At 36.5% G+C, this 70810-nt stretch overlaps 9 protein-coding genes across 10 annotated transcripts in view; 6 read left to right on the top strand and 3 right to left on the bottom strand.

The window, feature by feature from the left end:
• Positions 1-1328: 1328 nt before the first annotated feature.
• On the bottom strand, positions 1329-4647 carry LOC133720959 (guanylate kinase 2-like). Of its 2 annotated transcripts, XM_062147448.1 has the most exons (11): positions 4263-4645; positions 3803-3836; positions 3587-3694; positions 3392-3468; positions 3188-3317; positions 2528-2890; positions 2250-2371; positions 2026-2161; positions 1868-1910; positions 1665-1770; positions 1329-1580 (listed from the first exon to the last, which is right to left on the bottom strand). In XM_062147448.1, the coding sequence occupies exons 2-11, from the start codon at positions 3803-3805 to the stop codon at positions 1469-1471; spliced, it is 1200 nt and encodes a 399-aa protein (XP_062003432.1). In that variant the 5' UTR covers positions 3806-3836; positions 4263-4645; the 3' UTR covers positions 1329-1468. The 2 variants fall into 2 exon arrangements, with proteins under 2 accessions (XP_062003432.1, XP_062003434.1); XM_062147450.1 differs by lacking the exons at positions 1329-1580; positions 1665-1770 and having other exon boundaries at positions 1896-1949; positions 4263-4647.
• Positions 4648-8686: 4039 nt separating this feature from the next.
• On the top strand, positions 8687-11654 carry LOC133723080 (uncharacterized). Its single transcript, XM_062149910.1, has 2 exons — positions 8687-8719; positions 10791-11654. Exons 1-2 carry the CDS (start codon positions 8687-8689, stop codon positions 11415-11417), a joined length of 660 nt encoding a protein of 219 aa, XP_062005894.1. The 3' UTR covers positions 11418-11654.
• Positions 11655-16333: 4679 nt separating this feature from the next.
• Positions 16334-18457, top strand: LOC133723081 (NAC domain-containing protein 2-like). The gene is made up of 3 exons (XM_062149911.1): positions 16334-16562; positions 17313-17623; positions 17734-18457. Exons 1-3 carry the CDS (start codon positions 16334-16336, stop codon positions 18217-18219), a joined length of 1026 nt encoding a protein of 341 aa, XP_062005895.1. The 3' UTR covers positions 18220-18457.
• A 2232-nt stretch (positions 18458-20689) lies between these two features.
• Positions 20690-21864, top strand: LOC133723082 (NAC transcription factor 25-like). The gene is made up of 2 exons (XM_062149912.1): positions 20690-20992; positions 21103-21864. Exons 1-2 carry the CDS (start codon positions 20690-20692, stop codon positions 21862-21864), a joined length of 1065 nt encoding a protein of 354 aa, XP_062005896.1.
• Positions 21865-27640: 5776 nt separating this feature from the next.
• On the bottom strand, positions 27641-29712 carry LOC133723473 (L-type lectin-domain containing receptor kinase IX.1-like). The gene has a single exon (XM_062150292.1). The coding sequence runs from the start codon at positions 29619-29621 to the stop codon at positions 27732-27734; it is 1890 nt and encodes a 629-aa protein (XP_062006276.1). The 5' UTR covers positions 29622-29712; the 3' UTR covers positions 27641-27731.
• An 8416-nt stretch (positions 29713-38128) lies between these two features.
• On the top strand, positions 38129-39914 carry LOC133722081 (remorin 4.1-like). The gene is made up of 2 exons (XM_062148899.1): positions 38129-38980; positions 39374-39914. The coding sequence occupies exons 1-2, from the start codon at positions 38294-38296 to the stop codon at positions 39563-39565; spliced, it is 879 nt and encodes a 292-aa protein (XP_062004883.1). The 5' UTR covers positions 38129-38293; the 3' UTR covers positions 39566-39914.
• Positions 39915-41225: 1311 nt separating this feature from the next.
• LOC133721264 (putative pentatricopeptide repeat-containing protein At3g01580) lies at positions 41226-44245 on the bottom strand. The gene is made up of 2 exons (XM_062147828.1): positions 41720-44245; positions 41226-41638 (listed from the first exon to the last, which is right to left on the bottom strand). The coding sequence occupies exon 1, from the start codon at positions 44009-44011 to the stop codon at positions 41720-41722; it is 2292 nt and encodes a 763-aa protein (XP_062003812.1). The 5' UTR covers positions 44012-44245; the 3' UTR covers positions 41226-41638.
• A 14907-nt stretch (positions 44246-59152) lies between these two features.
• LOC133723083 (cullin-1-like) lies at positions 59153-59506 on the top strand. Its single transcript, XM_062149913.1, has one exon. It carries the CDS (start codon positions 59153-59155, stop codon positions 59504-59506), a length of 354 nt encoding a protein of 117 aa, XP_062005897.1.
• A 3553-nt stretch (positions 59507-63059) lies between these two features.
• The window catches only part of LOC133721467 (putative elongation factor TypA-like SVR3, chloroplastic), an 8774-nt gene continuing 1023 nt past the window's right edge, over positions 63060-70810 (top strand). Inside the window, exons 1-13 of the mRNA XM_062148089.1 lie at positions 63060-63357; positions 63498-63604; positions 63705-63908; positions 64002-64178; positions 64560-64709; positions 65851-65940; positions 66361-66495; positions 66601-66717; positions 67625-67776; positions 68030-68114; positions 68710-68804; positions 69935-70100; positions 70400-70595. Of these exons, the coding sequence (XP_062004073.1) occupies positions 63135-63357; positions 63498-63604; positions 63705-63908; positions 64002-64178; positions 64560-64709; positions 65851-65940; positions 66361-66495; positions 66601-66717; positions 67625-67776; positions 68030-68114; positions 68710-68804; positions 69935-70100; positions 70400-70595 (1897 nt within the window). The 5' untranslated portion in view covers positions 63060-63134. The remainder of the gene's footprint in view (positions 63358-63497; positions 63605-63704; positions 63909-64001; positions 64179-64559; positions 64710-65850; positions 65941-66360; positions 66496-66600; positions 66718-67624; positions 67777-68029; positions 68115-68709; positions 68805-69934; positions 70101-70399; positions 70596-70810) is intronic.

The following is a 70810-nucleotide window of genomic DNA, read 5'->3' on the forward strand; positions in this document are numbered from 1 at the left end:
GGACCTATCCTACCCAACTAAACTGACACCAACTATCATCATCCTAACTTCCACTTGCACCTGTGTGGCTTCATTCAGCAATTAGGTCCCCCACTGAGGCTGAGAGCTAATTTTGGTGGCAGATTTCCAACTTCTGTAGTGCAGAAGCTTCCCATCTGGGCCATAGTGCCCATGCCTTCAAATGTTTGGCTTATATACTGTGTGTATGTGGAGGATCTTAGGGCTTGTTTTAGGTTTGTTTGCCCCACTAGACCAAACCAGCAATGTGGTATGCGTAACTGGTTAAAGTTGAATAAGGACTATGCCCACCCTTCTTCCTATATAAATAGACATACAAACAGAAAAAATGAAATATGGCCAGGTCTTTGTCACACAACCCACATGAGAAGCACCCCATGACAGCTAGAGATTTTTGGTACCTAGCTTTTCCTTCCCATTCTGCGTTTGGAATGAATGGTAGGGTGTAGCTAGCTTGCCAATTAATGGAAAGCTCATCTCCGGTACATTCACAACCGTTCATTATGCACTAACGGCCATCGTTCATTATGCACTAACGGCCATCGTTCATTATTCTCAGAATCTTCTTGATGAGAAGTTGAGAACAAAAGATAAAATTGAATATACTAGCTTAATTTTACGATGAGAAATACTGTTAAAGATGCTCCTCACACAGCCCAAGTGAATAATATACCCGCAATCTACACCAGTGTGTTTCTATTATGATCTTGTAATCTCGAATTTTTTAATTGGATTGATTCATTAAGATTAAAATATCAGTCACATCATCGTCCTAAATCCCGTCAATTTAAAATTTGATTAAGTCTCTACGTCTTCAAGCAGGAGAAGAATACATCCAACACAACTACCAAATCTGACCAATTCTTCCTTAGACTAGGACCAGTTCCTGGAGGAAATTCTACACCGCACCTAGACATTCAAACTCCAAAGTCCTCTGCCTTTTTTGACTAGCATCTGATGCAATTACTGCCCTACTCCTTTCTTTTGAGACAGTCAAACAAGAAAGAACCCTAAACATAAAGTGAACAAATTAAACAAGGCCACGACAGATGCAGGCATCCATCAGATATTTAAATTACATAAAGATGGTGGAGGCCATTGATTAAGACAAGCATGAAACAAGTAGTACCACAACCTTTTATTAAACTAGGGCATAGCAACAAGTAGTCCGCCGAATCTAGAGATTAATATACCAGAGTAGGAAGGAAAAAGGCGAATCAGATTATTGGCATAGTTCTCTTAGTTCAATCTTCATTTTTGCCGCCAAAATAGGACTAATAGTAACTCAATATCCGTTCTAACCAAGCAAAGAATGGGAAGAATTAATTCAATTTATGCAATGATCTCCCACAATCATATATCAAACTTCTTTTAGATTAGAATTGAAATTGAAAATTATTAGAAAAACTGAAAACTAAAGAGGATCTTCTTGTGGCTTGAAAATATTAGCTCATTGTGTGATCCCGGCCAAACCATCCAAAATTGAGTCCATTGTATAGATGTTTAGTCCTCTTGTCCGTCCAGGCGCTCCTCCTTTGACGGATGACACATCGAGCACAATCCTGCTCACCCCAGGTGTATACATGTCAACAAGCCAACTCTTAAGGCATAGATAACAACTAAACAAACAAAGCAATGAAACTTACATGTTGGTCGATGACCTTTCCAGTTCTGGGTTTCTAGAGTTTATGATGATTTTGTTGTCAATCTTGGAAACGGAATGGTCGATAAACAGATCAACCACTTTAGATGCTGAATTAAAATTATTAACACATAAGATGTCCATTTATTAGCATTCAAAAACGATAAAATCCAAAGAAACAACAGTTACAATTGAAGAACCTCTTACATGATTTAGGAGCAGCCACACTTTCATCCAGCCCCAAAAGTTCCTACAAAAAGGAGGAGCTCTCTATGTCAGCGTATGCTACCTATAATTAACAAGTAAAATTTAAATTTATGAAATCACCAGAAGCAATTCAGCAATAGAATAAAAGCAATGACAACCTTAAGACTCTTGTAACTATCTTCAAGATCATCATTATACAACATATGATCAAAGATGCCTGATGATTGCCCCTGCTCAATCTCTGCCTTGGCATTTCGAAGTCTCTTTATGACCTGTTCCTCTGTCTCGGTTCCCCTGTAACACCATATTCAACCATCCTCAACTTGGAACCAGAAAAATGGAATTTGAGAATCAGAAATAGTTAAATTCCATGTTCAACTACCTTGCACGAAGGCGCTTCTCAAGCTCCTCCATTGAGGGAGGACACACAAAGATAAAGAGAGCTTCAAGCGAACTAGCCCTCACTGATCTTGCCCCTTGAACATCAATGTCAAGAATGCATATCTACATTGAAAGCAAAGAACATTAAGAGAAAAATTAACGATACAAATTAGGCATGTTTCAGGCGAAGTACACCCAATATCCTATTATGCTCCTAGACTCTCATAATCATTTAAACCAGATGTTTTTGTCAAAGTATATATAAAAATAAGCATTTACCTTTCCAGCATCTGCTACCGCTTCTACTGCTTCAACACTAGTTCCATAGAGATTTCCGTGCACAGAAGCAAACTCAAGGAATTTCCCATCTTCTATCTCTTTCTCCATTGCACTTCGCTCGATGAAATGATAATGAACCCCATCCTTCTCCATAGCTCTTGGAGCACGAGTCGTGTGGCTCACAGAGAATCCAAACAGGGATGGATATTCGTTCGTGAGCATTGATATTAGTGTCCCCTTACCTACCCCAGAAGGACCACTAATAACTACTGGCTTCTCAGCACTGCCTCTCACACCCCTACTCCAAGCAACAACCTCTGTGCCTAAAATTTTCTTCTGCTGCCTAACATATTGGGTGTCCACCTAACAGAAAAAAACACTTTTAGAAATAGGAATTATTCGGTAATCATCTGCAAGTAATAATTGCTGGATAGAAGAGTGTGACATCAACAATTCTACAAGTACTACTTTTTTTTTTCCTTTTTTTTTTGCATATCATTTAAAAGTAAGTCTATTTTCGAATTGATCCCAAATTTATCAGGCTCCTGCTATATTCCATTGCCATCTCAAGGTAAACTATGGCCAAAATGAGTTCAAAAACATGACATCTTATATTGTCCAATACTCCCAGATCATCTCAATAGTGTTCAAGGTACCAACCTCAAGAAACCAGGCGAAATCATCTGAATTTGAACCACTCTTAATAATCAATATTCGATCTCCACCCATAAGCACTGCAGAATGGCCTTTACCTGGTTTGGGTTGCGTCCCCAACACAGTAGGATTTATCCTGCAAATACAAACCAGATCTTAGCAACAGAAAATCAAATGAAATTAACTTAAAATCTAGAAATATACACTTACCATTCACCACTAGTTTTGTCAAAAATCCGAACTCCAATTGATAGTGCTGATTCCTCACAGTCTCCACCAATCACATACTGTCAAAAAATGCAATATGATTGACCTGGTGGTAAATCACTGAAGAACAAACAGGGGGGGGGGGGGGGGGGGGGGGCATTGGATGAGAAAATCATATTGGTATGTTAAGTATCATACTGTTCTGTTGCCCACGTCAACGGAGGTTTCACCGCCTTTGGACTTCAGATCAAACCCATTTGCATATCCCTCCTGAAGCTCATCACCAAAGAATGCTGGGGCTTCTCCCTGATGACAAAACCCAATATTAAATCACAACAAAGCAGCCATCTTGCTCCACATGATAGAAGTCTATTTTTACCAAAATATAGCAGAAATGAAGTATGCAGGGCTTACCATTGAGAACTATACTCCTGTAATTCTAGATTCCCTGATCAAAACACACTGAGAAATATGAGAATAGTTCTCTGGATCTAGTAACATATGAAAGATCTAGACTGAATAGACATAAAGGGAACAAATTGCAACGAAAACAAATCCAAAGCCATGAATAAAAATACAAACTTGGACCATGGAAACAAACGCAATGGACTTCAAAAATCAAAAAACCCAGATGCCCAGTAACGCTCTCCTTCCAACATAGAAAATATACACACAGAAAGGAACAAAAACGAATCCCAGAAAATACAACAGCTGGAAAACAAGACAAAAGACAAAGACAAATATGGGGAGGAAGCAAAGAACATGAAAATGCAAGGAAAAACAAAACCCAAACTCAATATAACCACAACATATGGATCAAAACACACTGACCAAGCCAAAAAAACAATCACAAAACAGATTAAGACCCAGGTACCTTTGTGTAAGTAGTAATTGGTCCACAACACAAATCGAGCTCAATTCTCGGCGTGTGTTGGAGGGGCCCTATAAGGACTCAAAACCCACTTTTTCAAGCTCAAGTTTTGTGTGTAAAGGAGGCTTGAGATCAAATCAACACAAACTTGGGATGCAAAAAATCAGAGGGGTGGTAGAAGAAGTTGCAAGATATCTCGAGAAGCATTCTCATATTTGTAGCAAGAAGAAGCAAGAGAGGGAACCGTCTTAAGAGGGAGAGGAGGTAGTGAGAGAGAGAGAGAGGGTCACATTCAATTCACGAAACAAAGAAGACCGGCTTTCGTTTTCTTCTTGTAAGGTGCTTACGAAGCTTCTGCCCTTTCCCTACCACCACCGCCCTGCTTTCTACCCTTTTCTCATTTTTCCGTTAGGTTTTCACACATTTATTTATTTATATGCCCTTTTTTTTGTTTTTTTTTTTGTCTTGCCTTGGAGGAAAAAAAACAATGACAAAAATGCAAAAATAGAAAACCCTATGGCATAGATGGGGACAAAATTCTTGAGTGAAGGTGGACGAAAGGAAATGACACGTGCAGTAGTGGGATGTTTGGAGGTTGACACGTGTGAAGAGGAATACTATGTGACAAGGTTGTTGTTGCCCAACCACTGCAAGTGGCCTAGTGGTTCTTGTATAGTTGGATGTGTTCCCCAACCTAAGTTCGAACCCCGAAACTGTCAAAGTGGTCAGACACTGTGCTGCAATGCACCAGTTGGAGTATTTCACATGCGCCGAAGGGATTTATCTTAGGCCTAAGAAGCCTTTAGGTTCCCCTTGACACAGTCAAAAAAAATAAAAAGGTTGTTGCCCAAAAATAACAGTTGAAACTTGTAAGAAACTGGAGCTAGGGATAGAAAATACCTGGTTGGCAAATGGGTTTTCTTTGCATCCTATTCTTCCTTAACTGCAACTAAAGCCAAGATTACCTAGCTATATAGTATATCTAGTTGTTAAAAGTTTGGACAAGAAAGTGTAGAATTTGTTGCGAGTTGCCAACTGGGTTTTGCAAATTACTAGCTAAGATGTCATGGAATTTTGTTTCTTTTTCTATGCAAGTTCGAGAAAAAGGCCGATTACAATCATAAGATTGAGCTTCTTTTTTCTTTTTCTATTTTTTTTCGGTCTGAATAAGATTGAGCTTATATGCTACATTTGGTTTAATCCAACTGAATATTCGAGGCTAGGCAACTTGCCTATCTATAGGGGTGTGTGTACTATTTTCTTCTTTTTTTCTTGTAAATGGGGTGTTTTTAGCTGCCAGCATGAGAAAATAATACATAACTGATCAACACTCAAAACTTCACATTCGATTTTGCTGTTTTGTTTTTGTTATTTTTCCCGTAGGTCTCAAAAGACTCAAAGAAAACAAAAATCAAACAGAATTTACTGCTATAGCATCCATAAAAACATGAATGGCCAAACGAGGAGGTTGCCTCGTATAATTTACACCTATAGCATGATTAAATTTGCACTTTGATAACACAACAGAAACTCTGTAAACGTTTCCCTGTAAATTTGCTGGATTTGAAACTCAATGAAAGAAGCTTGGAGATGAAGACAGGATATAATCAGAGGCTGAAACTTATTAACACGCAAGTGCCACATGTTAACAAGAACCTCAAAGTTATACTCTTTATCAAATTATTCAATTGCAACTCTAGAAGCCACCCTCAAAACCTAGTAGCAATCCCCAAATTTTCATCTTCAATTAATTTACCAATGCCAATATAAGCAATGAAACCCTCCATCCATTCACTAGACTGGCTTCTACTAACCCCACTATGCATTGAAATTCAACTTGAATCATCCATCAAATCATTTCAACCTTTATGCTATATTGAAAAGGATTTTAGGTGATTCACATCATAATCACTTCAACACCGTCTAGCGACGGCAAAATTTTGAAGGGTGAGGTTTGTCTCAGTGTCGTAACTAGAATTTACAATAAAAGACGTCAAAAATATAGTTTCAACTTTCACGTAATGATTTACATTTAAGTGAAAAATTTATACTCAATAAAGAAAGAAATAAAAAGGAGAAAAACTTTAATTTGTACAAGTGTGAATTAAATCTATAATACATGGAGATTTTATTCAAAAATTAGATAAAAAAATCATGAAACGAAAGAAATAGAAAGAGTCAGAGGGGTCACTTTACAAGTAAAGTTTGACAAAAAATATCTATAACAGAAAAGCTAAGGTCAAGAGGGTCATTTGACTCTGGGTTGTCTCTCAGTGAGGATCAATATCTATCGATCTAGGTTGAGTCTTTATTTTCCTAGTTTATTTATTTTATTTTTTTTTGAAAAAGAGGGTTGGGAGTCTTGTATTATTCGAAATAAGCTCCCGCAGAGGAGGGAAGGGTTACAGAGTTACAATTCTCGGTCAAGACATCTTGAATAATGACAGGACACATACTTCTCTAGATGAGGTGAGCTAAAATATGAGATACCCTATTTACTTCATGGAACACATATTGAACATGGGTTTCATTCAGTTCCTCCATTAACGGTTTATTTTCTTAGTTTACTTTTAGGTTACCTAATTTGGTGCCTTTGTATCATGACTATCATCTATCATCTATCATCTATCATCTGTACCCTTGTGGGATATTTGTGTTATGCTGGACATTTAGTCTCTACTAGTCATAAGAGAAGAACTGTGCATGTGAACAGTACATGAACAATTGAACAGCACCAGACTCGCACATTTAGAATAGAGAATTCAATGAAATTTTGTTTTTCCTTGATTGAAAAACAATTAAGTGGACAGTCCACCTATTAACAAAGGTGTCCAACTGTCCATCATTCAACCCGCCCCAATATATATGCCCTAGGTAGGTGTCCATATGGAGTTGCACAACTAGTTGCAAATTGCAATGGAGTAGGGACATGAGATTGGCCAGGAATCAGCTTCAATCTCTCCCGAGAAAGTGCGCAATTTGTTTGTATATGTCGGCAAACAATATATCTAAATTGTCAAAATCACGCTGACTAAATAAAGCTCCCAAGTTTTTTTTTTTTTTTTTTTATTTATGACAATAAAGCTCCCAAAAAAGATTCAAATCCTATGTTCACATTATTTTAACACATAAATCGAAAGATTTCCCAGCAATTGCAACAAAGCTATGATAAGACCTCTACAATATAAAAATCAAAGGAGGTGCTGTCCAAAATATAAAAATGGTTCGGTCAACAGACAAAACAATTCTAGGGCTGCATGTGACTTGGTCTTTCTAGGCATATATAATGCCATGTGGATGATGCTTTTTACCGGATTGGTTAGAACAAAAAGTTTTATGTTAATATAGAAAAGAATATTCTTGTGCATAGAATATATTATCTAGTTTTTCATTTTGTCAAGAGTTAGCACTCTTATGTTTTGGATTGGACTGCCTGAAAATACAATATGTTCTCAATAACCATCGAGTCCAAGGTATGAAAGAAATTTTGATGCCAAGCAACTGTAGTGTAATTGTGTAATGAATGAATGATTTTATTTTTTATTTCTTTTTCCAGTCAAGATGAATACAATGTAATATCCAGAAATGAGAATGTTCAATTCAAAACTATAAAATTTATAATATGCATGTAATTGTGGAACTCTCCATTTTTTTATATAAAATGTGGCCATAGTTCTTTCTCGTTGATGTTCTCTAGCATGAGGCAACAACTAGCTCACTATACTCTTGTGCATCGACGTTGGACATGTCTAAATGATAGGCTTTTGGTCTTGTGTTGCTCCTCTATGGCATCAATATTGGTTCAAAGTCTGTTTGCATGCAAGGATTCGAGACCCCTGGAGTTGGCTGCAATGCTCAATTCCTTGGTTGGACTAAGTTGTGATGCCCTTGTTGTGGTATTATAGTTGGACTCGTACCGGTCATCTAAAAATCGTGACGATCTTAGATCGGCTTAACTAAGAGAAAATTTGGACTAAACTAAATTCACTACTCGAGCTTAGGTCCTACCTGATTCGAGAGCCAATGAGCGTGCCAAGTTCAAGCATGAGCCTTTTTATTTTTTTAAAGTTATATTTAATTTAATTGAAAGTTGTGTTTTTTTAATAATTAATTATATTCAATAGCAGAAAAAAAAAATTGTATTAAATATAAGGGGACAAGAATAACTATAATATTTCAAGCTCGTAAATTGTAGTCATTTTTTATGGGTAGGTTACTCTCTCTACGATAGAGGTGGCGGCCATGGTATTTCGACGGCGGATCTGCGTATTGGATTGGAGGGGAGGGGAGGGGATGGGTTTTTCGTCTTTTCTGATCACCGGGAGGACAATGGATGCGGGATTCCTTGGTGTCGGTTCCTCAACATGTCGATGGGAACCTGGTTCCAAGTTGTTTTTTTTTTGCTTCCTTGATCGCAATGGTGTGCAATGGTAGCAGTGTCGGGGATCGAGGAGGGGATGGTAAGTAAACGTGCCCTTAATTGTTTTGATGCAAGAACTCCTTCTCCTATAGGGAAAGAGTTTGTAGGTCTCTTTGAAATATGTCGCTAAGAATGCCCAAGACATCTCTATTCTTGATTTCCAGGGATGTTTTAGGATAATTTTTGGCTGAGCTTCATGATCTTTAAATATGTTAAATTACTTAGCTAAGGTAATTACTCTTTCAACAGTCCCACAAGGATTGGTAGCTATGTGTAATTTTGCTGATCAATGCAATAAGTAGATGCGTTTCTTAAAAAAAAAAAAAAAAAAAAACTAATAATATTTTGGACAAAATTCTATTCAAATAACTATAATATTTTTTTTCAATTTTATTTTTATTTTTAGGGAATCTTATAGCAATATAATTTTTTTTTTTTTTGTACTTTTACAGCACCAATTCAAAACACAAGTGAAATATTTGTCAAGTACAATTTGATCTGGTGACATTAGTGTTTTGTAAGTAAAAGGTCTGAGTTCGATCAACACACAGACTAGTTGTTATACGTTTTTCAGTTATAATTTTTTCAATTGTTTAGTGAAATTATTGACGTTTCTAATAAAAAGTATAAAGAATCAAAGCGCAAGTGAAGTTGAGATGGTATTTGATCTTAAAAATATATCTTGGTGCGGCTAAATGCAGTATACAATATACAGTCGGGACTCACTACACTCCATAACAACTTTATTCCCCTTATATTTCTAGTTTGTCCTCTCAATGTCTCTTGACACCCATTCTGACCAAATATGTTTCTGTTGTGTCATGGCTACTCATTGGACAATTTACTTTGCTTTCTTCTGTTTTGTTGTTTTGATTGTAAGTTTTCTGTCCTAAGTCTCCAATAGATGAATTTCAGACCAATATATACAAAAGGAGAAACAATCTATGGTTATGTTAAATAGAGGCTTCAATTTTTGAATCCACAGATTTTGCCCTAAATACAAGTGGTAGAAGAACTCCAAACTCTTAAACATTGGAACTGTAATTGATTGTGATCGAAAAGGGATCATGAATTTTTTTTTTTTTTTTTTTTTTTGGCAAAAAAAGGGATCATGAATTGCATGGTTGAATTCTCAAAGAAGAAATGTTTATGGTAGAATAGCATTCTTATCTAATTAAAGGAATATGGATGCCGTCTCTTTGGTGCCCCAATGGGCAACTTGTCAACTACTAGCTAGTTGTCAGTTGTCTAGTTGACAATTAACTTGACGTGAAAAGCACACTGCTATTTAGTCTTTACCAGGTGAGATCTAGAAGAGAAGTGGCCACTCCATTTTCAACTTTAGGACTTCGTGCTATTATCTTTTTTTTTAAAGGACTTCGTGCTATTATCTTATTCTAGCATAGTGTTGGATGTTTCCTCTACTTGTCGCTGAAACTTACCCTAATTGACCCCCAAAACCATTCCACAAGGTTTGCCCTCAATGATAAATACATGAAAGATATATTGGACTTTATTTGTTCCATACTGTTCAGAAATGTAGAGTGTTTGTCTCACATTGCAAAACAATTTATTACGTATTAATCCAATACATATTAATAATAAACCTAAGCTACAGAATATATGATATATATTGATCATAAACATTTAAAATCTAAAACATAATCCAAATACATGTCACGTAGGCCACTTTAATGAGAAAGCAAATGGAAATACTATATGTAGTAACGACACAATACTTGAGGTAAAAGAGAATTATAGATACCAAAAAAATACATTTTGCAATAATTCATGTACCATTTGGAGTTTCTACCCAAAATCTAACTACATGACACATAAGCAACTTCAACAGAAAAGCTAACGGAAGTACTATATTTGATGACGGTGCAATATTTAAAGTACCATTTGGGGTTTAAAAAAAAAACTTGTGGGTACTAAAAAAATACATTTTGCAAAAGTTCAAGTACCATTTGAAGTTTTTACCTAATTTTCCAACTAGTCCAAAAAAAAAGGGGTCGTGACTACTTACCCAATTTTAGTCTAAAAATTGTCCACTTGCTCCACTAAGAGTTTTTTTAACCCCATTTATCCAATCTAATATCTATTGACAGTATTACCCTCATTCTCTCTCTCTCTCTCTCTCTCTCTCTCTCTCTCTCTCTCTCTCTCTCTCTCCGAACCACCTTCTGCCGGTCCTTCTCGTCCTCCACCGTCGACTCGCGCCGCTCAAGCTTCCGCGACTACGGGGAGGGGCTGCGGTGGATGCGGTCGGCGCCAAGAAGCAGAAGCTCAAGACCCCCGTCCATAAGGGCGGCGGCACCAACCCCAAGTGGAACCACTCCCTCAAGTTTACGCTCGATGACGACGCTCTCAATCAGGACCGCCTGAAAGTCGAGATCAAGCTCGTCTCCAACCGCATCCTCCGCAACACCAAGATCGGAAAAATTATTATTCCGGCAAAGGAGCTGCTTCAGGATTCGGGCGAAGGCGTGAGCTACCAGCTTGTGACTCGCAAAGGAAGATCCAAAGGCAGCGTCATTTTCAGGTCCGAGTTGGGCGAGAAATACTGGGTTGAGCCCGAGCCTGTTGTGCAGCAGCCACAGAAGCCCGTTGGAGGAGGAGGAGGAGGTGACGTGGTGCTTGGTTTGTTGGGTGGACTACTGTTGGGTGGTTTGGCGATCGGAGCGATGGTTTCTGATGAGGGTAATGATGAGCCGAGCAATGTGTTTGATTTCTAGAAACTCTCTAAAAAACTTCGGTTTTAAATTTGTTATTTTCGTTTTAAATTGGGTACTAGTAGTTCAGCGTTTATAACTGTAAATGGAAGTCTAAAACTATCATGCATGGTTATAGTTGTCTTCAAGCAAAAATGTTCAAAGAAAAAAACTTGTCTTTAGCAATTTGCTAATGGACCAACCTTGGCTTTTTGGAATTGTTCTCTTATAGTTGTTTTCGATTTTTCATATTATTTCGCTTTTATTTTTCATATAAGTTGATCAATTGTGTCTGTAGTGTATTCATTTTGGTTTTGGGAGTTTATGCAATTCACTTGAGGGCAATAATATGATTATTAGAGAGCAATAATAGGATTATTGGAAGGCAATAATAAGATTACTGAGGGGCAATAAAATGTTTATTGGGGCAATAATAAGATTATTGGGGGGCAATAATAAAATTATTTATTTGGATAAACCTCCGAAAGCTTTCAAAATTCAAAACATCTTCATTTTTCACTAATCATTGATCCCCAATAACAAGTTTATTGGGGAGCAATAATATGTTTATTGGGGGGCAATAATATGATTACTGGGTATTATTGGGGGGGGGGGTAATAAAATCAGACGCCGGAATCCGGTCACTGGTCTGGTAGCCGGATTCGGGATTCCGATCGCCGGAGTCCGCGGCCGGCCACTGGTCACCGGAGCCCGGCAAGGTCTCTGATCACTTCTCTCACTAAGTGACAAAGAAGGAGAGGGCAAAATTGTCCCAAAAATAAATAAAAAAGAATAAAAAAACACTTAATTGGGTATTAGGGAAATAATCTCTTAAAGTGTTTGGGTAAGTGGGCAATCTCTTAGAGTGTTTGGGTAAGTGGGCAATTTTTAAGCTAAAATTGAGTAAATGATCATTTCCCCCAAAAAAAAACTTATTCCTTTGTAGCTACGGCTATCGCTCTAGCAGACTTGCGATAATTGAACAAGAAATACGTCAGGTTAAAAACAAGAATGATTTATAGACATTGAAATATTGTAACATTACAAAAGAGTTTACTGAAGTGTGAGGCTCTCCATTTATTGCTAATAGGGTCTGGTTGGATTCTTTACACACTATTTTTTTTTAAATCCTTACTTTAGTCTCAAGTCAGTACGTAGTAGCATAATGTCATATAGCAAGCTCAACCGCTTGATATCAAGCATCTCACATATTAACATAATTTTTTTTTTTTTTTTTTGGAGAATTCATATTAACATAATCTTAAATCTTACACATATTAATGCTTTGTAACTCCTGCAACTTCTTCCTCGATCCATGCCTTACAGCTTTAGGATATGTAAAAATTTAGGGTAGATAGCTCGAATGAACCACCAAGCTTATACCGAGCTCTCTTCCTTGAGTTCGCATCCTGAAATTTTTTTCCTTTATTTTTATTTTTTTGGTCTGAGAGTAATTTCAATAGTAGCCCAAAGCAGGCAAAGGGGTGCTGTACATAAGGCCATCCGGCCCATAAGCACAAAGATTTTTAGGCCAGATCATGCTAGTAGTACCAAGTTAGGTACAGAGACAAAGCAACGAGATGAGTTGGCATGGAAGGCGTCCATGATGAATGGATGGTGGTGGCTGCTGCATGGGACTCCAGCGAATGTCACTGAAGAACTGAGAGCTAGCGGCAGCACATTGCAGCATTAATGATCGGGTAAATTCTCCATTTTTTACTTATTGGGTTTTCCATTTCTTTGATGATCAACACATGCATGTTTGAAGTATCACTCATATTAATCATATATACAAATACAAATACAAGAGAGTACATATATGTTGAATGTAGTCTTACTCATTTAAGAGATTGTTTTAAGGGAGGGTAAAATCCTCATATAGTATCCAAACTATCACGAAATGCACTTTTTGGTACCTACAAATTTTCAGGGAGTCCAGTGGTACCTGTACTATCCCTCCGTTAGCCCTAATAGTACCTCCGTCCATTATTCCGTTAAAAATGCCTATGTGTGGCGGTCATGTGAGTAAAATAGTAAGGGTAAAATAGTTTTTTCATTCATAATTAGAATTATAGAATTTAATATATTGAATATCTATAATTAAAAAAATATTTTGACACATAAAAAAAAGATAAATAATACCCAATTTATTATTCACTGTTATCGGGACACTTGGCTCAATTAATTTAAGTACTTTTATTTTTGTTTAGTTTTTTTTTTATTTTATGAAAATTTAATATATACTAATTTGGAGATAACTTTTTTCTCGAACAATTAATAGGATTAATCAATAGAGATGGTAGGTAAATCTACATATTCACTAAATTCAATTCTATGTCTTTCTTTTAACCTAGTCTAATTTATTTTAATTTAGTTTAATAAAAAATTTGTAAAAGAAATATGAAAAATAGGTGTTTTACGATTTTACCCATACTTTAACGGAATAATTGACGGAAGTACTAAAATGGCTAACGGAGGATAATACAGGTACCACTAGACTCCCTAAAAATTTGTAGGTACCAAAAAGTGCATTTTGTGATAGTTCAGGTACCATATAAAGATTTTACCCTTTAAGGGATCGTGAGGGACAAATGCATCTCAATCACATGTATTTTAATTTAATAGTTGAAATTATAACAACCTAAAACGGTGTATATGTTTTCAACCGTCAGATTTACTTGTCTCTTAAATGAGCAGACTTATGTTGAATGAGGTTCGAGGCCATGAAGAAAAACCTTTGCTTCTTCCTCCAATACCCAGCCTCAGTCAGGCTTGGCTTGGCCATCGCACAAAAGTGAAAAATTCCCAAATAGAATTTAAGGATCTTAGCAGTCATATAGCTAGCCAAGATTTTATAAGAAAGGGTAAAAAATATAATTGAAATAACTTAGTAATTTTACGTAAACAAGAAGTAACTTTACGTAACTTAATAACTCTACTGTAAAGCTTGCGAGCGAAAAAGAAAAGAGATCGATATACAAAATGTAAAATGCAAATCGTGCATGCTAGACTAATTAATAGGTTAATACATGCACTTAGTTTACTACTACAAAGGGGATGTTAGGAATTCGACCTAGAATTCCTCTTGCGGAAGCAGACAAATGCAAAACAATATAGATAAACGATCGAGAAAACAAACACGAACTTGTTAACGAGGTTCAGCAAAGAACTTTGCCTACGTCCCCGGGCTGCTTGGGTTTCACTATAGAAGAAGAAGAATACAAGAACAAGAATACAAGAATCTCTCACAAGAAGTTCTCACCAACTCTCAAGACCTTACTTGCTCTCTCTGTTTAATACTTCAAAGACTTGATCTATTACTACAACCTATGCCCCTATTTATAGATATCTAACTAGACCCTATAAGACATTGGAAACCTATTCCCAATAGACATAGAAACCATTACCAAGTAGGATTATGTAAGCAGGTAGTAAACAATCAAAACTCCTCTTTGATCAAGGATTAACAAATCCTTATCCTATGAGGAATCGGATCCACACACCCAACAGAGTGGCTACACAAGATGTCAATCCGATCACTGTTGTTACTTCAAGAGGTTTGACAAATCTTATATCATTCTTTTACTGTATGTGGATGATATGTGGATAGCTGGGGAAGACTTCAATGAGATTGAGAAGTTGAAGAGAGAGATGTCAAACCAGTTCGCGATGAAGGATTTGGGTGAGGCGAAGAAAATCTTAGGTATAAAGATTATCCGTGATAAAGTGGCTGGTCCTCTGAAGCTTTCACAAGCGGAGTATGTTGAGAAGGTGCTTAAGCGATTCAATATGGATGAATCGAAGGCTGTAGGAACACCGTTGGCGGCTCACTTTAAATTGTCCAAGGAACAATCACCCAAGAGCGAAAAAGAGAAAGAATATATGAAGAATGTACCTTATGCATCGGCAGTTGGATGCTTAATGTATGCTATGGTGTGTACTAGACCCGATATTGCTCATGCAGTTGGAGTTGTGAGTAGGTACACGAGTAATCCAGGAAAGCAACATTGGGAGGCTGTGAAGTGGATCATGTGGTATCTTCGGGGTACTACTGATATGTCTCTTTGTTTCAAGAGAGGTAGTGCTGAACTACAAGGATATGTTGATGCAGACTTGGCAGGAGATCATGATACTTATCGGAGTACTACTGGTTATGTGTATACTGTGGGAGGTGCTGCCGTATCTTGGGTCTCAAATTTGCAAGGTCAAGTGACCCTGTCTACAACGGAGTCTGAGTATGTAGCAGTCTCAGAGGCTGGTAAGGAGATGGTGTGGCTAAAGGGTCTGTTGGAGGAATTGGGTAAAAAGCAAGAGAATTGTACATTGCACATGCAGTGATAATCAAAGTGCAATTCACTTAGCAAAGAACCCTGCTTTTCATTCAAGGACTAAACACATTCCTATGAAGTATCACTACATACGAGAACTTGTGGAGAATGAAGTGCTGCAATTGTTGAAAATTCAAGGAAGTGAGAATCCTGCTGATATGTTGACTAAGTCTGTGTCAATAAGTAAACTGAAGCTGTGCTTGGCTTCAGTTGGTCTCCAAGTTTGAAGAAGGAGATGTTGGCTGTGATAATGGGTTTTGTGTTGGCTATGATTGAAGAGTATTGAAGAATGTTAGCTACTGGCGTAATCGGCTCCAAGTGGAAGATTGGTTTGTTTACTTTTCTGTCAGTCTACTATGTGAGCCTTGACAGGAATGATTCTAATTTCCTTAACAGGGGAGTAGTAGAAAATAATTACTCTATCATTTTGACATGTTTTTTTTTAACCTAATTATGTGTCAGATTAGAATGACACGAACCCGGCAATATTTAGAAAACCCAGTTCTATACAAACACATAATTAAAACCCAACCCTGTTACTCCTAAAACTTCTATATAAAAAGCAAATTTCAAAGTATGTTTCTATAAAGCCTTAATCATATTGTTAACCATATGGATCACTTGTTTCTTTCAATGGAGTCAAACTACCAAAAAAAACCTATGTTCATTGAAGATCCAGTTGACGTTTATTTGAATTCTCTTCCGCCCGGTTATCGATTTGCCCCTACCGATGCAGAGCTGATTCTATATTACTTGCAGAAAAAGATTTTGAAGCAGGAACTACCCCTTAACAAGATTCGTGAAATCGATCTTTATCAATACGATCCTCAGTACCTTGCTGGTCAGTCAGTACTGTCATTCTAGTATATCTCTTTTTCTCTCTTCCTGTTCTTTTTAGTTTTGCGAATAGCAAGGTCTCTTTTATATAGTTTAATTAAAGTTCTTTTTGTTTTTGCAAATTTATACTTCATTGAAAGAACAAGTGATCCATTAATTCGATCTTTTTAGTATTTTGCTAATGTTATTACAAACAAGTGTTTTCCATATGTATGAATACGTTGTTTTATGTGAGGAGCTTTCAGAATCAGTTATCTCATATATCGCTAGCTAGTACTACGTTTTATTTTAGAGCCTTTTTAGATTCAATATTTTGGACACTAACAAGTAATTTTAACAAAAAGAAACAAGCTTAGTGGCACCAACTTGCCCTTATTTTTGGCCTTTGAAGACATGTGCTACATATATTCACATATTTTCTATGGTTTCCACCCATAAAAAAAAAAAAAAGAATGTGTTTTTTTTTTTTTTTTTTTTTTTTTTTTGAATATAATGAATATATGTTTAGCACATGGAAACAAAATTAATTTCCATTTGAAGCTTTTGGAGTTGACCCAAGTGGTGAGGTGGTTGGAAATTGGGTTAGAATTAGGATAGATTAGAGGTCAAAATCTCCTTCAATATAACAAAAAATAATGTCCATCAGAATCAAATATAGGACGTGACAAAAAAGAAAGCAAATAATCTGTTAGAACATTATAAAATTAAGGCCCATATAATTTAGGAAATGATATTTTTGCCTTTCAAAATGTAGAGACGCAGTTGAACAGACATGGAGAAAGAGAATGGTACTTTTTCACTCCCAGGGAGCGAAAGTACCCCCATGGTTCACGGCCAAATCGAACAGCACACGATGGATTCTGGAAGGTAACTGGAAAAGATGAAGTCATTAGATCAGCTACAGGTGAAATAATTGGATACAAAAATACTCTTGATTACTTTGAAGGGACACATTCAGAAAACCAAAAGACCAAATGGAAAATGCATGAATATAGACTAAAAAAATCAGAGAGAGATGAAGATATTGCTGCTTCAAATAATGAAAAATGTCAACGTGATATGAAGGTATATAACTTTACGTATTCGTAAACTTGATCGAGTTCAAATTATTTAGCCTATGTATATTATATTTCTCCTTTCTAATATATTGTATGTTTTCTACTTTTGTTTTGTAGTTGGATGATTGTGTTTTGTGTAAGATTTACACAAGTAACAGATGCAAGGCCGGGAAAAGCACCAAGAAAATTAGCAACAGTGCAAAGAAATCATTCAATTCTGTCCAAGATAGAGATGTTCAGCATGAAAATCAGGATCAACCAACTTTTGGTGGTGATTACAATTCCAATTCTCCCGCTGCATTTAACAATGGTTATGGTTCGACGAACAAATTTTGTGACCCTGCAAATCTTCCTCTGCAAGGTCAAGCTTGTGGCGTCGCCCATCCTTCAGGACCCATCAATAACTTCAATAATCAAAACAATACAAATTACAACATGCACTCAAGTTCTTTGGAAGATCATGTCAGAGATTTTGAGCGTTGGTTAATTACAGCCACGAAGAAGCCAAAAAGTGATCATGTACCTGATGGAATACAGTCTTCTAACATGCCAGATGATACTCTAGGTGACAAAGTTCATCACGATCAATCCAAGAAGACTTAATTAGTTGTATCTTAAAGCTAGCCAACGAGAAGAAAGAAAGAAAAGAGAGGGTTTATGTTGAGACAAACTGAGACATTGACGACATAGATAACTTTTGGGTTAATGGTCTTACTCACTTTAGTTTTTGTGTGATTATTGGTAGATAGAAGAGCTTATGGTAATTAGTTAGATACTAATTCAGTATTTTATATAATGTTTGATTGGTTTATGTATGATTTTACTATGAGAACTTGGCTCTGGCAGTCTGGCTTGTCCCACGTACAGTAGTAATATCTTTTTGAAGATTTCCCAGTGTTCTTGTTATCTTTTTGAATTGTACGTTGTGCTAGCCGCAAGATCGTTTGGTTTCCATTTTGCAATCAATATGCATGCAGATCTTGGTGCATATATTAATTAGTTGTTCCGTATCTTACTGGGTAGCTATTATACTTTCGTCGTCGTCGTCTTTATCTGGAAGCATATACAATTGATCGATCAATTACACATGTTCGGATGTCCCAAAATTCAAACGTCTACATTTCAGATTATGAACCTACACGGCTAAACTCAAAAATTCCACACAACCTATCCCTTCAACTAGCATTTCATACTAGGAGGTGCCTTCTATACGTATAAGATAAAAATAACTTCATTTCAACTGCGACATAGACCAAAACAATGAAACATAAGTATTTTTTTTTTTTGGCAAAAGAACTTATATTAAAAGAACAAAGATTCATGGAGTATAGCAAACCACTCGAAGAACAGAAAGCAAATAAAACCTTAAGGCGGTCCAGGGCCGGCATCGTACAATAGAATTTTAGATAACCCAAAAGGAGTAAAGGACAGATCCTCTTAAACTCTAAAGAATTAAGGAATAAAATCAGCTTCATAAATTAGCCTGTCTGCTGGACCAGGTGTAGCTAATGTGAGGGAGTGGAGCAGTAAGTAGCTTAATTTGGTGAATGATGGGAGCAGCTGACCAATCTATAGAGAATTTTAGGAAAGTGATGGCTTTTATGACATGAAGAGAGTCAGATTCCAAATCCACAGTCTAGAAATAAACATGAAGCCAAAGAAATGCCCTCAAGAACGGCTAAAGCTTCGGCCACTGTAGAAGAAATTGCCTGAAGAGACTTTGATGATCATGCAATTAGATGAGCAGAAGAGTACGTCACGAAGGAGAGCAGCAATACCAAAACATCATGGTAATTGATAGAGGGAAATATAAGATACTATGTTTAAAGCATGCGTTCACTACTTGTGGTGTTAATGGCAAGAAATAGCAATTGAGGGTGCATGATGGAGTACTGCATGTCATACAAGATATTGGTGATGAGAAACCCTAATACTGGTAATCCATATATTCTTAGTCTTAAAAATTAGCTAATTATTATATTGACATATTTTAATCAATTTTGAATGTAATATCTAATTTTATAAGATTTTATAAGTGCCATGGACCCATGAATGTTACTAAATCCCAATCCTTTACAAACACATATTAGAAACCCGGCCGGCTTGTAAGCATTTAACACCTAGTACTCCCTTATAACAACGAACTTCAAGTATTTTTCTGTAAAAGACTTCACAATTTTAAACTATATATAGTCTTAATTTACTTGTCAGTTTCAATGGTTCCAAACAATCAGCAAAGTGATACGATGTCTGATGGAGAGATTGATGATTATTTTAGATCTTTTCCACCAGGTTATCAATTTGTCCCCACTGATGCAGAGTTGATTATATATTATTTGAAGAGAAAGATCTTGAATCAACAACTACCCGTGAACCGGATTCGTGATGAGAATATTTATCACTACCATCCTCAAACTCTTGCTGGTTAGTATTGTCCATCCTGTCTTTTTCTATTCTTTTCTTCTTTCTTGCAAATTTATAGTGTATAGGAAGAACATTGATTCTCATATCGGTATATTCTTATGTTAGATTTTTAAAATTTGTTCCATATGCTATAACAATAATATATTTCAAATAGGACTGAATTTTTATTTTTTCTGCTAAAGATACAAGGTTCTAATTAACCGTCGTTGCTGTAGTTTTTTTTTTTTTTGGTCAAGTTGTTGTTGTAGGTGTTTAGGGAGAGAAAATTAGTGTTGGTATGTTGGAAAGTTCTATAGTACATACCAGTATGTCATACTCACATTTACAAATGTGACAACAAATTTGTTGTCATTGTGGTAACTTGAGTCCTATTTTGTGTAATCTTAGTTCTATTCATGGTAATTACACTACCTACTACCTTGTTATAAATTTTTGAACAAATTTGTTGTCAATATTGTAATTTTGATTTATATAAATTGTAATTTTTGTTCAAATAGATGCAAAATCAATGTATGATAAACATCACAGTATCATAGCTTGTCTCTTACATGTTTCTTTTTTCTTCAAGAAAAAATAATCAGACTGGGAGTGAGGTTTTTTTTATTAGGTTCACCTCAAAATAACTTATTTTATATATGTGGTTTCAGAAATGTATCCGAGAATTAGAGAAATTGAATGGTACTTTTTCTCTTCTAGAGACCGAAGGTACCCCAATGGATCTCGGCCTAATCGATCAGCAAAAGGTGGCTACTGGAAGGCAACGAAAAGAGATGAGATCATCACAGCTCAAGGTGGTGAAGAAATTGGATTCAAAATGCATCTGGAATTTTATGAAGGAACACATGCACAAGGTAGAAAGACAAACTGGAAAATGCATGAATATAGGATCAAAGAAGAGAATGATATTGGTCCTCCTCAAAATACCAACAAGGGTGAAGGTATCAGCATGAGGGTACGTATATATGAAATAATTCTGTATATATAAAAAATTAAAAATAAATTTGTTGAAATTGGTATATTATATGCATGATTCTAACCATTCTATGTTCTTTTTCTTTGTAGTTGGATGATTTGGTTTTGTGTAAGATTTACATAAAGAAGAATTTCAAGGCTGATACAGACAGCAACAGTTCAAAGACATCAGACAATTCTGATCAAGTAGTACTCCCAGTAACAAATGTTACAACATCTAGTGATTGTCAAAATAAATTAGCTATTCAGCATGAAGTTCAAGATCAATCTCTCAATGCCTCACAGTTCGACCACAATGGCTTCTCAACTTTAACGAACTATCGTGATGTAGAATCCAGCAGCAGCAACTTCTGGAATCAAAACTACACAGATGATTACGACACGTACTTGATGCAGATGAGTCGAGATCCATCATCGTCACGATTCTTTTCTTCTCCGTTTCCCTTGCAATCTTCAACAGACCAGATTTGCGCAGGATTGGAGCCTGTAGATGATAAGATATCAGAGATCGATCCAAGTTCTATGTTACGGTTGATACCTGCGCATGTCAGAGAATGTGATGAGAATATGTCAGAGAATAAGAATCAAAACTATACAGATGATTACGACACGTACTTGATGCAAATGAGTCGAGATCCATCGTCGTCACGATTATTTTCTTCTCCGTTTCCCTTGCAATCTTCAACAGACCAGATTTGCGCAGGATTGGAGCCTGTAGATGATAAGATATCAGAGGTCGATCCAAGTTCTATTGTGTTACCTGCGCATGTCAGAGAATATGATAATCGTGCATGTAAAGCCGAGCCTATTCAGCCTGTTAGGGATGAAGGTGATGATCATGTGTCTAAATGAAGTAGATCAGTATATTAGCTTCCAAGATGATACATTGAGTGATGATGAAGGTCATCAAGATCAATCCAAGGAAATCTAGTGCACCAAAAAAAAAAAAAAACATAATGTTAAACGTTAGTTCCAAGTTATAAGTAATTTAGTTTCGTTGTTGTTTTGATTTTTGGTTGAAGAAAATTGTTACATATATACGATCTCATGCTTTTGATATTCAAAACTATATATCATGCGTTTTTGCCATCAGAAATTCAGAATAATACATAAACGTGGAGTTTTTTTTTTTTTTTTTTTTTGAGAAGAAGGAAAGAATTGCATTTATAAGCAATTGAGATAGGTACAACAGATATTAGTACATCGGATTCACCATTGTGGTTAATCCTCTACCCTAAAATTGGAAAGCAGGAAACAAAAGCGCGAACCTAACTAAACATGCGCTGCCTGAAAACATTTCTTATGGGGTAATATGTACATATAACTGTAGAGAAGAAGCGAGATAAAAATGTCCTGACTTCTTGTCTCACTACATCTTCACCAACACAATAGATGCACATCACAGATATAACAACCTAATGGAAAAGATAGCAACCACAGTAACGGGGGAATACTTCGATGTAGTCACTTCAAAAGTTGGCAAAGTCATAATTGAGAAAGTCCGCTAACCCAAGTACCATATAACATCAGAGGTCCTCTTTAAATCTGCTGTAGACCAATACTACCCACATCAGCAAGATGAAAATGAAGAAACAAAACTCCTTGAGCTTTATGGCGTTTTGAAATGGCAGGAGAAAGGGATGGCCCATTGATAAAATGGAATCACCAACACAAATAGGTGGTGGCCTGCTGACATCAAAATTCACTTCAACCAAGCAGAACATCAACAAACCTTCACGTAGAGCAGCCATGAGCATCCCTAACAGCGCTAAAAGCCAAACCTTTACAAGCAGCAACAACTGTAGGAGCAGAATAATTTGCTTCCAAGACGACCCAATACTTGAGCACAGCATGAAAAGTCATTTTTTGAATTGGCTTTGCCGACCTGAACCTCGTGAAGCAGAACTAGTTTTGATTATAGAGTTGGAAGTCCGGGAGGAGGCTAGGCCACAACTAAAGAAATGCAATCACCAACATCTTGGAGACTGGAGAGGTCCCATCGGAGTTTCAATGGAAGAGGGATGTGATGTAGTAAGAGATTTCTTTGTCCTTATAACGTGGAGTTAATAAATGCGTTTTGGCCATCTGAAGGGTGATGACAAGGAGTTCGGTTTACTGAACAAGGCATCAAATTCGTCCTTTACATACTCTAGTAACATATATCACATATATCTTTGGCCAAGAATTTATGCAATTTTATTGGTATTTTTATTAAGAAAGGGGTAAGGATTCCGGGAGTAAAATTCACACTCCATGTTTTCTCCTTTAGTATCTTAACATCACATTTTTACAATCCACGCTATAAAAAGACATAACTTAAAATACTAACAAGGAAACATTGAGTGTGGATTGTAAAATGAAGAGTATGGATTTCACTCACTTAAGAAAAATGAAAGAAAAAATAATTTTTCTTTTTGGTAGGCTCTCCCTAGAATTTTTAGATGGCGCCTCTGCACTTTGGTTTTGGATTGACCTCAGACTCTTCTCAGTCTCTCGAGAGAGTGATGGCGGTTTAGTTCAGCAATGTCTATCATAAGTAGGCTCAAGGATTGAAATATCTACTAAATCTCTGATATATCCTCCAATATATCCCTTTTTTGAGTGACCAATATATCATAGAGGGAAAATATCTTATTTTCCACTGTTTAATGTCAAATTTCTCTGATATCATCAAATATCCTTAATATATAAGATATTTGAGATATATTCTGATAAAATGAAGATATATTTGCGAAATCTGATAAGATAAAAAATAAAAAATTCAAAAAGTTACTCAATTATTCACAAAGAAATATTCATTATGAAATGTAGACTTATAGAGTTGGGAAAAATGTCTCGAGGTGAAACCTCTCAAGGTTGGTTTGGGTGAGGTGAAATTCCTTCAACGCGAATCTTGGTGAGGAGAAATCTCCTCAAGGAAAATCTAGGTGAGAACTAAGAAGTAATTCTCTAAATGCGAATATGTGTGAGGAAAAATCCTCTCAAGGCGAACATATAGGTAAGGAGTAATTATCTCAAGGGGAATGAGGAGTAATCTAGCTCCTCGAGAGAAATTTGGCTGAGGAGAAATTTCCCCAAAATGAATTTGGGTGAGAAGCAATCCCCTTGGAGCAATTTTAGCAAAATAAAACAAACGTCATAGAGTCATGTTTCAAAAAGTAACTCACTCACTTCATCTTTCTCAAATACATAGTTCAGATGATGATGAAGATGGTGGAAGTGGAAAAGGTGGTGGAGGTCAAGGGTATGAATATGGACAATCTTCTATAGGCGGAGGATTGAATCAATTTACCTGTTAAATTAATTTTGATCATGCCACCTAAGATGAAGACTATGGAGCTAAAATAGTAGGTCATGATGCTCAAGAGAATATTATTTATGGGAGGAGGATTAGAGGTGCAACTGACGATCAAAATACCTCATCTGATGTTGCTTCAATTGCCTTAAGTTTTGACTCTGTCAATTTAAGCACAAAGTGAAGTGGGACCTCATATGAATCTCATGAAGGCAACAATCAATTTGGCTATAACACTTATGAATATAACGCGCATGTGAAAAAGTACATGACCAGTCATCCAATTAGATTCATCCTTACTATCCTCTTATAAGGGAAATAGTCGGCAACTCCAAATAGATCTATAACTATCATATTCATCATTACAATTCGTACTACATGGATTATATGTCTTGGTTTGATTATTATCCTTTCGTAGACCAGCGAGCGTCTTTTCAACCACATAGAGTCGTAGATAAAGTTGACATTTATATTTATTTATATGTAAATCCAATAACTTGAATTTTTTCAATTTTTTTTTCTTCAGAATATCCTCAATATTCTCCGATATCTTCTTCTTTCAAAGTTTCGATAAATCTGTATAAATTGATATTTTAATTCTTGAGTAGGCTTTTGTCTACTTTTTCTCCTCAATCTGCACCGCTAGCTTTCTATGGATGGGGTACGATTGAGATCCCGGCAACAGGTCGGGTTATCAAGAATGGCTGTGAGACTCTCCCGGAGCGAGGATGAGCAATGCTGTAGTCTTGTCACGGCGGTGTTCATAGTTGGTCGTGTCGATCCGGTGGTACGTTCTTTTTCTTGTACTGGTCTGGATGGACATATCGGGTTCCTACTGCTTCGGATGGAAGGGTTTCGTACGTAGTTGTCTCTTCAGGAGTTTTCATCTAACTCCTTTATTTTTTAAAGCAATTATGGTGATGCTGTTGGTGGCCTTCTTATGAGACCTCGCTTGAGGTTTTTCTAGCTGGATTGCAGTGGTGGCAGTCAGCCATTTTACTGCCAATATCCCTGTTGACAACGGTAGAGGTCCTGTTGCTGGTATGGCTAGTTCCGGTCGACTGGTGCTGTCGGTTCCTTTGTTGTCTTTCATTTTGATCCAATAGTTGTTTCTGTTGGTAGTCTTGGGAACAACTCCTCTATGTAGCAGCCTCCTTTAGGATCATAAATAAATTGGAGAAGGTTTTTGACTGTATTCGGAGCCTTTTCAGGTAGTATCAGATTACTGGTTACTCGGAGTTTTTTAATTATTTTATTTTATATTGAAAGAGACCGAACCTCCAGCAAAATAAATATAAAATTTTAAGACCCTTGATAACCCCAAACTTTTCAATCAAGCTCTCTCCTAAAGATATACATCACATGTAATTTTAGAAACCTAATTCTACACAAACTCATACCGCTCAAACTTTCCGCGCGCCTCATTAATAATACTCAATGGCGTCGCTATAAAAGGCGTCTTTGGTCTAGCTAACTTTTCTCAATTCTTTTTCTTTGGGGAAACTTTTCTCAATTCTTAACCGGCCCTAACAATAATCAGGGAAACAAGCTAAGCTCCATGTCGAACAACATGGTTCCAGTAGTCTTGAATGAGACTGATGATTACTTTAATTCGATGCCACCCGGTTTTCGATTTGTTCCGACCGATGAAGTCTTGATTCTATGTTACTTGAGGAAGAAGTTATTGAACGAACCATTGCCCATTAACAGGATTCGTTATGTTAATATTTACCAATACCATCCTCGAGACCTTACCGGTCAGTAATTTCTTGCCGATTTTGTTCTTCTTTTTCTTCTTCTTCCTGGCAATGATTTGCAAACTCGTTTAAACTTTGTTCATTATGGAGATTCTAAATTGTGCTTACTGTTAACTTGTTCATGGTTAAGAAACAAACCCTCTCTTGTCCTTCTCTTTTTTTCTTTTGTAGTGATGATAGAATAATACGTTTCTGTTTCCTTTTATGTTCTCAGCTATGTACGACCTCCTTAGAGAAAGTGAATGGTACTATTTCACTCCTATTACCCGAAAGTATGTGAACAGTTCTCGACCAAATCGAGTTGCACCGAATGGTTTTTGGAAGCCAAGAATGAGCAACCCCATCAAAGATAGGAATAATGAAGTAGTTGGGTACAGGACGAGTCTGGAATTTTATGAAGGGAAATATCCAAACGGAAATAAGACAGGGTGGAAAATGAATGAATATACAATCAATGAAGCAATTATTCCTCCAAATATTAATACAAATGGCAAAACTCGTATCAAGGTACCACAAATATATATAGATGCAATTTTCTTTCGATAGATAGCCCATTTTGTATGTGCATATATAGATAGGATCATAGATATATGTACATAGTCTTTCTCTTCTACAATTACACCGCATATATGTGGATAGCCATAGCCCTCTTTTGCTGCACCTTCGAACGGGCTTGTTTGTGGTGCTCATACCGTTCTAACATTATCCGCATTCTAGATCCAGTGACTCGATCATTTTTGTTATTGATAACTATGCTTATTCACAATGCTCTACTTGTAATCATGTTTGATCTTCTTTATTTTAATTGTTCTTAATTTAAAATTCATCAGCTGTTAATTGTCTTTCACTTTTAACATAATTTTCAACTATAAACCATTACTAATCACAACATATTTTCTCAAGACATAATCACTATTGGATAATCCCAAAGTTTTACCAAACTCCCTATTTAGATGTCTAACTAATTATTTTTGTACGTAGTTGGATGATTGTGTTTTGTGCAAGATCTTTACGCTTAAGGTGGCCAGGAAGCTTGAGAATGAGATACAATATCAGTTGGAGAATCCTATAGGTCGTAACAAAGTAACATCAACATCAATTGTTGGTCCAAGTAACACTACTACAACAACTAGTGATCAGTTTACCTGTGCATGACGCCATGGAACATGAGCCGCATAGTAACCATGAAGTGCAACAAGATGGTTCTTCTGATTCTAAGCACGAAGAAGAAGATGACGGTTGGTTGATCATTGGAGTAGAGTCTCTGAATATCTCTTCAGATCCTATGATAGGGTGATTTCGGCCATCACAATTAGTTCAAGTGAACTTTAATTAGGGAGATCGAAGACTATCTCAATATCGGTTGGTTTTTTTATTTATTATTTTTGGTGAAAGTTTCAGCTGGTTATTACTCAAAAGGAATTAGATATGATTTAATTTATTTTCTTCCTCTGATTTTCTTTTGGGAATGATTTTTCTGTTATGTTCTTTGATTTTCCCTCGCATGGTCTCTTTCATACAAGCAACAAAGAGAAGTAGCTAGCTAGTAGAACAGCAATATTGTCAAAATATTCCGTAACTCATATGGTACTTTGAAACCGAAAACTTTAGAAATAAATGTTCTAATAATAATCTTGTACAAGGATGAAGTTACTGGCCGGGTTGTGCTATTGTTCATATAGACCGTGATGATGCGTATGCCTATGACGTTGAAGTTGTGGCAATGGCGCTTCAAGCAACAGAACCTTCATCACTTGTCCTGCTTTTGGTCTCTCCTTACTACTGAGGTGAGTGCACCATAATCCCACGATTAACAAGCATTCCATTTCACTTGGATCATATTTCATATCCAATCTCTCGTCAGCTGCCTTGAGAACATTTCCTGCAAGGTAAAACTGCCAAACCCACTCGAAAAGTGGCATGTGATATTCTCCATCGTAATAAGTCTGCCTTCCACAAGCAATCTCCAAGGCTACAACTCCAAAACTAAACATGTCCGACTCTTTGCTAGCCCTCCCTTGAAAAGCATATTCCGGGGCCATGTAGCCGAAAGTCCCTGCCACCCCTGTTGTCCTAGTCCTCAACCGCGGATCTACAAGCTTAGCGATCCCAAAATCCCCAAGCTTAGTGCTAAAATCGTTGTCCAACAATATGTTAGCTGATTTAATATCCCTGTGAAGAACACATTGCTCTGCATCTTCATGTAGATAATGAAGGGCCGAAGCTAAGCCTAAGGCTATCTTGTACCGGAAATCCCATTGCAAGGTTGCTCTACTGCCAAAGAGATGAGCATCAAGGCTGCTATTCGGCATGTATGCATAAATAAGTAAACATTCACCTTGCTCATGACACCATCCAATGAACTGCACCAGGTTTTTATGTATTAAGCGGCTTATGATTTTCACTTCATTGATGAAAATTTTCTCCTGGTTCTCAGATTCAGCAAAGATTCTCTTCACAGCAACCACACAGCCAAGATCTGGTATGACTCCTCTATATACCTGTCCCGAGCCTCCTTGGCCTAGCCTTCTATCATTTGCAAAACCAATGGTGGCTGCAACTAATTCTTGATAAGAAAATCGTCTTGGCAAGGATAGTCTCTCGAGATCCCTAGTTACAGAAGGCACTGCAGCATTGAAGTGGTATTCATGTCCTTCAATATTCTTATTTATCTGCCTGTTTACCAACAACCAACACAAGGCCACACCAAGTACCAAAATAAACAAAGGAATAGCAGTGACTGCCACTATCAAGAATGTCTTCCATTTTCCTATATTATTCACCTCATCAGAATCCAACTTGGAATTGAATTCCCATGATTTTATTATATGGTTCTCAATGTGTTTTCCGGTAGCAGCTGAAAACCCAACTGTAACCCATTCTGGCAAAATATTGGGGAATTCGATTTGGTAAGAAAGAGGAGTAGTACTAGGATTTAGGGTGTCCTCGTCAGTCCAAAGAACACTGAGGATCTTTGTGGTAGCGTTGTAAGTTATCCATGCCTCAACCACCTTGGTGCTGCTGAAATTCAAGCTGGCAGTAATGGCTGATGAGATATTATTTACATTGATCCCAACATGGGGTCTCGGGGGATCCCAATCATCTTGGAATGTATCAAACTCAACCATGACAATTTGGTTATGGGACAATGCAGTGGTGCTATTGAATAATCCAAGAACACTACCAGCAGAGTTGGGTGGAATTGGATAGCCAACAGGAGCAAGGAAAAAAGCAAATCCATCAGAGTAATTTTTTTTTCCATTAGTATCGATCAGGAAAGTGAAATGGGTACTGAAGTGTGCTACTGACCGGGTAGCAGAGTTCCACAGGTGGAAAGGCTCTGTATAAGTAAACCGCCCTACGCGGAGCAATTCAGTGACTGGGGTGAGTTCGACATTTCCTTCTCTAGGTGTGGCGTCGCCTTCATACAGTATGTTCTTTGTGTCAGGGTTGAATCGGGATAGATTGAACGAAAGGGGATTAACAAAGAGAGAAAGAAAATTGATGAAAATGAAGATGCTAAAGGCTGTTTTCCTGCAGCTAATAATAAGAAACATGGTAACTTTGTGCAGGCTGCAGAGATGGATGTTCACAAAAATCTAATATTGCATAGAATCAAAGAAAGTCGAAATAAGCATGTTATTTGTAACCTGCTGGCAATTAAGGGCCAGCGAAGAATCTGTTCTTTTTGTCTTAACTGTATGAGAGCCTTCAGCCTTGTAATTAACTACTAGAATGTTGTACATATCTGGAGAGATTCTGAAAATGTCCATGCACAATGATACTCGAAATTTGGGATAGAAACCAATGCAAATATACCATTCCCATGATAAAGGAATCCAAACTAAAGGCATATTTGGATTATTTCATATGGACTGTCACATTTGATTGACCAATTACGACATTGTTTCATGACATTGGAAAGACCATCAAAGTTAATTATATCCACTTAGTATCTCTATCTCTACTGTGTTGGAGATATCGACATTACAATAAACTAATGAAATGGAAATTAACAATCGATTCAACCAATATTGCTCCAAAAATGTAACATGATGAAAGCATGCACTTCAATTAGGAGAAAAGAAGTTGCATACAATTACCCATTTATAAAGATATTAAGTACGGTAAAACATCAGTATCATCAAGATTTAATTTATACTATGCCATTTAGACTTTGTATTTTTGAAGAGGATATTATCCGGCTAGCTTATATCAGTATGAATTCGTTTCAAAATTTTAAGATCTAACTAGTTTTAAACAAGCAATATTTGGCTACATTACAATTGAACTGACTTGAGTCATTCATTTATATTGTTCTAGCTTCTACGTAATTATTATAACTCGTTGGTTGTGTCTCTAAGAAAATTAAGAGACTTGTATGCAGGGGCGGAGCCACGTGGGGACCTAGTGGGTCCCGTATCCCACTGAATTTTATATATATATATTTTTTACTTTCTGTATATGAAAACAAAGAATAAGTTGCTTAGAGTTTGCAAATTTTACTGCGAGCCAACTTGGCGTAGTGGCAAGGATTTTTCAACTGGTTTCAATTGGTCCCAGGTTCGAATCACTTGCGTTGGCTTTTTAAGAGCGTTAACACAATTTTTCCTTTATAGTTTTAAAAGTTAAAAATAAACTATGTCTCCATAATTTATCTAGAGAAATTTTGATAAATGACCTCTTTTAGGTGTGTGGATTGACTTTTAACCATGTTTTTTCAAAGAGTTGAAAAATGACCATATTAATGAATCAAAAGTCTTAACTGCCCCTATTAAGGTTTTTGTAACTCGTATCATTTCTTCTGATCTTTCTCAATTCCCACGATTATGCAAGCTGCTCTCCTCCTATTTTTTTATTTATTTAAAACAACACTAAAATATGTTGAGAAGCAATCGAATGTGGATCAGAAGAAAAAGAAAAACCAATACCTGGAATCCAAGAGATTTCACATTATACAGAAATTACTCATGTTCAAGATCCCTTAAAGCACAGAGAAAGAAAAAACCAATTAGATAGGAAATCCCAAAATCAATGGATGAAACCGTATCATCATCCAATGAACAATTAGGCTCATGCCGAATAAGGACTTTCATACCCGAATTTGATTTTCCTCTATTGCTCATTCTAGGTTTGAGTTCTCTTGTTGTCTCTTTCTGGATTGCGTTTCTTCTTTTCTATAAACTGACAGGGATAAATACACGATGAAACCATCTTTGCTCCAAAACTACCACAACGTCCAAATTCTCTAAGATCGTGCGTGTGGCAGTTTTTCATATTAACGAAGTAGTTTTTTCTCTGCTTCTCTCATTGTAGGTTAGAAACTTAGATGGTAGTGTTTCATAGGGTTTTACAGTCATGCCTATTGAAACTATTATTTTTATAACTTTGAGATTTTTTTGTTACCTTGGTTTTTTCGACAATTGAAAATTTGGTGAAGCCTTTGACACCAAAAAAGGGCCTGGCTTTATAGTAGTAGAGATTAATTTGTTTGTCGACAAAATACTGTGCTCATGAATTATGTCATCAACAGAAGCCTTGGTAGTGGTTATCCCTTCAAACTACTATAGCACGTTACAAGAGCAAGTAGCCCAGTGAAAACAGCAAATTAACATGCATGGGTACAAGGTACAATATCAAGTTACAAGCATGATAGTGACAAAGCTAGAAGACCTTGATAATCTACTATTTTGTACGATCTGGGTGGAGTACCCAAAGGATGAGATTCAAGAAGAACCATTTATTGCAACTTAAGACAGAAGTTCTCTCTCAATCTTCATATGAGAACAACTCCAACAGTTTTCCCATATCTTAATTTTTCTCCATTTTAGGGAAAAAATTGGTAGTTTTGCTTCAACAGATTCTCCATATTTATCTCTAAAATAGAGATAGTGATGAGAGAGAAAACAAAATTTTCTATATTTACAGCAATTTGTAAAATTTTAGGGAATGATTTAGAGAAGAATTATGGAATCTGTAAAATAGAAAATCTGTTGGAGTTGAAGCATAATTTTTTTAGAGATTTTAATTTTTGCTTCCCTATAATAGAGAAATTATAGAGAAGTTGTTGGAGATGCTTTGAGAGAGAGAGAGAGAGAGAGAGAGAGAGAGCAACTTGGGTATTTGATAGAGTTCTTGAATCCGATCATGAATGAATGATGAAGCACGCAAGTTGGGAAAAGAGAGAGAAAGAAGCATGCCGGTTGGGAAAAGAGAGAGAAATTTAAGTGAGGGTATTTGGGACTTTTGATCCCTTTATATGGTTATTTTTCAACTTTTTGGAAAATATGGTTAAAAATCAATTTGAATGTTTAAAATAGGTCATTTATCAAAATTTCTGTAATACCCCGAAAAATCTAAATTAAATTCCGTGGATTTTTAGAATTGATTTCACGATAGTGGGAGCGAGTACGAGGCTTGGAGAAGTTGTGGAATTAGTTCGAACGATTAATTTTCGAAAACGAACGTTATTTAGGGGCTCGCGAAAGTTGACTTTTTATACGTTCAAAATTTGGGAAAACTCCCTTCATGAAAGTTGTAGAGCTCGTCGATACGATCGCGGGCATATGCGGAACGCAAAAATCGGAGTTCGTATGAATTAGTTATGATTTTTTGAAAAAGTTTTCAATTTAGTATAAAGCTTCCATTTTCGGAAATTTCCGAAAATAGTTTCAGAATTTACAAAAATAGAAAAAAGCTGCTGCAGCCCTCGTCCCCGCCGGAAATCGCCTCCGATTTTCGTTTGGCCATATCTTCCTCCTCCGGCCACCGATCCTCACCAAACTTCTTCCATTGGCTTCGTATGGTCCTTGCGCACCTGTCTGTGGCAGCCTTGCACGGCGGCACGGCCCCTAGCGGCGGCGGCGGCCCGGTTTCGATTTAAGCTCGATTTTGGTCAACGCCGGTTTTCTCCTAGCTCCGGCCACCAAAACTTCCGATCCTTGGCTCCATGAACTCCCCTCAACCTACTGATCATCATACTAGGAGGATTGCACCTAGAGTGACCGGTTTCACGTTCGTCGGAGCTCGGTAAGTTTTCAATCCGAAACGAAAATCTTTCGATCGGTATATCTCGAGCTGTAGTGCATCGTTTTGATTGATTCTTGAACCATTGAGTTCTCCTTGATGTTCTTAACAACTCTCTAGAAGGGATCGAAGCCTGAAATTGAAGTTTTGACGTCGAAATCAAGCCTTGCCGGATTCTGCAAATTTCGCCGGATTCTGGAAATTTTCCGGCCACCTCGACTGTTTTAGGTAATTTCAACCACTTCCGGTCATTTTCAGCTTACATGATAGTTATGAAAGTTGTTAAGCATGATGAGAGGAAGAGGAGCAGCCCGGCCCCGACACCATTGGCGGTGGTCGGCGGCGGCTCTGCCCTAACTCCGGCGTCCCTTTTCCGGCCACCTCCGGGGGTCAAAAATATAGTTTCTGTACATTTTTAGATTCTATATTTCAATACGATCATTTCGATATATTATACACAATTTTTGGATATCGTATGATTAAGTTATGAATTTTTAAGTTTCGATCGATTTCGATCGTTAGATTTGTGATCTGTGAAGTTAGGACCGTCAGATGGACTTGTAGTTTTGATATGATGATCTTATGACTGTCCCAGTGACTTTGTGTGGTCATGGGCGAAGATCCGACCGTTGGATCTTCGTATAAATGTAAAACAGTGATTAGCGAGGCGATTCGTGAGAATCCGTCCGTCGGATTTTCGTATAAATTTGTGGAGATGTTTGTAAGGACGATTCAGGAAGATCCAACCGTTGGATCTTCGTGATAATTTTGGAGGATGATCCTGAGGGCGATCCGTGAGGATCCGACCGTTGGATCATCGTATAATTTCGATCCGACCGTTGGATCATCATTAATTTAGAATCCGACCGTTGGATTGTTGTATTTGTGTGGTTTTTGAATAAATTGCTAAGTTAAGATCGTGTTGGATTAGGTGATTGACGGATCGATTTGGCGGACAATTTGTGAAATTGTTGTTGAGCTGTTAAGAAGATGCAGCTGGATTAGAGGTGAGTAAATCGCACATGGTTCATTCACGAACCGAAATTCGGTGATTTTATTTAATTGAGAAATTGTGGAAATTGTTTTATGAAAATAAATATTTGTTTTAAATTATATGGACTTGATCGACTACGGTCCATAGGTAAGTAAAATGTATTTAACTATAAAAAAATGAATTTCTAGATTTTATTGCATGTGAACTATAGTTGGTATTAGTGGTCACTCTTGTGTGGGTGACTACATATATATATATTTACGTGGAATATATATTGGATGGTGTGATTTACTGAGTTATATTTTGAGCATTACCCTTTGGAATATGTGATTTATCTTAGATGTTGTGTTGTCTATGATAATGGGTAATTGAGTAAAGTGCGATAGTTGAGTCGTTGAGATGAATTAAATGAGGAGTCGAGTGAATTGAGAAAAGCAGTCATTCGTAAGGTGAACCTTGGCCCAGGTGACACTTTACGATACAGTTAGAGCTCTAGTCTGTCTGCCATCATACTGCTTGGGGGATAAACGAGTTATCATATGCCCTTGGGTATGACATCACATACTGAATGGGATGATTAATATAATTAATCATAAGCCTGTAAGTATGATATACTGAATGGGGTGATTAATATAATTAATCATAAGCCTGTAAGTATAATATACTGCATGGGATGATTTATATAAATAAATCATAAGCCTGTGAGTATATATTGAGTAAGAAGTTGTTTATTTTTGAGTAGTCATGATGAGATGTGAGTTGATTGATGCTTGAAGTGACGTTGTACACTTCAATTCTTATGCAAAACAAAATTAAAATGTGCTTGAGTTGATTGTGTTACTTTAAATCGTGCAATCCTTTCGTTTACTCATACGAGCTTTGCAAAAAGCTTACCGGGTTTGTATTGTTGCAATCCCGGTACACTATTCAAACGGTGTAGCGGGTAATCCTGCAGGTCAGGAGAATCAGGGCGGTGATCGAGCGGGTTAGAGTATTTGTTATAGTTTTACAGCATTTGTAATAGTGAGGTGAGTTAAGCTCATTGAGCCTTAGAATTTGATTTGGTGAGAGTGTGTTGTAATAATTAACTTGAGGATTTGATTTATTGTAATATTGAGAGGTGTGAAGTGTGGTTGTTTTGAGAAAAAAATTCAGGTTGTATTTATGTGAGTTGTATTAATTCATGTTTCAGATTTGGATTTGTTATTCAAAATCCGGGGCGTGACAATTTCTCATTTATCTAATATCTAAAGCTATAAATATTTTAAATATGTAATTTTAAGAAAAATATTAATCTTACCTCAATTTTATTCTTATTTTTTTATTTTTTATTAAAGTTTTGGTATATATTTTAAATTTTAATTTTTTTTTTTCTTAAAACTTCTGAGTGCCCCACTTGATATGAAATTCTGACTCCGCCACTGCTTATATGGCTCTATTCTCAACTTTTTATCTAAATGATCCATTAAAATTTTATGAGTTTATTGGTGAACCACTTGGAATAATAAAAATGAAAAAGAACCAACATAAAAGAGAGAACTTAAATTAGCATCTTCTAATTATTTCTTGTTGTCTGTCAGTTGTAATATGGTACAGTACATTGTCAAAGTTCTTGATTATTTTTTTTAGTTTTTGGTAAAAATTTCACAACATTCTCAATAGAAGCATGAAAAATATATCACCCACCACATGCAATTGACCGCCTCACAAAAGTTGTTTCTTCAGTTCGAAACAAACGATTGCTCATCTAGCCATCAAAACAAAAAAAAAAAAAACGATTGCTCATCTATATGTTCGAAATGGCCAGAACATGGTTTACCTTAGCAAAAAAGAAACATATACGGGTTTCAATGTCTTAGCAAACAAGAAAAATTCATGGTTTAATACTTTTAATTTAATTTAATTAACACCCTTTGAAATATTGGACTTCCATCGTTGATTCCCAGCAAGTTCTCGAGTCTTTAACTAATTGACCTTAAACATGAACTATCACCAGCTCACATAATAGACAGATGAAGGGGTCGTTCTCACCCAACTCTTAGTTCCAAAATCTCCAATCAAGATGCAAACAACTATCCACCAAACATTGTTATATTAATGGTAATGATGGACGCTTGTCAAATTCCACTTCCAAATGCACACTTCCAATTACATCACTGAATAGCTCCGAAGAAAGCTAATTCCCAAATGTTGATCTATAATTGGTTGTTCAAACCGTACCCAGAAAAATAAGACTAAACACTGAAAGCCACTGCACCATTCCAAACCAAAAGGAGCACATTTGATAATACTAGTCTAATAATCGATTTGATTACTCCGGCACGTGAGACGTGGGAAATGTGAAGACCTAAATTGGTAACCATTCTTCACCGTACGCGTGTCCTGTGCGGTATGCCCTTGCATGGAAGTAACAAACCCTAATCAATCAATCCTGATGGGTATATGGTTCAATGGGTTTACGCCACGTGTGCTCCACAATACCGTGTGACACGCATCTCCACTTAACCCAATTATTATTTGTGGGCTCTCTAAAAATCTTTCCTTTTCATTTTGTGATCTAACCTCTTTCGGCCGACACTAATTAAATATTGTTAAGATTTTTGATCAAGAGTACCTTTGCAAATTGGTGTGCCTCTGTTTACTTATTTAAGATTCTTCCCCAATAATTTCGTATTTTCTCCAGAGGCTACTATGGTTGAAATTCAGTGAAGCTACGGTGTTGGGTTCTCACACTTTTATCGTACTTTTTATTGTCCTTTGATGAAGATTGATACTGGGAAGAAGTTGTGCAAGTCTATGAACCAATAAGTCAAAGCAAATGGAGTAGCCATTCGTGCACTCTTTGCTAATTGGTACTTATTAGAATACATAGATTTTTGTGGAGACTCCTGATATTATTTCGGAAGGTTCTCTTGATGTTTATGTTTAAAAGAAAATGTATATTAAAAATTAGATCGAAGATTACACATGATGCCACACCATATTTAGAACACAATAATGAGAGATACCAATTAAGTAACTTTAGCTATCTTCTAACACAATCAGTACAAAAATATCAGGCTTTCAACCAACTGCGAATTAAAAACCATGAACTCAGGCCTTGAAGCTTTCTGTGTCCCTTTAGCTATTAAAAAATGGTCAATATCCCAAATTTGAGTCTAAGTCCGGTCTCGAAGGAGATACAGCAATTAATATCTTTTTCCTTTGGCGTAAAGCTTGATTACCCCAATTATATTAGTTATGGGAGCCCTTCTAATGAGGACCATTACAATGAGAACTAGTTGAAGACTTTTGTGTTAGACCCACTTTTTTATTACATTTCGACAAATCAACCGTTAGATGTTAATATATTTATATGTAGATCATTTATGCAATTTTTCAACCAAATTAAAAATCGTTAAGAAATTCATAATCATGATTTATCAGTTATGAACATGAACGGTTCATGTTTGACAGATTTGGTTTGTTCATTGATTTGATCTACTTCGATACCTTCACGATTAGCAATTTGGAAGAAAATTTTCAGAAGTGATCTACTAATGGATCTAATGGTTGATTTGCCGTAATGTAATCGAAAAATAAGTCTCCCGAACTATTGATTAGAAAGTCCTCAGCTAGTTCTCAATTTAGTGGTTTTCATTAGAAGAGCTGTCTACTTCTTATCCCAAAAAGCCACCAAAATTAGGAGCAGGACAACATGAATAGAAATAGATACAACAACAGCAAGCCCAATAAAAGATCTGGCCCAAATTAACCTTTGCAAGAAATCCACCAACCAAAAGCCGACTGATTTGGTAAAACTAACCAAATATGGTAAAAATCTGGTAATTCTAGGTACTACTAACTTCAGCATATGTAGTTGCCTTCTAACTAGACCTTTTAAACCCCTAAATCCATATACAAGTAAGGGTGCAAATTAGAATAATGTTTTTCAGTGAGGCAATAATAGAATAAGACATAAATTTAGGATCTTAATAAAATTCACGCTAGAACCCAAAGCTCCTTTTTATCCTGTTAGCATAATTAGCATCCCTCGGTCTATTTACGTTATGGGTTTTCACTTCAAGCCTCCTTTTCAATTCCACAGTTCTCCTTCCGTGTTTGTGGCTTATATTTCTCTCTAAACCATTGTCAATATAACACTAAGCGTAGACAACTTTTCCAACTCTTAAACTCTGTTACAACTCAGAATCTCATTCCAGTACTGCTATGTTGAATGATCAAAGGGTTGGCACCAGCCGTGAACATGAAGATGATGATCACGGTGACGATGAGATAGTCCGGGATATCCACGCCTTGACACCACCTCATCCTCCGCAGGCTGCTAATAGTGGTGGCCGTCAAAGAGAGGCTTGGGAAACTGGTGGTCAGATATCACCATCTCTGTCCGTGGCTAGTACTGAAGGTGCTTCTAGTGAGAATTTTACTTCCATGAGTAGAGAGTTCAGTGCTCTAGTGGTTGCAGGGTCAACAATTCCGAATAGTAGTTTTAGTAACAATGATATGAATGATGGTGCTGTAAATAATCCTGGAAACAACTTGGGATTGGGTAGAATTGGAGAGGAGGACAATATGCTGGAGGAGACCAATCCCTTGGCTATAGTAACAGATAATTATCACTCTTCGGACCCAATTGCTTCTCCAAGAAGTATCGGGGCTAACAATAATACCATGGCTGGCTCTTCTTCATCAAGCATGATTGGCACTAATCAAGGGCATCAAGGTGAGATTTCTGTGCATGTGGTCAAGAAGGAAGAGGTGGAATCAAAGATATCCGCGTGGCAGAACGCAAAGATTGCCAAGGTTAACAACAGGTTCAAGAGGGAGGATGCTGTTATAAATGGTTGGGAAAGTGAGCAGGTTCAGAAAGCTTCTACATGGATGAAGAAAATTGAGGTAAGCAAAGCAAATCTTCATAGTTCTATTTAGGAAAATTTTTGTGATAAGATCGTGATGGTTTTTGTGATTAGCTGAAATTAGGAAAGTACCACTTTCTTTGGTAGTCAATTATCAATCTCTTTTGAGCATGTACTTCATAGTCAAACAAATAATCATAGTCATCAACAAATCCTAATAAGAACAGTAATAGTTTAATACGCTCTTATCATCTTTATCATAATCTGATATATATACTTTGATCCTTCGTTTCAGTGAATATTATTCATAACTTCTATTTTTGTCAGTGTAAAAACAATTTGTTATTGTCTTTGGGTCTGATTTTTCACAAAATTGGGAAGTAATGGGAAAAGTGAATACTCATTGGTACCCAAAATCACTTGAATTGTTCAGAGGAAGTTGGAAGAGAAAAGAGCAAGGGCCTTCGAGAAGATGCAAAATGATATAGCCAAAGCTCACAGAAAAGCAGAGGAGAGGAAGGCATCCGCTGAGGCTAAGAGAGGAACAAAAGTGGCCAGGGTTCTTGAAATAGCCAATTTAATGAGAGCTGTTGGAAGAGCACCTGCCAAAAAGTCCTTCTTCTAATCCTGAATATGAAATATGTCAGGGAAAATAATTGCCCCAGAATCATATAAGGACCTTTTCCTTTTGAAAAGAAGGCATCCTATATGAAATGGGGCAGTTCATTAAAAAACAAAATATATGAAATGGGGCAGTGAAGAGTGGCATCAAAGGAAACGATCAAACTATGTATTTTGAGTGTTTTGGATTGATTGGTCTTTCTGAGTGTTGTAAGTGTCTTCGAATTTTGGATGGTATTGTTAGCTAAATTAGAGTAGTGAAGAAACCTTTTGGGTCTTGTACACTTAGTGCCTAATGAGGTAATGCCCGTCTTCCCATATATGAAATGGAATGGTACTATTTCCTTGTGTAATCAGCTAAACGTACAGCAAACTAATATTCATATGGAACCGGAAAATCAAACACTGCATACACACATTTTACCACCAGAATGGAACAGGGCCACAATTCTATTAGAATTAGTGAGAATTAGTGAAAACGTAATGAAATGTAGGAATCTAAATAACTGTGACATACTTATATTACTTTCCCCGTATCTAACTATACCAAAATAGCCAAACTCCAGGAGCTCTATTTAACGAGCATCAACCTAGCACAGACTAATCACTAATGTATGCCAACCTAGATCAGACTAAGCAATCTGAAATCTTTTCAGAATCTCAAAAGTGACCACACAGTTGAGACGAATGATTATGACTTTTCCAAGCATATAACTATAACAAAATAGCTAAACTCCAGGAGCTCTATCTAATGAGCAACAACCTAGCGCAGACTAATGTATGCCAAGTTGCCAACCAAGATCAGACTAATTTATGCCTGGCAATGAAGAAAGACACGTTATATTAGAAGGCATGCCTGATGAAAAGATCGATCCCTTACCTAATGATAAGAAGGTTATGAAATTACCTATCGAAACTTTCAGTAGCGACAGAGTCCTTCTTTATGTGGGTTTTGAATTATTTATTTATGGTTTAAGGTAACCGCAGAACTATGACATTTTAGAACTTCTTTACTGTAGAATCCTCGTTAGAAGGAGTTTTAGACACCCACAAATTACTCTATGGAGTCAAAATAAACAAATGAAAAGCATTCTAAAGTGAATTTGCTTAGTGCCTTGGTCACAACATACTTTCACTAGCATGAAAGTACTTCACTTAATAAAATGCACCTCAAGTTTTAGAACAACACAAAAGACTACAACAGTATAAGCAATCTGTCTTGGGTCTGAGATAATGAATATGGACCACTGAGTGATCCCTAATGTGTTAGCAATGTCCAAGGCTTGCAATTATGAAAATGATCTATCACCGACAAAAGACATATTGTCACCCAAATAGCTTACTACTCGTACGGGATTCTTTGTTTAGTAGAACAAAAGGCGAAAAGGAAGGATCCAATTTTTCAAGAATGTAACCCACTAACAAAGGATATTTCATTCTCCCATTTTCCACGTTTGCAATTTTTGCCAATAATCTCTTGAATTTCATTTTTATGATGGGTTGTTTACTGTTTAAGGTTCTAGCTTGAGTTTGGCTGACAACAGGGTGGGAGGGAATGGACTTTGAAAGAGCGAATGCTACTTGTCATTTGTGGATTACAATAGGGCTAATCATCTCTTTCACATTCAGTATTAAAGAAGAATACCGACTCCATTTCATTGTTGTATTGAACTATAAATTATATCTAAGTTATAGAAACTAAATTATAGCGAAGGCCAGAACACTGTCACAAACTGACTCCCCAGTTGGGTTGAGGTGTCAAATTCCATCGCTATTAATTTAACATTTACATTAAGTAGTGGGTGATGTTATGTACACCTTGCCTTTTCTCACTACTCTACTTTCACGTGGTAGAACATGATCATAACAAAAAGGGATTTGATCAATCCCCCGGAGGTTTACATGCCCAGGGCGTTTCTTAACATCTAACTAGATTCCAAGTATGTCCCAAAAATTATTCCTCTAGCATTTAAGATATCAGAAACAGCACTTACAGTAGGGAAGCACCTTGACTGATATCCATCTTTATTGTATTCTTCATCTTAGGGAAGTGATCTAGTTGCATATGCTCGATCCGCTGCCAATGAAGTTTAAGAATTTTAGTCCATGAATAAAAGCAACCTTGCTGCAAATTCAAGGAAGAAGATAAAATGATTACTTATAAAGGATCTGCAGCCAGACAGAGATCACTTCTATCATGACTGTTCAGTTTTATTTGAATCTTCAAGAGATTCAACTTCTCATAAATTTCATCGCTTTTCGGATGGTCCATATCACTTGCCACAAAATAATGAAACTTATTATCTACTTCAATCCAGCTGCAACCTGCTTCTTTGTTTACTTTCAAGTCATTCATAACAGTTCTAACTTTTGCAGCCTCATCAAACATTCCTCCTCCAGCATACATATTTGAAACAAGTATATATGACCCAGCCTCATCAGGTTCCAACTCAAGCAAATGCTTTGAAGCTAAAATGCCAAAATTTAAATTCCCACATAACATGCAGACATTGACTAAAGTTCTCCAAAGCATCGGTGAGTCTGGAAATGGACTTGTGTTGATGAAATCGATGGCTTCTGAAAATTCCCCAGCCCGACCCAAAAGATCGACCATGCAACCAAAGTGCTCAATCACGGACCTAGTCCCATATTTTGGCTCCATTTCGTTGAATAAGCATAACCCAGTTTCCCATAATCCAGAGTAACTGCAAGCTTGAAGAACAGCCAACAACGTAATTCCATCAGGGGCAAAACCTTCTTCCTTCATATTTTCAAACAGTGAAAGTGCTTTGGTGCCTTCTCCATGAAGAGCATATGCTGAAATTATGGCATTCCAGGATACACAATCACGACTATTCATACCATTGAACATTTGAAAAGCTTCTTCAATGCTACCACATTTGGCATACATGGTAATTATAGCATTACCTACAGTGGAATTGGCTTCAAATCCAGCTTTGATAGCATAAGAATGAAGACTCTTACCCATAACCAAGCAGGCTTCCTCAGCAGACAAGCTAAGGAGCCTCGAAAAAGTTATGGAATCTGGAATTATGCCAGCATATCTTGATTGATTAAATAAGACAATGGGATCGTCTTCAACATGTATATGTGATTCCATGAATCCAGCCAGAACTGCATTGAGTGAGGCAGTATTTTTACCTGAAAGACCATCGAAAACCCGTCTTGCAGATTGAAAGTTCCCACATTTGGCATATATGTCTATCAAAGCTGTCCCAACATGAACACCAGAGTAATAACCAAGTTTTGTAACACACGCGTGGATTTGACGTCCCAATTCCAGATTTCTGCACTCTGAGCAGGCATCAAGAATAGTACATAAAAAACTAGAATCACAATGAATGCCTAGATCAAGTACTTTCAAGAAAACATCCAGAGCCTTATCAACAGGGCCATTTTTGACATACATTGATAAAACAGCTGTCCAAGAGATCAAGTTCCTCTCATCCACTGTATAGAACATTGTCTCGGCCTCTTCAATCATCCCATGCTTTCCATACATTGTTATAACTGCATTTCCAACAGAAGTTTCACAGATAATTCCATACTTCACAGCGAGCCCATGTAATTGCCGGCCTTCATGCACACCCACATCTCCGCTGCATGCACTGATTAAATTAGTAAATGTATAATCATTTGGATCTATACCAGAACTCAGAAGATCAATAAAAACCCCAATTGCTTTCTCTCCAAGGCCGGCCCTCCCATATTCTAAAATCATATAATTTAAGCACTGAATATCTTTGTAATCCATGTCACTGAACACTTTCTCGGCATTGCCCAAGCAGTCACTTCTAGAGTACATAGAGACCAATGAAGTAGCTACAAAAACGTTGTCCTGAAGCCCACTTTTTACAACAAAACCATGAACCTGTTCCCCACGTCTCGGCTCTTCTAGTGAACCACACGCCTCCAAAATCACGGAGCAAGTATGCTCATTAAACTTCTCCTCTCCCCGAAACATGTCCCGAGCAATGCGAAAAAGAGATGCATAATCGCCAACCTCAGAATACCCCTTCATTAGAGTAGTCCAAGTGATTGTGTTTCTCTCAGGCATTTCATCGAATACCCGGTGTGCATCATCCAATCTTTTGAATTTCGAGTACAGGTTGACGAGATTGTTGCCTTGGAATGTGTCGGTGTCAGTTTGGCACCGGCATTTGAGTAAGAAGGCATGAATTGCCTGACCCAGCATCAGATTTTTGGACCCAATTGAGAATTTGAGGAGCTGAGGCCATTCATTGAAGAGAAGGCTGTGTTGTGCTTGTTGTGGAGAGGCTGGAAGAGTTGAGTTGGTAGAAAAATGGAGTGACCTGGGTTTTGGGTTTCGGATTGAAGAGGACTTGCTGAAGGTGTTCTTCAATGGAGGGAAGGGTCGTTGGGGCACGTAAAAAGCGGGAAGCAAGGCGTTGGAGAGAAGGGTATCCATGGAATTTTATGTTTGACACTGTGACCTCGAATGGAGATTTCTTCGTGATATAAAAGCGCGCCTTTGTTTAAACTTTAAACACAGGATTTTATATTGTCCATATTCCAATGGTGCCCTGCTTAGCTGGTGAAGACAGCAGAGGGAAGAAGAAGGGAAGGGGACTTGGTGAAGCTCCGAGCAATATCAAGGTTAATGCCCAGGGGCCTCAATTAAGGCCTAACTCCTAGACATCAATATGATGTGACAATCCATGATTCCATGTCATTATTTCATGCAACAAATCTTTCTACATGGCTAATTTAGAAAAATATTTGTATGAACTCTAATGCAGACGTATTTTTAAACTATCTTTTATTTGCATACATTAAAACATTCAGTAAAAACAGAAAATAATAATAACAATGTAAACAGATTTTTTTTTTTTTTTGAGAATAATAAACTTTTATTGAAAATAATCAAAATTACATAACATGGGAATAACCGATGATGGACATAAACTCCCAAACTCTCCTCCCTAAATCCTAAATCAGTTACGGGTCCGTCATCATAAATGACCTCTATGAGCCGAAATGGCCCAATCCCTGACCACCTATAACGCCCAACCTCTCGGCCTACAAAGAATCTCGAGAATTTTGATACCACGTCATAAGCAACTGCCAGAAAAACCAACGCCATCTTCCACACCATATCCCAAAGATATTAGACCACGTGTAAGGATTGCTCGTCAGCACATTGACCATAAGATAACTACGAAAATAAACCAATTCGTCTCCAAGAATGACACCACATCCATGGCACCTCAATTTTGACCCAACCCTAGCTCAAAAGAGTAGGGACATGCTAAAAACAAAAAAAAACAAAAAAAATACGTAGCCAAAACCCTAACAAAAAAAAAACTACTTTAAACAAAAACAAAGAATAGCCGCAACAAACCTCTTCCCTCTCCCTAAATGACCCGCTGTCAGACCACCACCACAAATCTTTCCCATCGAACTCACAGCACCGAAGAAGCTCAATCCACACAGCAAACCACATCAAACTTGAATGTTGTAGAACAGATCCAGGCTTAAAGCCAGATCCCTACTAGCCCACATCGAGAACCGGTAAGGACTCACCGTGCCTTGCCGTCCAGCTACGTCCATCATCTTAAGAACTCGACACCACCATTGCAATCTCCACCTGTCGACCAATCTTAGAGAGGTAGCCAGTGTCATACGATCCATAACATACCGCCGCCATGATCTGGCCTCTAGTACTTGCTCCATGCTTGCGCCGATCGTCATTCACCCATCCTACGTACCCGCGCCGCTGCTTGAGATGAGAGAATCATCGTACACGACCCAGACGGACGAAGAAAGGACCAGAACTGGAGCTCTAAGACCCCACAAACTCGTCTGGCAACACCTGCCACTTGTTGATGAGGTAGGGAACCACAGTCAACGCGGGGGAGTCACCGGACAAGCAGCATCCTCTCCTGTGCGTTTTCCAACCCTAGGTTTCTTCCTTGTATTCTCGGAGCAAAGCCAGTGTCAGAAATTATCTATTAATTCAATTGTATCAATTAAAAGGATGATTGAACATGAGATTGTTAACTTTCACCAAAACTGTTCATTTATTTAGTGCAATTCGAATGAGAAAACGATTTTTGTTTCTATTGATTTTTGGTAGAGATGATATTTGTAAGTGATTTAAGTTTGAACGGTTAAGTCATATATTTAGATTACCAAATGTAAATAAATAAGTGAAAGATTAGACACACATGTCTATACCGGTATGGATCTAAATTTTACCATTTTACCCCTTAATTTACATCAAAGAACTAATATCACCTAAAAAAATATTTAAAGGCTAAATACTGATTACTACCATGTACTTTGGGTTTATAATCAATTCAGTCCCTGAACTTCTAATTTAATCAAAAACACCCCTGCACTTTCAATTTTGATCTAATAGATCCAATCCGTTAGTCTTCCGTTAAGTGAGTCCGTTAACTCGCTAACGTGGATCATGTGGGACCTATGTTTTGTGATGTGGTATTGAGGTAGCATGCATAGTCAGCTTAGGAGTGGGTCCCACCAAGTCTATGTAAGCTCCTAAGCTAACTAGGCATGTCACCTTATAAGCTCCTAAGCTAACTAGGCATGTCACCTCATCGTCAGCTTACCATATGTGATACTCATTAGTTAGAGTCTATATGATGTAAACCAAGTAAACTTATACTCTCCTGTAATGGACGTTATAACGTTCCGCTACCTTATCAGTTTGGTAGTTTCCAAAAAACTTGACATGCAGCTTATGGATGTGGTTACAGCATATCACTATGGGGATCTAGATTCAGAGATATATATGAAGGTTTCAGATGGACTTCAATTACCTAAATCAAGTGGCTCTAAACCAGAGAGCGTGTTTTCAATAAGATTAAAATGCTCACTATATAGATTAAAACAATCCGAACGGATGTGGTATAACCGTCTAAGTGACTACTTGATTGGGAAGGGATATATTAACAATATTGCACGGGAATGATCATCGATCAAGATATTTTCATTCCTACATATAAATGAGTTTATTTCGTTTTCTTTCTATAATGGCATATTTATTATGCTAAACCTTATATCACCTCTTTTTAGTATCAGTGGTGATATATGTGACATATTTTGTTTTCACAATATATGTGGCGAGAAAATAAAAATAGACGCAGTGGATTGATCAATCATGTTGTGGTGAGACATGATGGATTCAGTTAGGTCCATCCACCCGTATAATTCCTTATGCTATTAGGATTATAGCACCACTTGGGAATATGATTTTATTTACTACTGCAAAAATTGAATCAGACGACGCATTATAGTTTTCCGCCATCTGATTGATTTTTATTTTTTTAGACGTTGTTTTTCTAAAATTCATCGTCTGATATGGAATTATGAATTAGTTCATAAGACGTTTAATGACAGAAACGTTGTATGACCCTAAAAAATTTAAGCGGCAAGTTTCCCACCATGTAAGTGGCGCCAAACCGCATCACATACCCCAAATTTCCCCCAACGTAGCACTTGATCATACGACGAAAAATAATAAAACTGTGGTCTGTGAAGGAATTGTGTCCTAAAACAATCATTTTGATGTAATTATTATTGTAATTATTATTAATCAAAAGAGCAAGTTTATTGTTCATTGCTTATATTTGATATTTGATTGAACAAAGTCCAAGGAATATGAGTTAAAGAGAAAGTAATCTAAAAAGTTAGATGTGTGAGACCTTTACTCTTTTACACTCTTATCCTAAAAGGTTCATAGTCATAGGATTATCACTTGGACATTGATAATCCGGAAAGACTAGCACATACTATGTATGCTCAATATGGAGGATGATATGTCTCTTATCATTTGTGTAGATACACTAATACAAGTATGTGGGTGCTCTTAACTTAAAGAGTACAATGAACGCGATCATTAGAGTTCTTGTATGGAGTCTTACTTACATGTCAAACTTGAACTCTAAATTGCAATAATACAAATTAGTCCTTTGACCTGAGACACCATAGTTGTCTTATGAGTGAATGGATTATCTCTTGATGATGCAATAATATTGTGTCCCTTAATGGATATAATAGATGCATTCATTGGTATAATCAATTCGGTCATGGAGACATGTGAGTGTACAATAAGGAATCTCTATCCTTAAGTAAATAAGGTGTATGTTCAAAGATGTGATTCAATGAGTCTTTGGCCAAAGCAATGAATGAGATTAAAAAGGAGTTTCTAATCACATTCTAAGAACCACATAAGAAAGAAAATCACATTAGGGGATTGACATATTAATTCCATACCCCGATGATGTGATTTAGAACATCGTGTTAGAGAAGGACCGTATTGTATTGTAATTCCAATTGAATAGGTTCTTTGTCATTCTACATTAACTAAGGTAGTCATGATATGTTGCAAGACGTCACTCATGACTTGTGAAGTCCCCGAGGATTAATAAACATTTATAATCCTAATAACAAGGGAGAATCAAAAATGGAGTTTTTGATTCGTAAACAAAATAGAATGGTTTCTATAAACTTCACTGCCTTGTTAATTAGAACCTAAGAGATCGCACACCATATAAGTGGATCATTGAGATTGTATATGAAGAAGATTAAACAAGAGTTGGCTATGACCAAATAATTAATTAGATTTATTATTTGGACATAATTAGGATTTTCGGGTAAAAGCCAAACCTATTGGGCCTAAACGATTGTCGGGTTTTGGTGTGGACTTGGGCTTCACTAAATGAGATTTAAATGAAAGCCCAAGACACATTTTTAGTGCTCAATAACTTGTATGGACCAGCCAACATATTTGATTTATTAAAGTCAATATTTTTCTTTTAGTAATTGGAGTTATTTCCTATTATATAAAAGAGAAAGTATGGACATAATAATAAGAGTGTCTCCACACCATTATTTTCATATTAGAGAGAGAGAGAGAGAGAGAGAGAGAGAGTTCTCTCTTGGTCCATTTGCAGAAATTAAAGAAAAGAAGAACACATGCATAATTTCTTCTTTTCTTTCATCTTTCTTCATCTCTTAATTCACTTGGTGAAGATCCTTAGAGGCCATATCCTTTTGTGGCTTTACTTGTTACATCAAGGAGGAGATTACAAGCACAAGAAGGAGTACAAGAAGGAGTTCTTAATTCAAGGTGCTTCAAGGTGGAGGAAACACACACAAGGAGAGATCAAGGAGAGGAACTTTGGTACGTGGTTCACTTGGATCAGATTAAAATCACGCTCCAAGGGTGAGTAGAACATAAACTACTTCTTTGTTCTTCCTTACTATGCATGCTATGTTTATACACATATCATAATAAGCCAAGATCATGGGTTAAAGGAATGGATTTTATGTTTAGTTAGTAGTTTAATTGTTAAACTAATTCCGCACGAATTAAAAAGTTTTGAAATCCATTCATTCCTACAATTGGTATCAAAGCCATTGGCTTAATTTTGATATGTTATAAACATGGCTAAGTATGTTGGTTGATGTGATTTTCTTAAGCTTAGAGTAATATGTAATTTAGAGCATAAAATTTACTTTATCATAAAAGTTATGAAGCATGTGATGTAAGGTAGATTTTATGATAGCAAGAAAAGATTTCTAGAAATTACATGTAAGAAGTGGTTTAAGTTTTATGAAACTTTGATGCATATGAGATATGTATTAAGGGGTTCTATATGTTTCTTAATTAAGGTGTTAATCTTAGAAACATGTTAGATGATATATGCTTTAGGGTATGCATATTTTTTTATTTTGGCTTCAAAGATGAAGTAAACAAGTGTTCAATGGAAGAACATAAAGCTGGAATTTTATTTCCAGCTTTTTGGAACATGTCTAAACTAGTTGTGAACTAGCTAATTTTTCATGGTGTTTGCTCTCACTTTTGATCCATAAATTCATGAATTGATATTTACCTAATAGTTAATGATGACATAAAATCATTTCCATGTTTCCCTCACCAAATAGTTGGTAGAGTTAGTCATCTTTATTATTAGTTTCTCTAAATCACTCACCAAAAGTTGGTGATGCATGATATAAAACATTATTCTCTAAATCACTCACCAAAAGTTGGTGATGCATGATGTAAAACATTATCCCTAAATCACTCACCAAAAGTTGGTGGTGCATGATGTAAAACATTATCCCCTAAATGACTCACCAAAAGTTAGTGATGTATGATGTAAGACATCATCTCATAAATTACTCAACTAATTTACTTGCATTAAATTAAAGTAATTTAGTGGTTAACTTATTTTGATTGAGTTAATTATGCTTGTTTAATTAACCTTATTAATCTTGGTTAATTAAAGGTTGATTATGGACTATGGCCTAATATAATTGAGCATGAGATTGGCCGACTATTCATTTTGAATGAATGTGGTTATGTAATTAAAGTAGTTAATTCATTTGGGTTATGTAATTAATTTAATTAATTCATTTGGTTGTGTAACTAAGTAGCGTATTTAATTTATTCAAGTTTGATTAAAGAGTGGATGAGGGGCATACAAGCTCCCATTTAAATTTAATCAAACTTGAATAAATTAAATAAGCTACTTAGTTACACAACCAAATGAATTAATTAAATTAATTACATAACCGAAATAAATTAACTACTTTAATTATATAACCACATTCATTCAAAATGAATAGTCGGCCAATCTCATGCTCAATTATATTAGGCCATAGTCCATAATCATCCTTTAATTAACCAAGATTAATAAGGTTAATTAAACAAGCATAATTAACTCAATCAAAATAAGTTAACCACTAAATTACTTTAATTTAATGCAAGTAAATTAGTTGAGTGATTTATGAGATGATGTCTTACATCATGCATCACTAACTTTTGGTGAGTAATTTAGGGGATAATGTTTTACATCATGCATCACCAACTTTTGGTGAGTGATTTAGGGGATAATGTTTTACATCATGCATCACTAACTTTTGGTGAGTGATTTAGGGGATAATGTTTTACATCATGCATCACCAACTTTTGGTGAGTGATTTAGAGAATAATGTTTTATATCATGCATCACCAACTTTTGGTGAGTGATTTAGAGAAACTAATAATAAAGATGACTAACTCTACCAACTATTTGGTGAGGGAAACATGGAAATGATTTTATGTCATCATTAACTATTAGGTAAATATCAATTCATGAATTTATGGATCAAAAGTGAGAGCAAACACCATGAAAAATTAGCTAGTTCACAACTAGTTTAGACATGTTCCAAAAAGCTGGAAATAAAATTCCAGCTTTATATTCTTCCATTGAACACTTGTTTACTTCATCTTTGAAGCCAAAAAAAAACATGCATACCCTAAAGCATATATCATCTAACATGTTTCTAAGATTAACACCTTAATTAAGAAACATATAGAACCCCTTAATACATATCTCATATGCATCAAAGTTTTATAAAACTTAAACAACTTCTTACATGTAATTTCTAGAAACCTTTTCTTGCTATCATAAAATCTACCTTACATCACATGCTTCATAACTTTTACGATAAAGCAAATTTTATGATCTAAATTACATATTACTCTAAGCTTAAGAAAACATCAACTAACATACTTAGCCATGTTTATAACATATCAAAATTAAGCCAATGGCTTTGATACCAATTGTAGGAATGGATGGATTTCAAAACTTTTTAATTAGTGCGGAATTAGTTTAACAATTAAACTACTAACTAAACATAAAATCCATTCCTTTAACCCATGATCTTGGCTTATTATGATATGTGTATAAACATAGCATGCATAGTAAGGAAGAACAAAGAAGTAGTTTATGTTCTACTCACCCTTGGAGCGTGATTTTAATCCGATCCAAGTGAACCACGTACCAAAGTTCCTCTCCTTGATCTCTCCTTGTGTGTGTTTCCTCCACCTTGAAACACCTTGAATTAAGAACTCCTTCTTGTACTCCTTCTTGTGCTTGTAATCTCCTCCTTGATGTAACAAGTAAAGCCACAAAATGATATGGCCTCTAAGGATCTTCACCAAGTGAATCAAGAGATGAAGAAAGATGAAAGAAAAGAAGAAATTTTATGCAAGTGTTCTTCTTTCCTTTAATTTCTGCAAATGGACCAAGAGAGAATGATAGGAGCATTTTAATGTGGTATTTTAATAGTTAATTCCTCACATTTTGTTTAGTTAATTCCTTAACGAATCGATTTTTAACTCAATTTCTATTTTTAGGTACATTGGAGTAGATGATGATGAAATAAGTGTTAGGTCCATAATTACCTAGAAATGATGGAGAAAAATGGAAATGCACTAAAAAGGTCAACTTTACACATTTTCCTACTCCGGCTAGGAGAAACCAAGCCAAGCAAGGAAGAAGGAGCGACCACCTGACCAAATGAACTCCAAATGAGCTGAAACCTTCCAGATCCATTATAGACATCCTAAGAAACATTTCTTATGAAGAGTACAAGAGCCAGATAGAAGTGGAAGGCCTTCAAACAGTCAACCCAATTTTTTGCAGAAGCAAAACTGGAAAACTGGACCTGTAAGGAGTCCAGCAGCAATTCCGGCCCAACGGCATGGAAATAAATTCTGAAAATTTGACAGCATGATCTACACTCATGGTGGATCATTTCCTATGAAAAAGTCACAGGCAAAATCTGAAGTCTTGGTAGAGAATTAGAATTAATTGAAGGAAAAATGAGCAGAAAGTGACTTAAACCTAACAAATTCCATTAAGTGTTTAAGTATTCAAACCTAACATTCCATTAGTGTTTAAGTGCTCAAACCTAACCCATCATGATTTATTTAAGGCCAAATAGTATTACTTGGTAGCCTATATATAGAGGCTACAACAAAGAAGAACAACACATTCCTTCATCCATTTCATCTTCTTTGTCTCTCCATTTCCTTTCCATTTTTCTCTCCATCCTCTAGTTTCAAGTTTCTGCATTTTCAAGCAAAGAGAAGAAGGGAAAAAGAAGCCATGAAGCCTCCTAGCCGTCATCATCCACCTTGTGCCGTGATGGTGAAGTCTTGCTTTCAAGATTCAAGATCAACGTCTCAAGCTCTTCATCATCCATTCCCTTCACGGTGTAATTCTATCTTTTTCCTTGTAACTTCTTTTGGTTTTCTTTGTTTAGATTTGTAGAACTATTAATTGTAGTTAACAATAACGTTTAGGGCAAAGTTTAAGCCCAATTTCTATGTTTGAATAAAGATTTCGAATTCCATAATTGTGATTCTAAGTTGCTTATGTGAGTTTGTTCGATTGAATTTGCTTGATAGAAAACTTTTATATGTTTATCTTATTTGGGTCGACACTTATATGATTTGCATGTAATTGGTGCTAGATTTTGGTAAACGATTCACCTAATAGTTTTGTGAACCTAAATCACAAGGAGTAAAGGCTTTGGACAAAGGTCGAATTCAATTGAAGAGGATTGCAAATAGGTGAACTTATTCATAACTAGGTTGTGCACTTAAGTTGATAACTTTTCTCTATGCTTCTTGCGTTGAACATGTTTTGATTAGCTAGCTTTCTAGACTTTGATTGCATGTTTAATAGGATTGATCTAGGTGCTTTCATTTGGATTAATTAGTTAAGGAAAGTAAAATATGGGAAATCATTTGCTTCGAATGTTTCACATGATCAACTTCTTTCTCATGACTTGGATGATCAATTATAGGGTTTGAATCGAATTTGATTACATGGAATTGGTTTTGATCTTTGTTTTTTACGTTCCATTCTTGTATAGGTGTTTTTGTATTTTCTTTATTTTATTTATTTTAATTTTCGAAACTCTAATCCTAAACCCCCTTTGTTTTGTTATTTTGTATATATCATTTGTTTTATTTTTGTAAATATTATACTTTTTACTTAATTTAATTCTTTATTTATTTTTGCAATTACATGTGTATTCTCAATCCCCGGCTAGAACGATCCCTACTTATTCTATACTAACAACTACATTTTGCAGGGTTAAATTGCGCGCTTGCTTATAGCGTATCAGATAACTCTCTCTCTCTCTCTCTAATCTGAAAATAATGGTGTGGAGACACTCTTATTATTATGTCCATACTTTTGAAGGATGGTTATAGAGTAGTTTTTGATAAACTAAGTGGTTTTGTATCTATTAATGAACGCATGATATGTCATGCTAATATTATTGATGGTCTCTTTCATCTAGCTTTAGATGGTAGTATTAACTGTATGAAGGAAAATGCTTTGGGATCTAAGAGATCTCAGGAAACGGTTAACCCCATTAAGATGTGGCACCTTAAGCTTGGTCATATTAGCCAAGATAGAATTCACAAATTATCCAAAATGGATATTTAGAGTCGTTAGGATCTGATCCTATGCCTACTTGTGAGTCTTGTCTAAAAGGAAAAATGACCAAGTCACATTATGGTGGACAAAGAACAAGAGTTAAAGAACTCTTAGGCCTAATACATACCGATGTATGTGGTCCCATGTCCACTATTAGTAAAGGTGGATTCTCATACTTCATAACCTTTACCGATGACTACTCTCGGTTTGGTTATATATACCTTATGAAGCACAAATCTGAAGCCTTTGAAAAGTTCAAAGAATTTAAGAATGAAGTTGAGAAACAAACCGACAGAAGTATTAAGGCTCTAAGATCTGATCGAGGAGGCGAATACTTAAGCAATGAGTTTATTGATTATCTCAAACAAGAAGGCATTGTTTCTTCACTAGCTCCTCCTGGAACACCACAACTCAATGGTGTCTCTGAAAGGAGCAATCGAACTTTGTTGGACATGGTTCGTTCTATGATGAGCTATACTGATTTACCTATATCCTATTGGGGATATGCACTTCAAACAGCAATTTATTTGTTGAATAGAGTGCCTTCCAAGTCCGTCCCTCTTACACCATATATATGAGATGTGGCATGGGAAGAAACCAAGTCTCAATCATATTAAGATTTGGGGTTGTCCAGCTTATGTCAAAAGACTAGAACCAGGCAAGCTTGAAGCTAGATCAAGCAAGTGTTTATTTGTGGGATGTCCTAAAGATAGTTTAGGATATTATTTCTATCAACCTGAAGAACAAAAGGTGTTTGTTAGCAGGAATGCCACTTTCCTTGAAAGGGACTACGTCCTTGATGGAAATGTTGAGCAAATGGTAGAACTCAAGGAAGTGTCCAACAAGCCACAAACTAACACTTCATTTCCCGTTGAGCAACTTCGTGAACCAACTATAACACAAACTCCAAGAATATCTAGTAGGATCCGGATACCTCCCAAGAGGTATGGTTTGTGTCATGATAGCCTTGGGGAGTTAAATCTCCTTGGTGATAATGAAAACCTGCATGATCCTTCTAGTTATAATGAAGTAATGTCAGACATTGACTCAAAGAAATGGCAAGAAGCCATGGAATCCGAGATTGACTCTATGTATACCAATCAAGTCTGGACTCTCGTTGACCCTCCACCTGGTATTAGACCAATTGGAAACAAATAGGTCTTCAAGAAAAAGATAGGCTCAGATGGTAAAATAGAAAACTACAAAGCTAGGTTGGTGGCAAAAGGCTATAAGCAAAGAGAGGGCATTGATTATGAAGATACGTTCTCTCCTGTTGCCATGGTTAAATCCATTAGGATATTATTTGCTGTAGCTGCTTACTATGATTATGAGATATGGCAAATGGACGTAAAGACTGCCTTTCTGAATGGCAAGCTTGAGGAAGAGCTTTATATGGATCAACCTGAAGGCTTTGCGTCTAAAGATGACATTCATAAAGTGTGTAAGCTTCATAGGTCCATCTATGGACTCAAGCAAGCTTCAAGGAGTTGGAACATCCGTTTTGATGATGCAGTCAAATCTTTTGGTTTCACACAAAACATGGATGAACCTTGTGTTTACAAGAAGGTCAGTGGGAGTGCTGTTGTGTTCCTTGTACTTTATGTAGATGACATCCTACTTTTTGGGAATGATGTAGGAATGTTATCTTCAATTAAAGTTTGGTTGTCCAAGACCTTCCTTATGAAGGATCTTGGAGAAGCTGCCTATGTACTAGGAATAAAGATCTATAGAGACAGATCAAAAAGATTAATTGGATTATCTCAATCATTGTACATAGATAAAGTGCTGAATAGATTTCACATGGAACAATCTAGGAAGGGTTTTTTGCCTGTAAGACATGGGATTCACCTTTCTAAGAAAATGTGCCCACAAACGATTGAGGAAGTGCAAAAGATGAGCAAAATCCCATATGCGTCTGCAATAGGGAGCCTCATGTATGCGATGCTATGCACTAGACCTGATATTAGTTATGGCGTAAGCATAACCAGTCGATATCAGTCCAATCCAGGTTTAGAACACTGGAATGCTGTTAAGAATATCCTCAAATACTTGAGAAGGACTAAAGATTTATTCCTCGTTTATGGAGGTAGTGATTTGCAATCAGAGTTGCAAGTGGAAGCATACACAGACTCAGATTTTCAATCTGATGTGAATGACAGAAAATCCACATCAGGGTTTGTCTTCACCTTGAATGGAGGTGCAGTAAATTGGAGAAGCTGCAAACAAAGCGTTACTGCAAATTCCACTATTGAGGCAGAATACATTGCAGCTGCAGAGGCTGCAAAGGAAGCAGTTTGGATGAAAAAGTTCATCATTGAACTTGATGTTGTTCCTACCATTGAGTCACCGATTCCACTTTACTGTGACAACAATGGGGCAATTGCTCAAGCCAAGGAACCAATGTCTCATCAAAAATCCAAACACATCGAAAGACGTTTCCATATCATAAGAGAGATTGTTAATCGTGGAGACGTTAACATTCTCAAAGTAGCATCTGTTGATAACATATCGGATCCATTCACTAAGCCTTTATCACAAGCAAAGCTAGAACAACATCTTGAGAAGATGGGTGTACGTTTCATGGCTGATTGGGTTTAGTACAAGTGGGAGATTGAAGGAATTGTGTCCTAAAACAATCATTTTGATGTAATTATTATTAATCAAAACGGCAAGTTGATTGTTCATTGCTTATATTTGATATTTGATTGAACAAAGTCCAAGGAATATGAGTTAAAGAGAAAGTAATCTAAAGAGTTAGATGTGTGAGACCTTTACTCTTTTACACTCTTATCCTAAAAGGTTCATAGTCATAGGATTATCACTTGGACATTGATAATCCGGAAAGACTAGCACATACTATGTATGCTCAATATGGAGGATGATATGTCTCTTATCATTTGTGTAGAGACTCTAATACAAGTATGTGGGTGCTCTTAACTTAAAGAGTACACTGAACGCGATCATTAGAGTTCTTGTATGGAGTCTTACTTATATGTCAAACTTGAACTCTAAATTGCAATAATACAAATTAGTCCTTTGACCTGAGACACCATAGTTGTCTTATGAGTGAATGGATTATCTCTTGATGATGCAATAATATTGTGTCCCTTAATGGATATAATAGATGCATTCATTGGTATAATCAATTCGGTCATGGAGACATGTGAGTGTACAATAAGGAATCTCTATCCTTAAGTAAATAAGGTGTATGTTCAAAGATGTGATTCAATGAGTCTTTGGCCAAAGCAATGAATGAGATTAAAAAGGAGTTTCTAATCACATGTGAGTGTACAATAAGGAATCTCTATCCTTAAGTAAATAAGGTGTATGTTCAAAGATGTGATTCAATGAGTCTTTGGCCAAAGCAATGAATGAGATTAAAAAGGAGTTTCTAATCACATTCTAAGAATCACATAAGAAAGAAAATCACATTAGGGGATTGACATATTAATTCCATACCCCGATGATGTGATTTAGAACATCGTGTTAGAGAAGGACCGTATTGTATTGTAATTCCAATTGAATAGATTCTTTGTCATTCTACATTAACTAGGGTAGTCATGATATGTTGCAAGACGTCACTCATGACTTGTGAAGTCCCCGAGGATTAATAAACATTTATAATCCTAATAACAAGGGAGAATCAAAAATGGAGTTTTTGATTCGTAAACAAAATAGAATAGTTTCTATAAACTTCACTGCCTTGTTAATTAGAATCTAAGAGATCGCACACCATATAAGTGGATCCTTGAAATTGTATATGAAGAAGATTAAACAAGAGTTGGTTATGACCAAATAATTAATTAGATTTATTATTTGGACATAATTAGGATTTTCGAGTAAAAACCGAACCTATTGGGCCTAAACGATTGTCGGGTTTTGGTGTGGACTTGGGCTTCACTAAATGAGATTTAAATGAAAGCCCAAGACACATTTTTAGTGCCCAATAACTTGTATGGACCAGCCAACATATTGGCTTTATTAAAGTCAATATTTTTTTTTTAGTAATTGGAGTTATTTCCTATTATATAAAAGAGAAAGTATGGACATAATAATAAGAGTGTCTCCACACCATTATTTTCAGATTAGAGAGAGAGAGAGACAGAGAGAGAGAGAGAGTTCTCTCTTGGTCCATTTGCAGAAATTAAAGGATAGAAGAACACTTGCATAATTTCTTCTTTTCTTTCATCTTTTTTCATCTCTTGATTCACTTGGTGAAGATCCTTAGAGGTCATATCCTTTTGTGGCTTTACTTGTTACATCACGGAGGAGATTACAAGCACAAGAAGGAGTTCTTAATTCAAGGTGCTTCAAGGTGGAGGAAACACACACAAGGAGAGATCAAGGAGAGGAACTTTGGTACGTGGTTCACTTGGATCGGATTAAAATCACGCTCCAAGGGTGAGTAGAACATAAACTACTTCTTTGTTCTTCCTTACTATGCATGCTATGTTTATACACATATCATAATAAGCCAAGATCATGGGTTAAAGGAATGGATTTTATGTTTAGTTAGTAATTTAATTGTTAAACTAATTCCGCACTAATTAAAAAGTTTTGAAATCCATCCATTCCTACAGTCTGATCAATATGTTTGACAGAAAGGAGTGAGATTTCCCTCGATGAATATATACTCTTCACAAACTCTGTCTCCTCAAACCCCAGATAGAAAGGAAAAAAAAACACTTTACTCGATTCCTCGAACACTTTGAAGAGAGAAGGCAGAAATATTTGACATCAATATCTCAGTAGGGAATAGTAAATGGTGAACATGATGATGCACACCATTTATGAACTGAAGTTTGTATTATTAAGAACCTCATGTTCTTTATAATTTTGCAATTATTAATGGCTACAAGATAGTCTTGAACATTCCTCCGGAGATTTTTTTTATCCTTGCGCAAATAAGCTCATTTTTTTCATGAAGGATTAGTTGAAGCCTTTTTGCAAAGAAAAGTCTAGGCAAACCTAGATATGTTTTTTTCCCAAAAAATTAACGGATAAATTATTCATCCTATGTAAAAAGGTTAGGTTTCCCAAAAAAAGATATGCCAACTGCATTCAACTTTGATATATTAAACTTGAATTTCTTCATTCGGTTGGTACGTGCATCATTGATGCCGAGTTTGATGGCCAAGACATTGAATTGGTTGTGTCAATTTTTCATGATGCTCTCTTGGTGCTATTTAATAATGCTGATAGATTGAGCCTTTAAAAAAAAGACTCAGTTGGGCATTGCTGATGATGTCTTGGTTAGATTGGTTAATTCTGTGTCATGCAGCAAGTACAAAATACTCGATATGGAGCCAAGTACAGGGACTGGAGAACGCAATGTTGTGTTCAACTGTAAGTTCAGAACACAAAAGAAAAGACTTGAGCTCCCTTTTCACAAGCTGATCGATAAGAAGAAGGTGATTGAAAAAGTTGACAGGGAGAGGATCAATATGATAGACATTGCACTTGTGCGTGTTGCAAAGAACCAAAAAATTATCGATCATAAGGATCTGATTAGGGACTGTGTTGAGCAAGTACAGAATTTCAAGCCCGATATCACAGTGATTGAGAGACAGATTAGTAGTCTGGTTTGTCGTGACTACCTAGAGAAACAGAAGCCTAAGGGAGCACCTGAAGCGCTTTACATTTATCTCCCCTGAGGGTGCTTAAAGAACTTTTTTCCCTGTTAACGAGGAAGAGAAATTGCGAAAATAGAACAAAAGAAAAGGAAAAGGAAACCGTTTTTTTTTTCTTGTTCTTTGACTTACAAAGAGGCTCAAACCAAATATTTCTTGATAAAAAAAAAATAACAAAGAACTTTGATATAGTAAACTAGACTTGGAATATAAAAAAATATCTGAAAAAAAAAAAAAAAAAACTAACTAATAAAAGTAGCATATCTGATCCTATATTGACATCCAACTTTTATACATGAAGACCAGCTGCTACATAGGTTACCATCTTGCATCATCATCCCAAATTGAGTCCAACAGCTTCACTTAAACCTCACAGCTGCAAAATCACAAACTGTACAAGCCTTTATCTCCAAATCATAGAACCCATAGACCATAGTTAAAACACAAGATTATCCTAATAGAAATTCTCTTAATTAAAGAAATTAATGATGGGATCATCTACCAAAATAAGAAGAAGTTGTTGGCGATGTTTACAGTGGTGCTAGAGCGGTCCACGCACCACGGGAGGTGCATGTGATGGCGTTTGTCATAGATGGAGGTTGGGACCGTACCATAGGGCTTAGGTAGATCTTGCACCACCAAAACCTGTCAAGAATTCTCAACACAGACTAGCTTGGTTTAACTAGCATCAGTTTTGGTTTCGATTATATTTTTTACAAAGATTGAAATTTTTATCCAAATCTAGCACAAATCGATAAGAGAGCAGGACATTACTACTGCAGCCTTTCTAGATCTAAGAATTAGATCTTCAGTCGTTTTCACAGCGTAGAACCCGATTTTTTCACTTAAAATAAAAAATCGGCATTGAATTGGCGAGTTTGGTTTGGTCAAGTTCCTGTTTAGCTGGTTTTTTATTTTTCGGTGCATAAAAGTTCACCGCCAGCTAATGCCTACCTACAAATTGGCTACAAAATTGTTTGACACATTACTTTTTAGTTACGAATTAGTGTCACTTGATTATGATGTTGTGTAGTTAGCAAATTCATTGGTTTTTCATCTAAATCTAGTATAAATCGATAGGAGAGCATGACATTGCTACTACAGTCTTTCTAGATCTATGAAATAGATCTTCAATCGTTTTCACAATGTAAAGACCAAATACATAAAACCATATTTTGTGCCCAAATCAACATCTTAAAATGGTAATAGAGGAGATACATGAAAAGAATAACAAAGGAATTAATCAAGCATAACCAAGAACCAAATGATGAAGAGAGAATGATCTTTAGCGTGATTGTTGTGTTTGGTTGCTTTGCGACTAGAGAGAGGAAGGAATGAAAGAAAAAGGATTAAATTCAATTTAGTTCCTCAAACTTTAGGGCTAAAATCAGTTTAGTCCCTGATTTTTTTTTCATCACGATGGTCCCTACACTTCTAAAATGCATCACCCTTGTCCCAAACTTTGAATTTGGCTCGAAACATGACGTCATGTGCTGAGTTCTCGGAGCCCACTTTTCAGCCTTTGACCCTGCAAGAAGGGTAAATTACCAAAATAACCTTTTAGGCTAAATTCATTAAAAAAAAATTGAGAGCTTTCTCTCATACAGAAGCCCCTTCTCCTTGATCACTTCATCCTCACCGGCCGATTCCTCTTCATCTTCTCTTTCCAGCACCACTTCAATCGTAGTGGGTATTGCTTCCCATCAATTTCCAATCACCCACATCAAAATCAAAGGCTCTTTCTTCAAACCCAGATCAAGCGAGACAATCGTCGGCATGTCGAGCTTCCGGGTCAGGTTGTGTGGAGCTCGAGTCCCCCTCTCAACGATCCTAACTCCCCCATCATTGGATTCCTCTTCACCGATGCTGAGTCCGTCCTCGCCCCTCTTCCTCGCCATTGACTCCAACCATGCCAAGGTTGTCAAGCCCATAATCGAATGCGCCTCGGACTCTTTTCCGGGGAGATCGACTCCGCCGGCCCCAAGTTCATAATATCCAAGCTCATCGACTCCGTCTGCAAGTACGGCGGCCTCGGCGAGGAGCCAATTGAGCTCACCGTTGTTAGATCACCGTTGGTGGCTATCAGAGGGGACTGATTGGTGAGTATTGTTAGGACTTGTTATAATGTGTACCTTGGTGGATTGAATGGGACCAATCAAATTTGTGCCAAGTCTGTTTTGGCTTAGATTTTGGTCATTGTCTTCACCAAAGTGGAGGCCGATGCTATGTATATCACCATTTCCAGGGTTTTTGTCAACGAATTGTTGGAATTCACTGATAAGAAATTGAATGAAGAGGGCTCCATTTTGTTCTGCCAGAATTTCATCAATGAGGTATGGAAGCAGTGTTCCTTGAGATACATTGATCGCAAGAGGATGGCGGTGGTCTGAAGGAGATACGAAAGAGGATCGCGGTGGGCTTGGATTGTGATGTTGGGTTTGGAATTAAGAGTGGATTTAGGGTTTGGAATTGAGAAATGTCCATTTTACCCTTCTTAAGGGGTCTATCGCTGAAAAGTGGGCCTCCATGTTGGCTCCAACTTAGCACATGACGTCATATTTTGAGCCAAATTCAAATTTTGGACGAGGATGATGCAATTTAGAAGCGCAGAGACCATCGTGATTAAAAAAAAGAAAATCAGGGACCAAACTGAGTTTAGCCGTAAAGTTCGAGAGACTAAACTAAATTTAATCCAAGAAAGAAATACGGGGTGGGATGGATAAGTGGATAACAGCTAGAGAAAAAAAAATTGAATGATTGATATAAGGTAACGAGAAAGTAATGAAGTGTGCGCAAGCCTAAGATTAAGTATTTACAATAAATAGAAACATGACAGCTCAATTAAATAAGTAATTATAACTTATTCAAACCCGGTTCAGTTCAGTTGAACACGGCTTTTTCACTTACAAAATAAAAAATCGGCACCAAATTGGCCAGTATGGTTTGGTCGGGTTCTTGTTTCTCTAAGTGGTGCGGTACAGTTTTGGCTGGTTTTTAGTTTTTCGATGCATAAAAGTTCACCGCTAACTAATGCCTACCTAGAAATTGGCTACAAAATTGTTTGACAAATTACTTTTTAGTTACAAATTAGTGTCACTTAGTTACGATTTTGTGTAATTAGTAAATTTATTGGGTTTTCTTTTTTTATAATTATCAAGTTTCATCTTTTGACTTAATCAGGTGCACAAATTTCGAGATGCATATCTACGATTTGGCTACAATGTATTGCACAATGCTGTATTTTAGTTATGTTTTAGTGCTATTTAGCTACGATTTAATTAGTAGCATTTGGCTAGTGTATGTATTCTAATCTAATTTTAGTTACATAATCTATACACTATATTATCAGTATTATTATTATTATTTTTTTATAACAATTAGACTCATATATATATTTTTTATATATAACCGGACTTAATAATATATATATTTTTTTATTTAAGAAAATTAAAATATCTATAAAATATCTACTTCTAATTGTACACATGGACAGTGGGGCCTCAATGATGACGTGGAGTAAAGAGGGCCTCCTCCAGTCCTCCAATGCCGGTATTTACATGCTTTGGTAGCTCCAATATCAACCTCATTTGGCAAATCCCTTCTCCCTCTCTCTGAGCCACTGCGAGCACAGAGTGAGTGAGAGAAGAGAACCATGGAAATGGCAACCAGCTCCTCCTTCTCCTTCTCTATCCCAAACCCTAACCCTAGAACCTCTTCTCTTCCACTCTCCAACCAACTCTTCGGTTTCAGCTTACCTTCTTCTTCCACCGCCAAAACCACCACGCTCAAACTCCGCTCCCGAAACCCTACCTCCTTCGCTCCAACACCTATCAAATGCTCCGTTTCAGAAGCCACCGAAGCCGCCGCCCCCGTCGGTACTCTCTCTCTCTCTCTTCTCTTCTCTTCTTATTTCATTTCATTTTCTGTTCACTATGATTGATATTTAGAGCAAAATGATTTCAATTCCTTGTTCGATGCTAGTGAGGTTGGTCTAATTCGCGTGTTGTTGTCTTAGAGAAGAAGAAATTGATGAGGAGAAGTGACATAAGGAACATAGCCATTGTAGCCCATGTTGATCATGGAAAGACAACTCTGGTTGATTCCATGTTGAGGCAAGCAAAGGTAGAATACAATCTCATGGATAGTTCATTCCTGTAATGTAATGTAATGTAATGATGATGTAGGCTAGTCATATATAGATTCCTAATGGACTTTTCGGCAGGTGTTTCGCGATAACCAAGTTGTCCAAGAAAGGATAATGGACTCCAATGATATAGAGCGTGAAAGGGGGATTACAATTTTGAGTAAAAACACATCTATTACGTATAAAGACTCGAAAATTAATATCATTGATACTCCTGGCCATTCTGACTTTGGAGGGGAGGTCGAGCGCATCCTCAATATGGTGGAAGGGATTCTTTTAGTGGTACCCTTCTGCACCTTGTTTCGCTTTGCTTGTAATCCTTTTGTATATTGTGCTTGTCATGTCGTGATTTTTCGCTCTTTCTCATTTTCGTAGGTAGATTCTGTTGAGGGCCCGATGCCACAGACAAGATTTGTTTTGAAGAAGGCTCTGGAATTCGGACATGCTGTCGTTGTTGTTGTCAATAAAATTGATAGGCCTTCCGCCCGTCCGGATTTTGTGATCAATTCCACTTTTGAACTCTTTATTGAACTAAATGCTACTGATGAACAGGTAACTAGATATTTTCAGGAGTGCCGAACTTACAGTTTGCAACAGAATTTATTTTGGTCCTTTTGATTAATAGTTGTATGTCAAACATAGCCTTGTATTTTGGCACCTTCTCATTCGTTTGAATCAATATATCTGGGGGATTGACAATAATAGTAGGAACCAGTTTGTGGCTAGTGGTTACTATAATTGCGAGGAGTTTCCTTTTCAAAAACCTAACTGATATCTTGCTTTGATTGGAAAAGCTGAAAAGTGATCTAATCCTTGAATGGCCTCTGTATAACTAATTATCTTTCGTCTTTGAAGCTCTTCTGTTTCATTGTTGCTTCCAAGTTATATAAATATGAAAAATTAATCTCTTTGCAATTTTCATTTTACATGCAGTGTGATTTTCAAGCAATATATGCTAGTGGGATTAAAGGAAAGGCAGGCTTATCGGCTGATAATCTGTCAGATGATCTTGGGCCCCTTTTTGAGGCCATAATGAGATGCATCCCTGGACCAGCCATTGAAGATGGTGCACTGCAAATGCTTGTGAGTTGGTTGTTCTTTATGTCATCTTTCTTTCTCTTTGTGTTTTATAAAGTACTACCACTCCTCTTGACCTGTCCAATCTGGATGAGACAGTGCTTTCAAATATTTAATGAACTATGAAACAAAATTTCATGCAAGAAAGGTTCATCGTTGTAATGAGACCACATGTTTTGCATATTTAAGACCTTTATGTAGTACACTGTTTTTGCATGTGGAGAAAAGTTAAAGGAGGCTCAGACTCTTTAATTAAAATTGATGAGTGGAAGATGAAGAACAGGACTTTTTGCATTCTCTGGTTTTGTATTAATCCTTCTTTCATATCATTAAAACAAGTGGTTCCCCCCCCCCCCCCCCCCCCCCCCCTTCTTGGTGCTTCTGAAGGAAAAGCATAAATATTGGCCCTATATGATGGGAAAATTATCGCACTATGCCTAGAAAGTTTTCTGGTGATTTGCCATAACGATAATTATAGTTTTTCACACCAGAGGCAATGTGTGTTCCTGCCTACAAATTCTTGACTATGAGTATTACATACGAGGTTTCTGATGTGCTTTGCCTCAAGAGCAGTCCTTTTAGTAATAACTATACATTTTAAGTAAAGAGAACAAGAATCGAATATTCGAGGATTATAGATTTGGGGGTGGAGGAATTGTGGAACCTGTCTATTATTCTTTTTTTTTTTTTTTTTGTTCTTCTGTTTCATGGTGTTTTAGGGGTGCAAGTCTGTCTTCCCATTTTGCGGAATTGGAAGGCGGCCATTACTTAGCCTTCTTCTGAGTTTGTCTGCTTGTATTCTTTTGATTCCTGTACAGTTTACTTCTTGTGTGGACTGCTGGTTCACTCTTGTTTTTTTTTTTTTCATTTTGTTTCAATAAAGTATCTTTCTTCTCATAAAAAAAAAAAAAAAAGGGCCACGTAAATAAATTTATGGTCCATATTGAGGGATGCAGGTCGAGGGTAAAAAAATCTGCACCATAAAGTCTTATCTTGTCACATGATATTGTAGAGCTTTAAATTGTCATTATGGAACTTGGCTCTGCTTTTTTTAATTTTTAATTTTTATTACTTCTCTGTTTAGTATTATTAAACATAAGCATGGTATAGTTTATGCTGTATTCAACTGTTAATCGTAATATTGTAGGCTACAAATATCGAGTACGATGAGCATAAAGGTCGGATAGCTATTGGACGCTTGCATGCTGGGGAACTTCGGAAAGGAATGGATGTGAAGGTGAGTTTAGCCATATCTGGTAGATGTGGTTACTTGCATATTTACCCATTGCCACTGATACTTTTTATGTGTTTGATAGGAAGTCTTAAAGTTGTACATCCTTTTCTCATGGTAATGAAATAAAAAAAATTTCTAAAAAGAATAAAAGCCTAAAAGGAGTTAGATTCCTTCTTTTTTCTCATTTCCAAGTTGAAGTTTCCTTAAAATACTAATGTAATGCAATTTAAGGATCTAAACTATTATCTCTAATTATTGATACAAAATTTGATCTTAGTGTATTATCCATACATGTCTTTTCTTTTGTCGTATAATTAAAGTCAGGTTAATGCATTATTGCATTCTCATCAATCAAATTCATGAGATACTGTACAGGAAAAGAAATTGACTTTCTAATTTCTGCTTCTGTGTTGATCTTTTTAGGTATGTACCTCAGAAGATTCCTGTCGGTTTGCAAAAGTTAGTGAGCTTTTTGTGTATGAGAAGTTCAATAGGGTTTCAGTAGACAGTGTAAAGGCTGGTGATATATGTGCTGTTTGTGGAATTAATGATATTCAGGTGATGACTTATTGGTTTTGCATAGCTCAATTGTTATGTCATAATATTTTGTAAAATTTGAGAGATATTTCCAGGCTGATTTTAATTTTGATTGTACTTGCTCAGATTGGTGAGACAATTGCTGATAAGACAGATGGGAAGCCATTACCTGCCATTAGGGTGGAGGAACCAACAGTGAAAATGGCTTTCGCTATAAACACTTCACCATTTGTTGGGCGCGAGGTATGCCTATAGAATGGATATCTGCAGATATTAAATGTCTTCTCCTAAAACTATGCCTAATTCTTTAAGCTCCCTCTTCGATACTCTGAGAAACCAATAGGTGAAAGTGCACATGAAGTTAGAAGCACCAAAGTACATTTTCATCATCCATATAATGTATTCACATTTAATCACGAAATCAGGAGCAACAATATCCCTTTTTTTTCCCCATATATGGTTGAGGTGTGAACTTCAGCACCTGATCAGCCATGTTCATTTACACATTATATATATATATATTTGTCTATCCAACAGTTTCTCTCATATGTTAATGAATTGAGTGATTAACTGAATCCAAATGTTTTATCAATCTCATAATCTCTTCTCAAGCATCATGGCTCTGATGTATGTTTTTTCATTTTTATTCTATAGAAGTTACTGGCTCTTGTACATCTGCGACTCAGCGTGTCTATAATCTTGTTGAGGTTATAAAAATTCCACGTTAGTTATTCCTTGCATAGTATGATCTCCTAGGCCTATCCGGCTGTCTGCTCTTAATTTTTTGGTTTTGGATTTGATATCCTAATTTCAACCTGTGTATGCTCTCACTCAGACAAACACACACAGAGAGATATATGGATGTGTAAATATAATTATATATATATAAGGTTCTCTTGCTACATTATCTGGCTGTCAATCTGTCACCACAAACTTAAACAAGAGTCTACCTAATTAGTGTTCTAGATTGACAGTCTTGCAGCATAGCATGTTAGAGTTAGACAATCGACCAACATGACATGGCACTACATTCGTGCTTTGATTTCTTTTTAATGTCTTGTGTGGTGATCAATATTAGCTGCATATATATGACCTGTACCTCGTCTCGTGCGGTATTAAATGATTGAAAGTTTATTCTTCTCATTTTCAGGGAAAGTATGTCACCAGTAGAAACTTGCGAGATCGGCTTTCTCGTGAGCTTGAGCGTAACTTGGCAATGAAAGTTGAAGATGGTGAAACAGCAGATACCTTCATTGTTAGTGGACGAGGCACTTTGCATATTACCATATTGATTGAGAACATGTGAGTAGTTATTTTTGTTGCATTTTCATAAATCATTTTTCTTCTGCATAACCAAGAGGGGTTAATGGAATGGTCTGGGTCATATGGTCTGGAGCATGAACCCCATCAAGCTTCCTTCTTCGCTATTTGCTAGTGTTTCCTACCTCCTAAAGATTATGGGTTCAGCAGGGCCTGAGTCCGCAAGGCCATATATATATATATATAGGTTTAGGGGTTCTTCTACAGACACATTTTAATTGGTTTTTCAATTCAGGCGAAGAGAAGGATTTGAATTTATGGTCGGACCTCCCAAAGTTATTAACAAAAGGGTGAATGACAAGTTGCTGGAACCTTATGAGGTGATTTCTCTTGAATTTTGTTTCTATTCATTTCTGATGCTTAGGGAAAGGGTGAAGGAATAGACACTACGGTTCAGACCCCCCAAAAAAAAAAAAAAGCGGTGATTTCTCTTGAATTTTGTTTCTATTCATTTCTGATGCTTAGGGAAAGGGTGAAGGAATAGACACTACGGTTCAGAACCCCAAAAAAAAAAAAAAAAAAAAAGGGAGAGAGAGAGAGAGAGTAGACATTACAGTTATAGACAATATATCGGGTTCAGTTTAAAAAACTGGAATGAAATAAGTACATAACAATATTAAGCATAGGCCTACAGACCTGTCCGAGCATATGTCCACAGTCTCTGTTCAGTCTGGATAGAAGTAAAGGTTTAAAGATAAAAAATTAATAAATGCAGTCATCAATTCTTTTGAATTATGTTGTTATGTATTTTTATATGTTATGACTTACTACCACGGTTTTTACAATATAGTAAGGATACCACTCATACCAGCAAGTATTTATGTTCTTCTTCTGGAGAAAAATATTCTTATAAGTTACCGATCATGCTACCACTCATCTGATATAAGTTATTTCTATGATGTGTGTTGCTTGCAGATTGCCACTGTAGAGGTGCCAGAAGAGCACATGGGTCCAGTCGTTGAACTTCTTGGCAAAAGGCGGGGGCAAATGATTGATATGCAGGGGCTTGGGTGTGTACTTCTTTGTTGTTATTCTTTAACTAATCTACTTTTGAATAAATTTCAAGATAAATGCACAAATAGAATTAAAGGTACTGAACTCGTGCATGATAATTATTCAGAGCATAATTGTCTTCATGGATCTAGCAATAAACCTGCAAAATGTTAGGGTGTAACATAATGTATAGTAGTACCTAAAATTAGAATTCATTTTTAATCTGCACGTGTATGCATTTGCAATTTTGCATGTGCAGGTGCAATATTTTGTTATATCTTCAGAAGCTTTGACGTAACATGATAAGACTGTTATATGCATGTAGAAGAAATTAAATATTTACTGGACAGATAAAACCCATGTATGATAGAATAAATTGGGGTAAAGATAATTAAGAATGTTGAGTAATGCTAGATGAACCACCGTTTTAGCTGCCTTTATATTTTTTTGGGTCAAATAGTTTAGGTACCACTCAAACACCTTGTGTGGCAGCTGATATAAAATATCCACTTATCATACAGATCAGAAACTTCCATTAAATGATGCGGCTATGTCACATCAGGTGCCACATAAGGTGGTTTCTATGTGGAATCTAATTCACCTGGCATTAGTCATGAATACATGTGTATGGAGTTGTATAGTAGAACCCCATTGCAGTGCCTTTGTTACATGAAATGAACTACGTTACTTTTAAATAAACTTGATCTAAAATAAAAATATAGTTTTATTGATAATGCACTCTGTTACATGAAATGGATATGTTTCTGTCTATGAGAGTCGCACTACTTTTAAAGTGGACTATAAGGTTTGGTACATGATTTTTAACACATAAATTTCATCAACTTCAGTCCGTTCCAGTTTTCTCCTGCTTCTGCATGTGTTTCTATAGAGCACAGTTCAAAATTCTAGTTCCAACATATTCATTGATGGTCAATTTTCACATGCATACATAATCTACATAATGCTACATGAATGTTATTTGCCCTTGGACCTCAACATCCAGCCCATATTCATGAGACCTCAGTGTTATACTTGCTCTCCTTGTTCTCTGTTTCACCTGAGTATGGATATTGGCAGTTACTTTTTGAATTTGCTGCTTGGTGATGTTAAATATAATCTGAGTATCTGTACTTTATGTGTGCTATAGGTCAGAAGGCACAAACCTGATCAAATATAAGATTCCAACTCGTGGCCTTCTTGGTTTACGAAATGCAATTTTAACAGCTTCTCGTGGCACAGCTATTCTGAATACAATATTTGATAGCTATGGACCTTGGGCTGGTGATATGAGTACCCGGGATCTGGGTTCATTGGTAATTTTCCAGCTAGTTTTTAATTTAGAGGTTTAGTTTTATGTTGAAAGCCTTTTGCAAATGTTTGTTACGGTAGTGAACAATAGTTTATACCAATTGTCAGCCATTTTGCAATATCGACATTTTGACTTGATTCTTCATTGAAGTGTATGATTCAAATTTGAGCAACACAGATCATTTAAAAGATTAAAAAAGGTCATATATGATGTTTGTATGGATTTGCACACACTGCATGTTACTGTCTCCCACCATGTCTGGACTCTGGATTACCAAATTAAATCTTATGAACTAATTTTCAGGTTGCCTTTGAGGGTGGAACGAGTACTTCTTATGCCCTTTCTAGTTCACAGGATAGAGGACAGTTGTTTATTGGTCCTGGGGTGGATGTTTATAAAGGTCAGATAGTTGGCATCCATCAGCGGTCTGGGGACTTATCTCTTAACGTATGTAAAAAGAAGGCTGCAACAAACATCCGTTCCAACAAAGAACAATCAGGTGATAAGCAACTCTAGTTGTATTCTACTTTCTCCTGTCTATTGTTAAAACGATGAATTTTAGTCCCTTTTCTGCTTTGGTTACATTATCCTGTCTATTTTGAAAAAATTAATTTTATCCCCTTTTGTGAAGTTTCGTACAATATATAAGGGGTGAGGTTTCATATGTTTTAAGCTAATAAGAAAAATGTGGGATAAAAGAAAAGTAATAAAGAC

Source organism: Rosa rugosa, chromosome 7 (genome assembly GCF_958449725.1).
Source record: "Rosa rugosa chromosome 7, drRosRugo1.1, whole genome shotgun sequence".
NCBI classification, from domain to species: Eukaryota; Viridiplantae; Streptophyta; class Magnoliopsida; order Rosales; family Rosaceae; genus Rosa; species Rosa rugosa.

What these genes read in the sequence shown, in the direction of transcription:
- LOC133721264 (XM_062147828.1), bottom strand. Translation starts at nt 44,011, where the DNA reads ATGGATACCCTTCTCTCCAACGCCTTGCTTCCCGCTTTTTACGTGCCC.
- LOC133723082 (XM_062149912.1), top strand. Translation starts at nt 20,690, where the DNA reads ATGTATCCGAGAATTAGAGAAATTGAATGGTACTTTTTCTCTTCTAGA. An exon ending in GTGAAGGTATCAGCATGAGG is followed by an intron (nt 20,993 to 21,102) that starts GTACGTATATAT and finishes TTTTCTTTGTAG; the next exon opens with TTGGATGATTTGGTTTTGTG.
- LOC133723080 (XM_062149910.1), top strand. Translation starts at nt 8,687, where the DNA reads ATGGTAGCAGTGTCGGGGATCGAGGAGGGGATG. An exon ending in CGGGGATCGAGGAGGGGATG is followed by an intron (nt 8,720 to 10,790) that starts GTAAGTAAACGT and finishes ATCTATTGACAG; the next exon opens with TATTACCCTCATTCTCTCTC.
- LOC133723081 (XM_062149911.1), top strand. Translation starts at nt 16,334, where the DNA reads ATGGATCACTTGTTTCTTTCAATGGAGTCAAACTACCAAAAAAAACCT. An exon ending in CGATCCTCAGTACCTTGCTG is followed by an intron (nt 16,563 to 17,312) that starts GTCAGTCAGTAC and finishes TTCAAAATGTAG; the next exon opens with AGACGCAGTTGAACAGACAT. An exon ending in AATGTCAACGTGATATGAAG is followed by an intron (nt 17,624 to 17,733) that starts GTATATAACTTT and finishes TTTGTTTTGTAG; the next exon opens with TTGGATGATTGTGTTTTGTG.
- LOC133723083 (XM_062149913.1), top strand. Translation starts at nt 59,153, where the DNA reads ATGGAGCCAAGTACAGGGACTGGAGAACGCAATGTTGTGTTCAACTGT.
- LOC133722081 (XM_062148899.1), top strand. Translation starts at nt 38,294, where the DNA reads ATGTTGAATGATCAAAGGGTTGGCACCAGCCGTGAACATGAAGATGAT. An exon ending in CATGGATGAAGAAAATTGAG is followed by an intron (nt 38,981 to 39,373) that starts GTAAGCAAAGCA and finishes TGAATTGTTCAG; the next exon opens with AGGAAGTTGGAAGAGAAAAG.
- LOC133723473 (XM_062150292.1), bottom strand. Translation starts at nt 29,621, where the DNA reads ATGTTTCTTATTATTAGCTGCAGGAAAACAGCCTTTAGCATCTTCATT.
- LOC133720959 (XM_062147448.1), bottom strand. An exon ending in ATTTCGCCTGGTTTCTTGAG is followed by an intron (nt 2,891 to 3,187) that starts GTTGGTACCTTG and finishes TTTTTCTGTTAG; the next exon opens with GTGGACACCCAATATGTTAG. An exon ending in TGTGGCTGCTCCTAAATCAT is followed by an intron (nt 1,771 to 1,867) that starts GTAAGAGGTTCT and finishes ATTTTAATTCAG; the next exon opens with CATCTAAAGTGGTTGATCTG.